This window comes from Mustela putorius, unplaced genomic scaffold (assembly GCF_011764305.1).
Source record: "Mustela putorius furo isolate JIRA1106 unplaced genomic scaffold, ASM1176430v1.1 tig00003869_pilon_pilon_pilon, whole genome shotgun sequence".
NCBI lineage: Eukaryota > Metazoa > Chordata > Mammalia > Carnivora > Mustelidae > Mustela > Mustela putorius.
The window spans coordinates 36,165,195-36,237,283 of record NW_025422021.1 but is presented as its reverse complement, the minus strand read 5'-3'; the positions used below and the strand labels follow the sequence as shown (position 1 = coordinate 36,237,283).

The 72,089-nt window shown below is 41.9% G+C and overlaps 1 long non-coding RNA gene and 2 other non-coding genes across 3 annotated transcripts; 1 reads left to right on the top strand and 2 right to left on the bottom strand.

The window, feature by feature from the left end:
• Positions 1-14,628: 14,628 nt before the first annotated feature.
• On the bottom strand, positions 14,629-66,325 carry LOC106004203. Its single transcript, XR_001177119.2, has 6 exons — positions 66,197-66,325; positions 46,978-47,079; positions 39,983-40,173; positions 38,605-38,656; positions 17,478-17,638; positions 14,629-17,320 (listed from the first exon to the last, which is right to left on the bottom strand). It is a non-coding gene; the product is annotated as an uncharacterized LOC106004203 (long non-coding RNA).
• On the top strand, positions 33,705-33,839 carry LOC123388045. The gene has a single exon (XR_006602578.1). It is a non-coding gene; the product is annotated as a U8 small nucleolar RNA (small nucleolar RNA).
• Positions 63,686-63,792, bottom strand: LOC123388033. The gene has a single exon (XR_006602567.1). It is a non-coding gene; the product is annotated as a U6 spliceosomal RNA (small nuclear RNA).
• Positions 66,326-72,089: the final 5,764 nt, after the last annotated feature.

Here is a 72,089-nt window from a genome sequence, read left to right as displayed (position 1 = left end):
CTACATCACCGAACGGGGGCTGTTCTAATTTCTCTTTGTAGTCAATAAATTGAAGCTTGGGAGGTTAAATAAATAGCCCAAAGTTATGTATATACTTCAAAAGTGGTGAACTGGAAATCGGACCTCAGGGTGGCCCGATCCCCATGTGAGGGCTTGGATTTCTTTGTTAGGACAGAGGCCGGTTAACCGAGTCTTATTTCTTATAAAATAGCCCATAAAGCTTGTAAAACTACACTGCCTGGCAAAGTTAAGACTATCAAACAACAAATCGCCAATGAGGGATATTTTTCCAAATATCAGTTTTTTTTGGTGTCCTGTTCTTTTCCATTGTATTTATGTTTTGTTTTATGAGAATAAGAAAGATAAGAAGACAGGAGTGTCCCGAGATGCCTGGGTGGCTCAGTTGGTTAAGTGTAGGGCTCGATTTTAGCTCAGGTCGTGTTTGCAGGGTCCTGAGATCGAGCCCCACATTGGGAACGGGGCGGTGGGGTGGTCCACTCTCAGCAAGGAGTCTGGTTGTGATTTTTTTCCCTCTGACCCTCCCCCTACTTGCCCTGCCTCAAATAAATAAATAAATCTTAAAAAAAAAAAAGAAAAGAAAAGAAAATAGGAGAGTCAGAAAACATTTATGCCATTTGATCCACTCAATCTAGTCTGATGAAACTCAAGTAAATCCATTTTGCAATAAAATATTTATGGTTGTGTTATGTATAACAAACAGCAAAACCTTCAGAAAAATACAAATGTTCAGGATAAGGTAAAGGGTTACAAATTATGATTATGATTAAAAGATTATTAAAAATATTTTAAAATGTGATTATAAAGCTATTTTATAAGCTTTTTAAAAGATAATATGTTAATCTAAAAATAAAGTACTACAAGGTACAAATCTTTTTGTGACTCTCCCTTTAAGTCATTTAACTGATTTTTATTGTGAATAATCTTTGCCTATTAGTCCCTTATCTGCCAGATAGGTTGCAAACATTTTATCCCTCTTTGCCATGTTTTTTTCATCTTTGTTCATGATTTCTTTTCACAAAGAAGCTAATGTTTCTATAGTCACATTTTATTCTTTATTGAAAGGATTTGGTCTTATGCTTCAAAAATGCTTTCCCATTTCAAAATGATATATATTCTCCGAAGCTGTACCCTAGTGTTTTTATGTTTTTGTATTTGAATGCTTAAAATTTATATAATCTGGAATTTATTTTGGAGAAAGAATTCAAATTCACTCAAGAATTGATTGACTCTTCTTTTTTTTTTCCAACCGGTTAATAAATTGTCCCAACTCGATTTAGTAAGCCGTTTCTCACATCACCATTGACTTAAAATTATGTAGTTTTTGTTGACAGAGAAACATACTCACCATGATCCCATATGAAAAGAGTTGAATGAAGCAAAATTGTAACAGATAGAATGAGCCCCCTTTCTCAGGCAAATGTATTTATCCAAAAAAAAAATTGGAAGGGATTATCTAACACCAGGTTTTGGAGAACATTTTTTACTTTAATACTTTTATGTATTTTCTCAAATCCCTACCATGCATTATGCCATTTTATAATCAGGAAAAACATACATCAATTTAAACTACCAAGCTCTTGCCTGAAGTGAGGCAAGGGGCCGATCAATTCAGCTTAGTTTCCTCATAGAATTATCTTCCTTGCTTTCACTGTATTGTTCAAAGTTCTCTGAATTCTGGCAACATAACTAGTTAATTTCCTGCTATATTGTGCTTCCATATCTCAAATTCATCACCCCATAAAGCTTCCACACAGTGGGGATAAATGTGAGTTTTCTCAAGTGAAGAATTACAGTGCATCTTCAGTGAAAAAGTAAAATCTTACGAGTGCAATGGAGTCGTGCACAGACACAGAGTGAAGATTTGCAGACAACTCACACTCCTGCTGTTTCATGGCTTTCTTCTTTCTTTTGCTTCTGGTTCTTCTTCCTTTTGTTTCTGGTTACAATAGATTATGGAAATGCTTAGGTCTTTTTTTTTTTTTTTTTTTTAGTGCTTTGAGAATTCAATGGCTCTCAAGGTAAATACCACTCTTCACAATTTACAATGAGATTCTGTACAGCAGTGAAATAAATTAACTAGATCTGCTGCTTATGGATATGTTCTATGAATATGTGCATATATGCTCACATATTTACAATAAGCTTCATAAATGTAACTTATGCAATATATAAAACAGAAATTTATGCAAAATAAGCCAATTACTGAATTTACCGTATTATCTTTATTATTTTATCATCTTAAAAAATATAAAAACCTTTATAAAGGTTAGAGGGATAGTGCAGAATGATAACTGTCCAATCGGGCCTGTGGTCAACTCTGCTGGGGAGTACAGGTGATACAGTGGGGAGACGCCCCCAGAGATAGAGGAATCAGGAGAACCTTGACTGCGCGAGACAGCTGAATCTGTGTGGAGATGAGGGAAGACTAGGGAGAGGCCAAGTGCTTCCAGATTGCCAGAGGATGGTTCTACCATCCCCAAGACCCAGGATGTCTCAGAAGGCTTGATTATCCTTTCTATTCTTTCCCCTTCATTCTGTGACCAGTGGGGCCAACCTCTAAGGACAGCCCAGGTGGGATCCCTCGCCCCGTGGCTTGTAGCTGGGCTTGGCCCTTAGGCAGCCCCAGCAGAGCCCAGAGCGTGGGAGGAGAGTGTGGTGAGGGCATTTACTTGCCTGCTCCCCACCCTGCCGGCCTACAGGCCCTTCCCTGCTGCTTTCTCTGGGGCCCCCTCTGGTCCTGCAGAATGATGGTTGTCCGATGGTGCCCATGCCGGGATGCATCACCTCCCCACCCCCTTATTTTTCTTCAACTGTGCTCACATCTAGAAATTGGCTACTTGATTAAACTGTCCTTAGTTACCCGCTTCGAATGAGTCATCTGTTACCTACAGATTTTCTGACTCATAGAAGGATGTGACAGATGCGTTAGTTCCCTGTGGCTGCTAAAACAAATGACCACAAATTGAGTGGATTAAAGAACTCATATTTATTCTCTTGCAGTTCTGAAGGTCAGAAGTCCAACATAGGAGGCTATGGCTGTAATTCCTTCTAGAGGCTCTAGAAGAGAATCCATTTCTTAACAGCTTCTAACCTCTAGGGGCTGCCACATTCCCCGGCATGTGACTCTGCCTCACTCTAGCCTCTGTGTCTGCTCTCACCTCTTGTCTGGCTTTAATTCTCCTACCCTGCTCTCATCAGGAACTTTGTGATTATGTCTAACCCACTCCAACAGTCCAGGACCATCTCTCCAACGCATGATCTTCAGTGAGTCACATCTGCAAAACTCCTGTTGCCATGGAGGGTAAAATTCACAGGTTCTAGGAGGATTAAGATGTGGGCATCTTTTGGAAACAATTTTTTGGCCTATGGTGTGATTTTAGGTATAAGATGTTGGTGGCAATTGGAGGGGACTGGAGGATACAGAGTGGGCTCTTGGGTATCTGGGTCTGGAGGTCAGTTTGGTTTTTAAGATCATAACCCATTCCTACATTGAAACCAATGTAAAGTCAAGCATAACTCATCCTCCCACATTTGGTTTTGCTAAGTTTTGTGAGGGAAGCAATCCATAGTCCAATACCACTTACTAAGATGGTCTTAAAGATAGCCCTGTTTCTCCTTGGGCCTGCCTTTTCTATCTGACTGATTTAAACCCTCTCCATTTTATAGTCTTGTCATTTCAGGCAATAGTCAAGCAAACCCAAAGTGAATTACAGCACAATTCAAATCCAATGACCTCATATGCAGGTGGTTGTTTTTAAGACTTGCACTTGCTGTATTGACTTCACTATGTTATTTGGGTCCATTGAGAGTAGAGATAGGCTGTTAAAAGCTCAGATATTAGCTGGATTTGGAAATCTAAGTGTTTTTAGATCATAGCAATAACTTTTATAGGCTTAGATTCTAAATTAGGTCACATATCTCTTCAACCTTTTATTATGTAGGTGTCCTTGAACTTATATTTTGTTTGCCTCATTTTTCCTTTTCATGACACAGTGATGGGGTCATTTACAGGCTGTTGTCAGATTAAAGATGGTAAAGATGGAGAAGACTGCTAACAGTCCTTGCACACAGAAAGCACATGAAAATGTTAGTTCCTTGGTTACTTTGCCACCCGACCCTCATGGATTGAAATAGTGTGCCAGTAGCAAAATACTCATTCGTGGTAAAATTCAAATCAGTGATTGCTTATTGAACCCAAACACTTAGTACCATTGGTCACTGAGGCAGATACAAGAATGAATGAAGTTTGCGGTCAAATGATAAAAGCAGGAGAGAACAGAAATAATCCTAATAGAGACATTAAGTCTAATAAATATGTCTTTACCCAGAGCAATGGTAACAGTTTTAGACCAATCTCTCCAGCTTTCCCATCTGATATTTATTGCTATACACAACTGGCATTCTGGCAATAGCTGGCTGGAAGCAGGGGTGCAGTTTTTGGCTATGGACTGAAGGATGAGTGATCATCCATGGTCATGCCCTTGTTAACACAGGGTTCTAACCTGCTGAACTCATCAGCCAGAGACCTACAGATTTTCTCTGGAAACTGGTATTAATTATAGCCCTGCAAAGAAAAGAATATTTATCAAAAGGAGAAAATCAATAATGATTAGTGGATTCCATAAAGGATTATTTCAAAATCCAATTCAATAAATAATATCATCTGTGTGCAGATACTGTGCTTGGGTCTGAGGGATATTGTGCAATGAATAAGTCAGGGAAGAAACAGTCTTACCCTCAAGAAACTGGCAGTTTAGGGAAGGAGAAAAAAACTTGAGGATAGCTAAAGAAGAAGATGACAAGAGCCTTGGGGAAAAGCTACACTTTGGGGTCCAGTGGGTTAAAAAACAAGTCAAGCAGATGGAGCCCTTGAAATAGGCTTTGAGGTATGACCCTGTGAATATGCTCCAAATATTCCATTTGCCTTATAATTTATTTTTTCAATTCTGCTTATATCTTTTCTTGTTGTTCTGAAATTATTTAGAAACCAACCCAGTGGTACATTGCTACATTATCAGAACATGCAAACATAGAGTCAAATGTGTCTTCTATGTCAACTCCTTTCTCCAGAGATTAGTATATGTATATTATTCCAGAACATTCTCTATGTGTTTGCATACATTTGTTTTTATGCAAATATTTGAAAAATTGACCTACACTGTGTATATCTCAAACATACCCAGTGTTACATATTATATCTTGATAAGCCTGAAAAAACACACAATGTGTAAGTGTTATGAGAGATCGAAAGAGTATACTTTATGATGTTGATTACTTCTAGTTGGCTAGATTCTTGTACTTTTCTCTATCTTCTACAATGAATGTATATTTAAAAAAATTAAAACGTTATTGAAAACAAACCAAAAGACAGTCAGGGGGAGAAAAAGGGTTCTCTTTCTCTTTCTTCAACCATGGAATACAAGTTGTGGCTTCCCTTTTAATGGACCAACTTGGGTCATTCATCTGCCCCAAAACTAATTAGCAACAGAGGAGTGTGTGTTGCTGGTTCCTGAACCATTCACTCTGGTACAGAGGATGGAGCCATAGTGGTTGTCTTCATATACTGAACGTGGAAATCCTACCACCCAAACCAGATGGTGTCTCCCCAGTGGTGGGATGGGTGTTTGGGAGACAACCATGGCTATTACTTCTCAAATCCTCCCTCAGTGTATTATGTCCTGGGTTTCATAGTGTCTGTCCTCCACCCCCAAATTCATGTCTGTCCAGAACCTGTGAAAGTGACCTTACTTGGAAATAGGTAGATATAACCAAGTTAAGATGAGGTTATACTGGATTAGGATGGACTCCATCCAATGAATGATGTCTTTATAAGAAGGAGGCTCGAAGACAGACTCACAAGGAGAATCCCATGTGACACCTAGAGGTAGAGATGGGCTCAAGAGGTCCAGAAGGCTTTCCAGAGGGGCTGGCCTACCTGTGCCATGCCAGTGAAGAGGAGATGAAAGCAGGTGGCAGAAGAGAGCACATGTCAGGAACACGGGCAGGCACTCCCAGGGTGCACTGGCAAGGGTGTAGTTATACCACTTCAGCCACACACACTAATGTCCTGGATAATAAGCTTCCCATGTGACTTTCCTAAAAACACTTCCTTGCCCTTTGTGTTCTCACTAATATTTCTAGTAGATTTCCAAAGTCTCCATGATTTTTCAGTAGCTCATCTAAATGTTCTTTTCTTATTTTAAGTAAGAAATTCTTCTACTGTGTAAAAAAAAACAAAAAACAAAAAACCAAAACATCAACAACAACAACAAAACGGTTTACTTCTCCTTTTACTATTTTTCTGGTAAAAGTAGTGATAGGTGTTATTGGTTCTTACATTGAACCTCTTGCCATCTTCTACCTCCAAGGCTGCCGTCCTAAGACAAACTGCCTTCCCTTCTCTCTCTCTTTCCATTATCTCACACTTTGTTCTATTTTTTAGCAGAACACTGATATTGACTTTTGTTTTCCTTTTTATTTATTTTTTTGTTTTTTAATGGTTCCTCTCTGCAGGACATAAGCTGTATGAAGGCAGGGACCTTGGCTATCTGGTCTACTGCTACATCCCAGGTTCAGAGAAGAGAAATTGGTCCATGACAGGTGCCAAAAGGTGTTTAGCACACGAATTGGTGAAAACATGTGAGAGATATAGTGAAGAAGAAAGAAATGACATTTTCTCTACCTAAGAAGTAATTTGTAAACATTTTACTGCATGAAGTCACTGGTTGAGGAAGTCAGCCTGCTCCACCCCTGGCACCCATCCCCATCTCTCTTTTCACCCCACACTCAGAAAACCACAGAACAGGAAGTGGGGTGGGGTCCTGGTGGAACATTGCACCTCAAGAGTTGTAGTTCATACATGTAGGACATAAGACTACTGGTCCTACACATGTGATTTGTTGTGTTCTGTTGTTTCAGGATCTGAAAAACAGTGATGTGCTTATAAATGATTAACACTCAGCTTTTTGGAGTGAGGGAATAATCCCTCATTTGTAACATTTGCCAGATTTTACTACCGCTACAGCCAATTTCAAGGTACCAACATGAATTGACTGAGTACAGAGTTGGGAAGATTTGTGCACAGTCTGGTCTCATAAACCTGCATGCCTCCTCCAGCACGTCAAAAGAACGGTACGGGCACTCCAGGGTCTCACAAAATTCCATCTGTCTTATATATTCATGGCGGTATGACTCTCCCTATAGACATGAATGTGTTTTATAATTTAACCCATTTCTGGCTGGACCTGCTTTCTCCCTGACCAGTGGAAGCACTTGGACAGAATCTTTGCTTTTCTGTTGTGGCACCTGCTAATAACAGCCAGGCTCTGTGTGGTTGTGAGGCAAGAATAGCTGTACTAAAAGGCTTTTTCTTCTCTCCCCACAAGCAGCAGAGATGCACAGAAGAACATAATGGCCATTTTCAGTGCCAAAAACTAGAGTGCAGGTTTTCTGCATCTTCCAAACTCATAATGATGGGCCTGAATCTTGGGAGATTTTTTAGAGGAGAATAGTCCATAAACCACCAAGAAGCTGCTTTTCTGTGATGAGTGTGTAATTTCCTTGTAAACAGGGGAAAATAAACTTGAATATCATTATGCCCAATTTTGAATGTACCACAGGGTCTTAAGAACTGTAAGATGATAAGCAAATAGAAAAAAAGACTTGAAGGAAATGCAGTCAACAATTAGCTGTTCTTGTCTTTGATAACGAAAATGTTTGCATTTTTTCTTTCTCTTACTTTTAGTTTCCAAACTCAAAAAAAAAAAAAAAACTTGAGTGTTACTTTGATAATAGGAAAAAGATATTTAACTGACAATAGCAGGAGAGCAAGCAAAGAAGTAAACTATGTTTCCACCACCAGCGATAAAAGCAGGAGGAGCATGGGGGGCTGCCCTGAATTCATGCTGGGGACTAAGACTAAGTCTCAGATTGGGGTTCAAAGTGGTCTGAGGCACAGCCAGAGAACAGGTTAGAGAATAGTGTCTTAGGTTCTGCCCTTACAGTTACCACCTGCCACTTCACTGCAGAAATTGACAGCTTCTGCCTTGACCATGGGTTCCAGTATATACCAGTGTTAAGGGGCCAGGGTGGGTGTCTTAGGGCTTTGGGGGCTGAGTTGGGAGAAAGACATGACCACAAGGTGGTGGTAGCACATGCAAGCCCTAGCCTGCCTTGTTTTGACAGGTTTGCAAAAGAGGAAAGTCCTTCAGGGGTGGCTTCTCAGAAGGGGAGAGGCCTCTAAGGAGGTGACCTTCCAGTGTCTAGGTCAGAGAACACTGTAAGATGGTCAGCGGGGGCTTAGAGCCTTTTAACTACAGGCTCTACCTGAATAGGTAACGCTATTGGGAGAGGTTTCATAAGATCTGCAAAGGACGCAGGTTCTGAACTTACTTCTTCAGGGTACTTTGTAAGTAACTGGGATGTAAATTTGAGTCTGGCAGTAGTGAGCTTTTGAGGTAAAGGGCTGATATCCAAAATCTATAAAGAACTCCTCAAAATCAACACACACAAAACAGATAATCATGTAAAAAAATGGACAGGAGACATGAACAGACAATTCTCCAAAGAAGACATACAAATGGCTAACAGACATATGAAAAAATGTTCATAAACCACCATAATCTACCAAGAAGCTGCTTTTCTGTGATGAGTGTGTAATTTCCTTGTAAACAGGGGAAAATAGACTTGAATATCATTATGCCCAGTTTTGAATGTACCATAGGGTCTTAAGAACTATAAGATGAAAAGCAAATAGAAAAAAAGACTTGAAGGAAATGCAGTTAACAATTACCTGTTCTTGTCTTTGATAATGAAAATGTTTGCATTTTTTCCCTTTCTCTTACTTTTAGTTTCCAAACTCATCATTAGCCATTGGGGCGATTCAAATCAAAACCACATTGAGATACCACCTTACACAAGTTAGAATGGCCAAAATTAACAAGACAGTAAACAACAAGTGCTGGAGAGGATGTGGAGAAAGGGGAACCCTCTTACACTGTTGGTGGGAATGCAAGTTTGTACAGCCACTTTGGAAAACAGTGTGGACATTCCTTAAGAAATTAAAAATAGAGCTACCCTATGACCCTGCAACTGCACTACTGGGTATTTACCCCAAAGATACTGATGTAGTGAAAAGAAGGGCCATCTCTACTCCAATGTTCATAGCAGCAATGGCCACAGCCACCAAACTGTGGAAAGAGCAAAGATGCCCTTCAATGGATGAATGGATAAAGAAGATGTGGTCCATATGTACAATGGAATATTATACCTCTGTCAGAAAGGACGAATACCCAACTTCTGTATCAACATGGATGGGACTGGAAGAGATTATGCTGAGTGAAACAAGTCAAGCAGACAGAGTCAACTATCATATGGTTTCGTTTACTTGTGGAGCATAAGGAATAACATGGAGGACATGGGGAGATGGAGAGGAGAAGTGAGTTGGGGGAAATTGGAGGGGGAGACGAACCATGAGAGACTGTGGACTCAAACAAACTGAGGGTTTTGGATGGGAGAGGGGTGGGGGGATGGGTAAACCCGGTGGTGGGTATTAAGGAGGGCATGTATTGCATGGAGCACTGGGTGGGGTGCATAAAAAACGAATTTTGGAACACTGAAAATAAAATTTTAAAAACCAAGAAATTTGAGACACATCTCAAGCAATATCTAAAGAGACAGTCATCACTCTAAATATAGTTTTCAAGAAACAAGCAAGTTAAAGGTAAGTGGAGTTTCCAACTCAAGAAGTTGAAAAGCAAAGCAAAACAACAATAACAGAGCAAACTAGAGGAGATATAACAGAAGGGAATAATACAGAACTGACAGAAATCAATCCAATGGAGCATAAAATGACAACAACAGTAGAACAACCGAGAAGGTCCACAGAATCAAAACTGGTTCTTTGACTCTTAATGTCACAAAACAAACTGAGGGTGGCTGGAGGGAGGGGTATAGGGAGAGGGTGGTGGGGTTATGGACATTGGGGAGGGTATGTGATATGGTGAGTGCTGTGAAGTGTGTAAACCTGACGATTCACAGACCAGTACCCCTGGGGCTAATAATGCATTATATGTTTATAAAAAAATTTAAAAACCTGGCTCTTTGTCTTCACCAAGACTGATCCAGGGGGGAAAATAATAGAGAAACAGAAGATGCAAATAATCAAAATAAAGAATACAAAACAGTTAACAGTTTTAAAAATAATAAAAAGCCTATTGTGAGCATATATGCATTAAAAATGTGGAAGCCTAGTAGATGTTTTCCCATACCAAAAAAAAGATATCAAATTGGGCCCAGAAGAAAGAGAACATGCATGCATCAGTAAGATTAAGGATGCTGAAATTGTCATTAAAGATCTTACCTCTCCCCCAAACTCAATTCCAAATAGTTTCACGGATGAGTTCTACCAATCTTTCAAGGAACAGTAACTCTGTATCACACAAGTTGTTCTAGAAAGCAGAAGGAATTGGGCTCTGCTTCCTTGGATGGTCCTCTGTAACCTTGATTTTAAAATTAGAGAAGGGGGGGGGTGACACCAGAAGGTGAACCCAGGGATCCATTGCACTTATGAAGATAAGAACAAAGCCTCAACTACAGTGTTTGCTATCCAAATCCAACAGTGCACTCAACACCAGTTCATTCTGATGAAGGAGGCTGGCTCTGGATGCAGGGATGTTTCGAATCAGACAAGGAATCAGGGTCATTCACCATATTCATAGGCACAAGGAGGAAAATCACACAATTATCTCCAAATGTGAGGAAAAAGCATTCACTAAGATAAGAGCCCTTGGAAACCTGCAAGAGAAAGGAATGCCCTGGAGAAAGTTTATGTACTTACAATCTATCATGGCAAACATGCTTCATGGCAAAGTGTGTGAAAAAGGATGTCTTTTATCAATGCGAATGTTCACCATAAACCTGGAAATTTGGGCCCAAACTGAAGAAAGAGGAATAAGAGACTAGGAGGTGAAACATAAAGCTATCATTCTTTGAGGACCAATGTCCTCTTCATCTATTTAGAAAAGGGAAACAAGAGATTCAAGTGATTAACTACTAGAATCAGAAAATCTCTGTAACTTACCAATATCAGCCCTAACCAACTGGAACGTAAAGTAAAAGTTAAGAAACCATTCACAAGAGCATAAAAACATTGATAAGTATTTCAGACTTAATGAAGAACACTATAGAAAATTTCTGAGGCTCAGACTTCAGTAAAAGGGGAAGCAGTCTAGACAAATGGAGAGGGACTCCACATTCTCACAGAGGATAACTCAGAGTTGCAGAGATGTCGTTTCTCTCTAAGTGAACCTGTCAATTCAAGGCATTGCCAACCCAAATTGTAGGTGGTTTTCCCAGCATATACACCTATACTGAAACATGTGCTTGAGTGATTAAAAGTACATGAATAGACATTGGGAGATGGAGAGGAGAAGTGAGTTGGGGGAAATTGGTGGGCAGGGGGAGACAAAGCATGAGAGACTGTAGACTCTGAGAAACAAACTGAGGGTTTTGGAGGGGGTTGTTGTGGGGGGAGAGGTGAGCCTGGTGGTGGGTATTAAGGAGGGCATGGATTGCATGGAGCACTGGGTGTGGTGCATAAACAATGAATCTTGGAACACTGAAAAAAAATTAAATTAAATTAAATTTTTTTAAAAAGTACATGAATAGCCAAGGCCACCAGCATTATCTGACTCAAACAGAAATCCCACAGGGCCATTTTCTTTCCTGGGAGCTTTCTGGCTCACTGTTGTCACTTTTAGAAATGGAATATAAAGGGTGGATCTTGCCCTATCACGTATTTATGTACATACAAAGTCAAAATAATCACTTTTAAAAGCCCAGTTTAGCATTTGTTTCTGAACAGATAAACATCCGCTGATAGATACCAGCAGAGAGCTGAGAGGTGGGCCAGACATTGGTCCTGGATGTTTCTTCATTGCTGAGGCTCCAGGAAGCCCACACTGCAGGCTCTAGGGGTCATCCCTACCCCTCCCCAGCCCTGCTCCCAACCTGCTTGCTGCCCTTCCCCCTCCTCCTCCCCTTTCTGAGCTGGGCTGGATTTAGAGCTAAAATGGCCCCGTAGATGACTTAGAATCTCAGGGCTGTTTAAAGGACCACCGTGTCTGAGCAATCAATCAAAGAGGAAAAGAAGAGAAGTGACTCTGGTCTTGGCCCCCAGTCTTTGCCATTGTGTTTATTTGTCACTTGTTCCAGCCCCGATGTGACAGCTTCTCTGTTAGGTGTGTTCTCAAGCACCACTGCTGCATTGAGGGCTTTTGTGGAAAGGAGGAAGGAGGCTAGAGTTAACATGGAACATTTCATGCAGATCCTTTGTTTTGTGAAGCCCCTTGCTCCCAGCATGAAGACTGAGAGCGGCTCACTGGTGTCCCATCACCTCCCTCCTCGCACGCATTGCTGGAACTCCGGCTAGTGTGGACAATCAGTTCCCCAGGGCTGCCAAAGAGAAGTACCACAAATGAGTGGCTCACACAATGGAAATTTTCTCTCTCCCAGGTCCAGAGACCAGAAGTCTGACATCAAGGTCAGAGCGGGCCAAACTCATCCTGAAACTTCGAGAGAGAAGCTGTGCCTGGCCTCTCTCTCAGCTACTGGCATTGCTGGCAATCCTTGGCCTCTCTTGGCTTATAGATGAACCTGTCCCACTCTGTCTCTCTTGTCACATTGCATTCTCCCTGCGTATCTGGGTTTCTTCTCCTCTTCTCATAAAGATCCCAGTCATCATGGACTAAGGACCATGGACTAAGGACATGGACCACCTTACTCTAGTATGACCTCTTCTTAACTGATTATATCTGCAACAAGCTTATTTCCAAACAAGCTCACCTTCTGAGATTTTGAGTAGATATGAATTTGGGGGGACACCGTTCAGCCCAGGTGTGCTTGGTTGGCTTAATTTTGTATTACACCGACTTTGGCATTTTTTTCCACTATTAGGAATGCACCTAATTCTAATGTCCCTCATTGCTTTCCCTATGAAACCATGGATAGTAAAATGAAGTTATCAGACATTTGTGCATGTTATCATTCTGCAACATGCCAGACATTGTGCTAATGAAGACATTGAGGGGTTCATACTCTGTGAGGGGAGCAAACGCATAAACAAACAAACAAACAAAATCACACAGTTGGTTGAAATAGATACCCAAATGAGGGGCAGAGAGAGGAGCACTTGACAAGACCAGAAAAAGCTGCCCTGAAGTGAACCTGGGTGAGAATGAGGTGGGGCTTGCAGTGAGGAAGGAGGGAAGGGAACTGGGGGGCAAGAGAACCAGCACAGGCAAAGGCACAGAGACCTAAAGAACAATCCTGTTGGAGGAGTTCCATGCATTTCAGGTTGACTGGGAGGGTCTGGTGTGTCTGGGTGCAGTAAGCAATGAGTCCGGAAGGACCATCCCGGACTAGAGAGCAGCTGGGAGTAGAACTTCAGCTTGTAGGTGGTGTGGAGGGCTTAAAGCAAGGGAATAAAACAAAAGCACATGGATTTTTAGGAATGAACCTGGGAGCAACATGGAGGATAGATTGAAGGGGAAGAGACAAAGTTGGGACCTCAACAGAACGATGCCTTATAATTCTCATGGTCTTAGAGGATGGATGCATCAAGAGTCAAGGGACAGCAGTAGTGGGGTTGTAGGGAGGTGAGGGAGAGAGAGGAGATTCAGTACAATTCTCAGTTTCCAGCGAATGCTAGACACGTAGGTGCCGTTGATCAGGGCAGGAAACAGTGGTTTTTGCAGAGAGTAGCTAGCATAAGCAGTGACTTTCAACTTGAAGTTGGACATGTATTGCTTGGTGTGGCAGGTGAACTGGGTTGCTTAGGCAGAGAGCCGGCTCCAGTAATTGGCATATAAAAGGAAATAAGAAGTTAAATATGCAGGTTTGGTGGCTATTGTGCCTTGGACATGGTCAGGAGTGTTCCCGGAGTGCACAGAATTAGGGCAGGATTGTCGTAGAACCTCAGAGAACTGAACACATGCAGGAGAAAGTGGTGAGAGGTTTGAACGAAATGCTCAAAACAGGGTAGAAGGACAGGAGACTGGGATGTGGTGGGAGGCGGTTCTCGATCCCAAAACTATGCACAGTGAAGTGTGCGGAACACTTTGGGCTCTGAGGCATGGACTGCACACACACAAATTATTTCTATCACAATGATTTCTAAAGAACTTGGCTTTCTAAATCTATAAGGTTAGTATTCTGATGCTGATTGTTAAATACATATATATAAAAATATATATGTATATATTATGTGTATATATATAAATATATATATTTAAATGCGAAGGACAGTTAAAGGCATTTCAGAAACACTTTGAAGGTAATTTTGCTGAAAGAAATTTACTGCAGCAACTGCATCCCATAGATAAAGACAAGAGGAAACTAACTCAGAGTTCTGTCGTAGCTCTCTAGATCAGCTCCACACTACTCTGCCACAAGGGTGCTTCTTAGGATGAATTTGATGGATGGTAGAATCCCAGTGATGCCATACTGACAATGATAGAATCACACTGACACACATGCATACACACACTTTTAAAATTAAAATCAGCTCATTATTAATTCATTCACTATCATTTCTTTTCCTTCCTTCCTCTCTCCTTCCCCGCCTCCCTCCCCTCCTCAGTTCTTTCCTTCTTCCTTTAGAAGGGAAAACTTAAGCAGCGCCTGGTTTTGCACAGCGGGGGTCGGGAAATGGTGACAAGAGCTAGGAAGTAGTTCCTCGCAATGCAGCTATTTACAGACAGCAATACCTAAGGATTAACAACAACAACAAGTCTAGATATCTTTATGAAGATAAGATTGTTTTAAGAATAATGGAATGTGTTGATGTGACAACCACCTAGAATTCCTGCGTGTGCAAGCCTGAGATGCATCAAGAACTGATGGCCTGAGCTTGGGTTCCGCAGCTCGACTGCGCTGAGAGTGTGGTGGTCGCGGGGCCAGCCCGGTTAAGAGCACAGTTGTGTTGACCTGCGTCCTCTCTTCTGGGCTCCAGAATCCTCTCCTGTGGGGTCCAGCCTGCTCTGGCTCACTCTGTCCTGCAAGGATGTCTGACTTCTGTTTGTTGAGATGTCTGACCTCTTTCTGCTAAGCTTTGGCTACTTCTTATGCACCTGTCTAAACCTCAAGCTTTGAGGTCCAAATCTTGATTTGTTGGCATAAATGAAAGACTTGCGAATTCCAGGCAGTCTTAGTGAACATAACTATAGATATATCACCTTTCTGCCTCTGACTGGAGACCGCTGATGGCAACCTCTCTCAGCTTTAGTTTCCCTGTGGAGAAGGAGGGTCTCTCTCTTGGAAAGGGTGCATCACCTCCAGCTAGGCTGCAGTGAAAACAATAGTAGCTATGACACTCCCTGCAAAACACCATTGCCCCCAAAGCCAACAGGCATTACTGCTTATTGATTGCTTGGTCAAGGCTGCACAGTTACCTCAGAAAACTCAGGTCTACTGGCCATGGCTTGAAGATGGCAGGTAGCTTCATCTTTAGGTAGTTTCTGAATTTATACTGATTTTATTCAATGGGTTTCCAAAGTCAGTTTTTATTATCTTACTCCTCTCATACACCTTTGCTACAGAGATCCATGTCCATGCTCACCATGGCTACCTTTTTCCTCCACCACAGTCTGGGTTCCCTTGTACTGATCCCTGTTGGAACACCTGGACCCAGCTTCCAGAAGCACACGGGTAATTTGTTGCTCTTTTAAGGGTGATGTTTCTTAGCGACAATGGATCGTTAGCCTTGTTTCCTGTCAGCTGAGTCTGTGCACGCTGCTCTCAGCTCAGTTTTTCCAAACTAATCATTGGGAAGAAATAGCACCAGTGAGCTGAAACTAGCATGCTCTTGCCGTCAAAATAAAGTAATCAGAAACAACTAACCAGAGTACCATGTTGTAGGACTATCCTAACTATACTTCTGATTCATACTATTCATCAGTGTTGCTAGACGTTTTCTATGAAGCTCCAAATGTGCTTTTTTGTTTCAGGGCCTAGAACAATTATAGCTGACAAAATTTGCATATATACATCTAAGTCCCCTATGTATACTTACATACATACATACATTCATTTACATACGTATGCATACACACTTAACTTTTCATTTCTTCCTTTTACATTTCGTTTTACTTTTTGCATTTCTCCAAGTGCTTATTGGCCGCTTGCATCTCTTGTTGAAGGATTTGGCTGGTTCAGGACAAGCGTGGCCTTCATCTGCAGAGACGTTATCTGAACTACTACTAACCAAAACTTGGACCAGAGAATCCTCAGGTCTTTGGAGGCTCTCAGTATTTATGGTTTCAGGACTTACTTCCGCTCACACTCAGAAAGAAGTGCCAAGAGCACCATGACAGAAGGAAATAGGAGGACCCCACTTATTTGGGGGGTGGGGTCTTGGAAGTCTCTGAGGAGAGATGTGAGCATAAGTAGAAACAGCAGAATTGAAGTGTGGACATACAGGGGAGAAAGGGGGATGATAAAGAATGAAATAGGTCCAGTGACACCTGTTACACATGGAAAGGCAGTCTCCATTCAGACTGCTATGATGAACACAGAGATGGTTGTGATGGGGTTTTGCAGTGAGAGAGAGATTTGGCTCATCTCCAAATACAGCATGGGTAAGTGAGGAGTTACAGCCAAGGAACAGGGTGAGGATTAGTGGATGGAAAATTACTAAGAGGAGACATCAGGAGTAACGGGGATTCTGGCTAAACACACCTACTGATTCTTGCTGAAGATGGGCCATAGTGACCAGATACCTATCACCTGGGGGCTGGTGGAGGATGAGGCTTCTGATCAGATATCCAGGTAGGTGGTTCTAGTCAACCTACCTAAGCAGTGTTCTTGTTAAAACTAGGTTTTACAAGGCAATGCGCAGATGGGTTCAGGAGCCTGACTGAAGTTTGATCAAGCAAAGAATCTTTGTTGAGGTGGCACGGACATTTGGGATTAAATGATTAAATTAATCAAATTGGCTTTAAATTAAATTAAGTGATTAAGTCTAGGGCTAGACTAGATTAAGTCTAGGACTAGACAGACATGAGAACATCTGAACCAGCCTCTGACAAAGGTAAGGATAAGCTGGGGTACCCTGTTATTTCTCGTATCCATTCTTTTTGCAAAGTAAGTTCTCAGTGTCCACCCACTGTGATCAGGGCCACTTCCCCATGCCTTCATGATGAGCCCAACCATGTGATTCGCTTTGGCCAATGGGATGTTAACAGACTGGATGCAGTAGGCATGGAGCACAGGTGATTTACTTGCATCTGTGTTTCTGCTGCTCCTGGAAGGAAGATGACAGACACATAGAACAGTGTTATCTCCAGCCACACCAAGTCTCGATTAGCTGACCTCCAGCCAACTCACAGGCTCGGGAGCTAAATAAACACCTGTCACCGCATGCTGTAATTGATAGTATTCAGAATTAAGGCTATAGTTACCTGATACATAGCAAACTTGGGCTTCAGCAGAGTTAATGTTGACCTCCAGGGCACGTCAAGCCATACTGCAGGAAGTATTGTATCTGTTTCCAGGGAATTCCAACACGGGGTAGAAGCCCAGGCACTGACTTGGGGGAAAGGCAAGGAAGTCCAGTGGGACCCTAGGAAGAAGGAACTGGTAAGGTATAGAAAGGCCGTCAAGATCCAGGCAAGGGGAACAGGAATCTGCAAAGCAACTTAACAAAGAAATAGGAGTAAATCCAGGAACCATGTGGGAAGTTTGCTATCAAGGAATAGAACAGAAGGCACTGAAGGAAGACCAGAAAGAACTTCATGGTCTATGTGTACCCTGGGGAAGAGCCTCACACCCTGGAGAGGATCTTGTTCACTGGATTCAAATCATCCTACTCTTTGGAGCTGGTGTAAAGGACCTTTGTGGGATCCAGCCTCCAAGTGAGAGCTTCAGGTCTTGAGAAGCGGCTAGGGACAGAGCAGATGGAATGATTGTATTTTACATGCATATGGCACGGTCACATATATTGTCTCCTTAATCTTCCCTGCTATCCTAGAAATAGGTACTAACATCCACATCTCATGGATCAGGACTTGAGGTTCATGTAAATCAAGTGATTTTACTTCCGGTCAGGTAAACAGGAAGAGGCAAAACCGAGGTCCAAAACCATCGCTTCTGAATTCTGCCCTCTTAAGGGGGAACTTGTGTCCATTATACATCTCCCTGTTCTCCTGGCTGTTACAATTTTTAAAAAAAATTTTAATCATTAAGAATATCCAGTGAGTTCCTTTTATTTTGGTTTCAAGCCCACAAAGTAACTTTCTTTTTACATTTTGCTTTCTCCTGTAGACTTGTTGGTAGGATAACCATAAATGTATCCAACTTCATGAAGTTTATTCTGTGTTCCTCCTTGTGAATTTATGGGTTGGTAATCTTGAGCATACTCTAGATTTTGCTGATGTTGGTTAGGATGAGGCTTTGTAGCTCTGGGTATACTGACCACTGAGATTCTGGACAAGGAGGGGACCTCACACTTGGGGACCCACCCACCCAGCTGCTCAGCTGGATTTGGGGTGACCTTCCTAGACAGCACTGCTCAGACTTCATATCTTTCTTTCAACTGTAGAACACAATGGCAAGACCAGGCTGATGGTCTTATTTGGGGAGGGAATGTTTTTAAACTCCACACTGTCTTCTTCTCAGGTCAATAGATCCATGCTTTTGTGACAAATTAATACTTTCTGCTGTCATTAGCTTCCCATGCAAAGGGAAAAAAAATCAAACTATAGGATGTTTATAGAGGTTTGTTTGTATTTTGTTTTGTTTTTGTTTTTAAGTAATCCATTGTATTATAATCACAAATCTTAAGGCTGAAATGTGGAGATTCCTGTGTGTAGTAGCCTGGTGCTGCCAGCACAGTTGTGACGGGCTTGGCATCCTTGTGGACATGCTCAGTGGTACCCTTGTTGGTGCAGCAGATGACACACTTGTTTTGTCTGGAACACACTCTGAAATATAAATTTTCTGCTCAAAAACATGTTTTAATAGGTTGTGTTTTATTTTGTTGGCTACTAATTCAAACACTTACTGCTTTAATAGTCAGTGACTAATTGCAGCTCCTATTCATGTGGGAATTTCTCAAGGCTCCTCTCAAAACTATGCTGCATTAATCAGTGTGACTCACCTTTTCTCAATTCCAGCGTTAATAACAGGGATTATTCAGGCGGTACTTCAGGAAATGAGAGAGAGTGAAGTAAGCTGGCAAGCTCCCTATCCTTCTCTTCTTTTGAGTTTGAAATGAAAGCTTCCTAAGAGTTTGTTTGGTTTGTTTTTTGGTTTTGTTTTTTTTTTTTGCAAAAGGAGACTATTATGTTTGCTTTTCTTTTGGGAAAAACTTTTTCATGTTTTATATACATTAAATATGTAAATAGATAGATAGAATATATAGATAGAATAATATATAGAAGAAAACATAAATAAATAAAAAGTGTATAGCCTGGTAGATTTTAGCAGCATAAACCCACTGGTGTTTCCACCCTTTCCAGGGGCTGCCTCTTTGTTTTGTTGACTGTTTCCTTTGCTGTGCAGAAGCTTTTTATCTTGATGAAGTCCCCAAAGTTCATATTTGCTTATGTTTCCTTTGCCTTTGGAGATGTGTCTTGAAAGAAGTTGCTGTGACCGACGTCGAAGAGATTACTGCCTATGTTCTCCTCTAGGATTTTGATGGATTCCTGTCTCACATTGAGGTCTTTCATCCATTTTGAGTTTATATTTGTGTACGGTGTAAGAGAATAGTCGAGTTTCATTCTTCTATACATAGCTGTCCAATTTCCCCAGCACTATTTATTGAAGAGACTGTCTTTTTTCCACTGGATATTTTTTCCTGTTTTAATGTCCAGACTATGGTAAGAGCCAAGATCCCCTTCAACAGATGAATGGTTAAAGAAGGTGTGGTCCATATATACAATGGACTATTACTCAGCCATCAGAAAGGATGAATACCTACCATTTGCATTGACATGGATGGAACTGGGGAGATTATGCTGTAATCAAGTCAAGTAAGTCAAGCAGAGAAAGTCAGTTATATGGTTTCACTTATTTGTATAACATAAGGAATAATACGGAAGACATTAGGAGAAGGAAAGGAAAAATGAATTGGGGTAAATTGGAGGAGAAGATGAACCATGAGAGACTTGGACCCTGAGAAACACTCAGGGTTTTAGAGGGAGGGGGGTAAGGGAATGGGTGAGCCTAGTGGTGGGTATTAAGGAGAGCACGTATTGCAAGGAGCACTGAGTGTGGTGCATAAACAATGAATTTTGGAACACTGAAAAAATAAAATTGAATTTTAAAAAGGTGTTTTTTAAAAATTCATTTGAGAGAGGAGCGCACGAGAGATCACAAGCAGAGGGAAGGGTAGAGGCAGAGGGAGAAGCAGACTTCCGGTGAAGAGGGAGTCTGGTGTGGGGCTCCAACCCAAGACCCTGAGATCATGACCTGAGCTGAAGGCAGATGTTTAACTGACTGAGCCATCCAGGCACCCCTATACCCAATTTCTCCACTATAAAGTTACCTTTTCCTCCTATGTAATTAATATGTATTCTCTGGAGAAATGATACATTGTTGATACCAGGTCCTGCAACAAACATTCACCCAAGTTCTTGTCTGAAATAATTACCTCTGTGGTAGTGGCAAGATAGAGATTTTCCAACTCTATGATGCCTTCTACACTTGTTAGTTGTCATAAAAAAAAAAAAAAGAGCCTTTCCTTCTTTCCTTTGCATTTCATTCATCTGTATTTATTAGCACACTGGGGACTCCTGTATTTGCTTTACATTCAATGTGTTATTCATTTTGTCATTATTCTTTTGGAGAATCAATTCATCCGAAATTTAACCAATGGGAAATCCTTCATGCCAGTTAGGGCATGCTATGCATGGGATCAGTCTTTGAACACTTCCTTGCTTTAAAGCACAAGATAGTCCAGGCTTATCACTAGAGTCATTTGATGAACACATTATCTTAATGAAGTCCTTTAGGGTCATCCCTTTCTGTATTCCAATTAGGAAATCATTGTTCAATACCATGAAATGTTTTTCCCATGATTTCTTCTATAGGCTTCAATATTTTACTTTTCATGCTTGAATTGAATAAGGAGAAAAAACAGACCTCGAGGATGAAATGCGGCACTATCAATTACATAGGGCCAGCAAGCATAAACCAGAACTGTCCTGGGGAAACTGGGCCCATGCCCAGCAGGACCCCTGAAGCCCACTGATGACATGCATTGTTTGCTGGCCACCTCCCAACCTCAGTGCCTACAGATGTCCTCATCATGCGAATATCCTTGCTCTTCCTCAGACCCGTCAAGTTCTCCCTCATCCTTAGCATATGTTGTCCCCTCCACCTGAGCTCAGCTCTCCCCAACATCCGTTTGTTCCCATCGACTCTTCATTGGAGTCTCTGCTCAAAGTCACCTCCTCAGAAACCCAATCCAGAAGAGTCAGTCACTCTCTACCCTCTTAACTTGCACCCTGTTCTTCATGGTCTTTACCAGTGCTGGATATAAGCTGACACTGACTCACAAGCTCCAGGAGAGCCGGGACAGATTCTCTTCCTTTACCCTGTCATGGTCATGACAGCATCAGCCACCCAACAAGGCGCAATCAACATCCCTCAAATTCATGAATGTGTGAGTGTTTGCTCCTACTGTGTCTTCACATTCAATGAACCTGCTCTTTCCCACCATGGTGGTTTTTTCTTGTTTGTTTTTCAATGCTTACTTGCTACTTTGTCTGCTTATTTTTCTGGAAAAAAAAATGTTAGAATCCCCATTCCCTATTCTAAAATAAATCAACAAAAACCACATCTCACCTCTCTTTGGGTTATTCTTTGAAATTGTCTACACTTAAAAATTAACTTGGAGGAAAATGCCATTTTTACCATAGTCTGCCTTAGCAGGGTACAGAATCCCCACTCTTCCTTCCCTTCTGCCAGTTTCTCTTATGGCTCTCAGTGTGGCTTTTGTTAGTCTTCAAGATGATTTCCAGTTATTTTGTGGGATATTTTGTGTTACTATTGTGAATGGGATCCTTCTGCTACCATGTCTTCTCCCTTGGAATTTTGGGTATACAAGAAAACTCTTTCAGGTGTTGATTTTGTCCACATGTTTGGGTGAATTCCCTGCTGACACATACTTCTTTGTCCTGCACTTGGGCATGGGAGAGATGCAGCTGATATAATTGTAACAGCACCATTCATGGCAACAACCATAGCCATGGCTGATATTTGTAACAGCAACATTCATAGAAACAATCATAATAATCACATGACCATGGGGAGCCTAAACTGTCTCCAACACCTACAACACCTGGAGCCTAGCACAGGCCTGCAATGAGTATTTGTTGGATAAGTGAATAAATTAGCAGCCATTGTCATAATCCCCATTCCTGCCCCCCTTCCCAGTTTCGTTGAGGACCCCAAGTGAATCACTGACTCCAATGATAACCATTTTTAGAATAACTATCCTTAATCCGTGAGGCAAGAATTCTTTCTGTTCTGGTTTCAAAGAGTTATATCTGAAAAAGGAACAGAACTGTATTAAAGCACTTGCAAAACCTTTGAGATGCTTATATATCTTTCTTTTAAAAAATATCAATATGATGTATTATTTAAATATTACAGCACCTTTCCATTCCAGGATATAAATTCTATATTTCTGTGTATGTGTATGTTCAGATTTAGTACAAAGAGGTATGGTAGGATTTTAATTAGGATCTCTACATTCTAGTTAAATATGAGACTGATTTACAAATTGCCATACCTGTTCTGTGTTAGTCACATGTAGAAATCAGGTATAGAAATTGCAAAAATGCATTTTCTATTACATTTTCAGTACAATTTGCTTAAAAAGATACCTGAAATCAGAGCTTTAAGGAGTAATTATTTGAAAACTTCTATAGTATTTTTTAGTTATTGGCACTCTTGTTTAAAAGCTTCTATTATTTAAAAATTTTGCACAAAATATTTCTTCTTATTAACATTTTCAATTTATTAGTACACAGTTTGATGAAGTAGACTTGTTTTGTGAGAAATGGTGTCGTATTTTTTCTTATAACAACTTACAAATTTCTAATTTTATTTCTTTACATTTTGGAACTTTAAAAATTAGATTTAACAAAAGTTTGGCTATCTTACTAATTAGGAAAGGAAGCAACTTTTAGCTGTATTTGTGGATTGCATTCTTTTTGCCGGTTAATTTCTGCCATATTTCTGTTATTCCTCTGCTCAGGTTTCTTTATGACTAATTTTATTTAAAAACAAAATTAAAAAGTGAAGCCTGAGGTGAATATTAGTACCTGTACTTTTTGTTATTCTTTTTTTTTTTTTTTAAGTGTACGTTTCTCTCTGATGACCTTACTGGTGGTGGCATATGTGTTTTGAAATACTGTGATCTCACTTCTAGTCTCATCTGAGTAACTGACCATTGGATATTTTCATTTACTTCTTAATCCTAACGGTTTTTAGACAATTTTCATTTTTAAGTTTCTGAGTGATTTTGATACTGTCTTTTGAACACATTTATTAATGTTCAAGTTCATTGTACTATGTTCAAAAATGTGTTTTGAGCAATTTCTAGTTTAAGAAATGTATGAGGTCTGTCAGAGCAAACATGGCAAATTTTCATGGACACAAAATAAGGAAGAACTCTTATTTATTTTAGGAAAAATTATAACATATCTATTCATTTCTCCTTATTAATTACATTGATCAAGTCTCCTATGCTCATATACATTTTGTGTGCATTTTCTCTCTCTTGGAATGACAATATTGCTTTAAAATCTTGCCAGTGCTTTTCTGTTAAATGTCTTTTGTGATTATAATAATTTTTGCCTTATCAGTTTTGAGTCAGTGTATATATAAATCTCTAACACCATTATCCTCTTACATTGGATTGGGTTTTATGTCCATTAAAAATGGCCCTATTTGCTCCCATTTAATAATGTTTGCTTGGAATTCAATTTCTCTGCAACCTTATTTCTTTTCCTTTATGTGCTAACATTCACTTGTTGTATATTTGCTCATGCTTTTATTTTTTATCTCCCTTTTTCCCCCCTTGGGGATATATTTTTATAAGTAGCATGCCAGGGAGAACCTTGGTATTTTAATAAGTGGATTAATCCATTTCTTGTCCTTCTATGCTTTTGTGTTTTGTGCTCTCAGCCTGAAAGCTTCCTGTCACTCCATTTCTCATCTGCCCTTTGCTATAGAGAAATGCATTTAGCTTGCCCTTATCTTCTGAAATGGTTTTGAACTTTGACATTCAAAATGTAATCTTATCAGAACACTGCTTTCCCCTGTGCTTGGCCCTGTGAGATGTTCTGTGGGAAAAAGATCTCTGGTCAAACCTCATGAGGAAAGAGGCATACTGTGTACCTCCTAAGATGGTCTTAAAACACGGCAGAGAAGAAAATGCTCTGATAAGTCCTGCAGTACATGTCTTTCCCTTTTTCCTGAGTTACCTTCTTAGGAGGGCTTATACCACTACTATAGCTTGAAGTCTTCAAGAGGTTATATCCTCCAAATGTTTGCCAAGTATGAATTTCTGAGCCTATCCTGGTATAATGGGGAAATTTTCAGTATTATGTTTCTCTCTGAGTCCTAAGACTCAGCCACGTGGTCTAAGGCCCCTAAGAAGAGGATGGTGAGCACGCTGGAGCAAAAAGGTTCACGGGATAGGAAAGGAGATGCATTTGACTTGGAGGAGGTCCCCATGGGGAATGAAGGGGTGAAGAACCTTCAAAATGGGAGGGGAAAGGAGGCAGAGGGGACGAGGGTAAAGAGGTCAAAGCCAGAATCCTGACTCCTCCAGGGTTGAGTGGTCTAGGGATAGTAAATTATAATAGCCCTAGAAAAACAAGAAGTAAAGAAGAAAGCAGGGTGTCTTTTGTCTCATTTCATGTTTGGAGCTCAAGGAGACCAGCCAGGGGCAGAAACTATGCACCAAAGGCATCTAGAAGAAGGAAGTTGGGGTTTCTGGAAGGTCCCATAGGCTTGGGGACTGCCCCTGTTGCAAGGCTGCTGGAGGTGCCTTATACCCTGAGGACCTGCAGCTCCAGTGAGAACCAATGTAGGACCAGAAGGTTCCTGGCTGTGCCTAGGGAGCCTCAGGCTTTCACAGCAGGGCCAGAAGTTCCCAAACAGGACCAGAGCATCACTCAGAGGTCTGAGAGGGATCCAAGCCTCCATAAGAATTCTTTCTGAAACAGGGTACACTTGAGTTAGGATATTTGATGTAGATCTGAAACTAATCATATACTATAAGTTGGCTAATTGAATTTAAATTTATTTTTTTTAAAGATTTTATTTATTTGTCAGAAAGAGTGAGCGAGAGCAAGCACAGGCAGACAGAGTGGAAGGCAGAGTCAGACGGAGAAGCAGGCTCCCTGCGGAGCAAGGAGCCCGATATGGGACTCGATCCCAGGACGCTGGGATCATGACCTGAGCCGAAGGCAGCTGCTTAACCAACTGAGCCACCCAGGCGTCCCGAATTTAAATTTAAAAAGGGGGTTATCTGATGTAGAGATAGAGGAGCAATCTCCAAAGTGTGTCTGAAGGCAGGGGACCACAGGTGACAGGGCAGAGCCCTGGGCAGGGAGAGGGAGAACTTCCCAAACCCAGAGACATGGGAGGGCTGCACAGAGGAAGCTGCCTTCCAGGAGATGAGACAGTTAGTCAAGGGACAAGGTAGTCCTCAGGGACTCCAAAGGGAAGGAACCAGGGGCATGCTCCTCCTTCTCTCTGCCTCTTGCTAACATACCCATTTGCTGAACCCAACTGGTCACCACAGGACATGGAAACCAATGGATGAGGTCCATGTGGTCCAGCTTTGCAGGGCCCAGAGCAGGGTGGAGAGGACACCTGTGCGCCTGGAGAACAACACCCAAGGACAGCACAGGGACCAACAGGGATTCAAGCCCTTCCCATTCCCATGCTGGGAGGCAAAGTCCACTCTCCTCTCTACACAGGTGAAATCTTGCTGGGGTGATGGGGGTGGGAACGGGGGAGAATTGCAGAAAAGGAGCCCGGCACCCCCTTCAACAGGAAACTGGCATGCTTGGTTCAGCCTCCTTGCCCTGCTATCTCTTGGGTCCCAGAGGAGGGTTTCACATCCATAGAAGACAGTGACGCAAATGAGCCCTAGGTATGTTTGCATACATGAGCGAAGTGTGTGACTATGAACCCTGATCCACAGGTACGTGAATATTTAGTATGAATCAGCTTTAAATATTTGTTTGTTTTGGTGGCAACAAGTTATTCGGATGAAAAACCTTTGTTTCAAGGTTAATGCCTCAAAATGATTCTCATTTTCCTTGCCCAATTCAGCATCTGTTATTTATAGCCCAGTTTGTCCAACAGTGATGTCTTTGCATTTACTTCCCTTAATTGAAGTCGTGTGTGATTAGGAAACATCCAGGAGCAGCCTCAAGAACCTGTTGACTGGAAGTCTGGGTAGACTTTCTGAGGAAGCTCTGCAGAGGTGGAAGGAATGGTCCGTGTCTCTCTTCCTGTGACATGTTAGCATCAGGAGTCAGGACGTGACTGGACTTGCTGCCACCTGGACTTGAATGAGTTGGAAAAATATCTGTGCTCCGAGTGACTTCTCCCTATCTTTGCTCCTGCTCTTGGTGTGTACTTCCATCCCCCAGGCTTGCAGGGGGTCCACAGGGTTGGAGGAATAAAGTCAGGACATCTGGCGAGGATGTCACTGGCCTGATCCATAGAAAGTTCAGAAGGTTGATCGTCCTGGTTGGATCATCTGTGGGTGGTAGGAAGAACCAATAACAGAACCCCCAGAGTCATTTCCAGGACCACCACCAGGTCCCTCTTTCCCCAGGTGCCCCACTCACTCTGAGGCACTGGGTCCCCACACCTGAGTCTTCCTCATAGGGTGGGCTTTAGCCTGAGCAGGGATTCTCAATTCTGACTGCACATCAGAATCCCCTGGGGGCTTTGAAAGTGCAGGTTACTTGTTTTTACCTCCATTCATGCAGCTGGTAGTGTGTTGGCATCTGTGTCTTTTAGGGAGACCAGGTGATTCTAATGTGCAAGTAGGCTCGGACTGAGAACCACTAACCCCTTCTTCCTCACCTGTCACTCACACATCTCCCTAGAAGGAAGAGGAGCAGTGGCTTCTGGGCGACTCCTGGGGAGTGATCTGGGCACTTCAGCCCAGCTTCTTCTCCTCACCCCACTTCTTGACCCTTTTTGATTGTCTGCAGAGAAGTGCTCTGGTCTGTAGATCTGCCCTGAAGTCAGGGCCATCCCCTAAAGGTGACATCCTGCGGGTGTCTAGCTCTGCTCATGGCCAGAAAGGTATCTACTAATTCAGTGGCAAAGTATTAGGAGCCCACCTGCCTGAGATCTCAAACCATATCTCCATTGAGCTTCGGTCATTGATAAGGCTAATATTCTCATCTCTTGCCTGGCATTTCTTTCTTCATCTCATTGGTTCAAAACACAGACTATGAAAGAAGGGGTGATATATATTAACAACCTCTCCCCTAGGTTCAGTCTGTCTGATTGGCATATGCTTCTCCAACTATAGGGGAATATGCATGGAATATTTTGAATATTTCAAGAATGCTTGTATTTGTAATGAATACTTATGGAAGCAAATCAAATTCATTCTCATTATAATAAACACTTGCTGTGTATTCCTTTGTTTTATTTTAGTTTCTAAATTAGCCCTCTGGAGATGACAAGTACATATGTGGTGTGGGGGGGGGGGCAAAGATGATAAATACAGAAAGGGAAATTAGAGTGGAGCCTGGGGTCTTAGATGTGATTATAAGTGGCTCAGCCTTAACATGGTCCATCAGGATTTGCTCAGAGAGTCTGGCCTGCCCATGCCTCCACGTAGACCTTGTTAGAAGGGCACCTGTATCATAGTGCTTGAGGCAGGTGTCCCCAAACCAGACCTCATCACGGACTCAGTATACAGCCTGGAATGCTGCCCTAACCCTAAACCAGAGCAAACACTACTGTGTCAGATGCCATATGCATTTTCTTTAGGATTCCAGATTCATAGAGAAGAAATGCCCTTTCAGGGGAAGTTGCAGTAAATTATTTTCCTTGCAGAAATAAATGAAAGTTCTCCAGTCATTGCTATAAAGGGATATGATTCTTTATTATTAAGAAAGATACTATTTTTCTTTATATCTTAGGAAAGATACTATCACATGGTTACTTTAATCTTTATTTTGTTGATTAATGCTAAGATTAAGCCTCTATGTTTTTCTTCTTTTTGAATTAAATGTCTCCTTTATCTTCCTCTTAGAGTATTTTTTTCTAATTGATTTTAAGAGCTCTTTATATAGTAGATTGAAAATATTGAAAATATTCCCCCTAGATTGTCATTTACCTTAGTTTTGCTCTTAGTGGTTTTCATGAAAACCTTATAGTTTCTATAATAACATATATCACTACCTTTTTCTCCATTTGATACTGAAAACAAAGCTCATCTCAACTTTCAGTATTAATAATAAACAACTACATTCTGAAAGAATGACCAACACAGAAAAGTCATCAGTGTACATGCAGAGATGCAGGAGGTCAAGAAAGGACAAATAATCTGAGAAAATAGAGAAGAGGTATCTCTCCCCATGAAATAGATGTATTGTAAGAAATCAAACACATAAGAATGTACTAAAAGGGGTGCCTGGGTGGCTCAGTGGGTTAAAGCCTCTGCCTTCAGCTCGGGTCGTGATCCCAGGGTCCTGGGATCGAGCCCCACATCGGGCTCTCTGCTCAGCAGGGAGCCTGCTTCCTCCTCTCTCTCTGCCTTCCTCTCTCCCTACTTGTGATCTCTGTCTGTCAAATAAATAAATAAAATCTTAAAAAAAAAAGAATGCATTAAAAAAAATCCCAAAGGACATTAAATTATTCAAAAGAAAACCTCCCCTAAGGTCAGAAGAGATGGATTTCAGGTGGAAAACAGGATTGCAATTAAGGGAGGTGGAGATCAGTGGTTTGGCCACTGCAGAAAAATGAGTTGGTGAAGTAGAAAAACAGTCCAAGAGCTAGAACCAAAGAACAGGGAGATGTGGGTCCAATCATTCATTCTATAAGCATTGGAGTACCTACCTCCCATGTGCCAGGCAATGTTTGGGACTGAGCCAAGGCAATGAACAAAACAAAGTCCAAGCTGTCTTGGAACTTGTGTTCTTCAGTGGGACATAGGAAAAGAAACGAAAATGCATGTGATCATGTATGCTCTGGAGAAAGATACAGCAGGGAAGACAGGGCTTGACTGGGGTGGGATGACTCCTTAAAATAAGTGGTCAGAGGAGTTTTCTCTAGTTCAGTAACATTTAAGAAGAGACTAGAATGAAAGTGGGGAGGGGCACTTAGGTGGCTCAGTTGGTTGAGCATGCCACTCCGGTCATGATCCCAGGGATACACGATCGAGCCCCAAAATGGGCTCCCTGACCTTCTTGAGATTCTCTCTCTCTCCCTCTGTGCCTCCCCACCCCCAGCACTCTCTCTCTCTCTTAAATAAATAAATGAATCTTTAAACAAACAAACAGAAAGTGGGGGAACAAAGGATAGCTGTAAGAAGAGCATTCAGACAAAAGGAATAGCAAGTGCTAAGGCCCTGGGGTGAGACTAGGCATGGCATTTCAAAGAACAATTGATTTATTTCATCCATTTGGAAGCATAAACAGATGTTTCTCTCTCTCTTTCTTTCTCTCTCATTTTTTGCAAGGAATTACGTAGTTCTCAACTGCCCTTAATATTAGGAAGTCTAGGGGTGCCTGGGTGGCTCAGTGGGTTAGGGCCTCTGCCTTCGGCTTAGGTCATGGTCCCGGAGTCCTGGGATCGAGCCCCGCATGGGGCTCTCTGCTCAGCAGGGAGCCTGCTTCCTCCTCTCTCTCTGCCTGCCTCTCTGCCTGCTTGTGATCTCTGTCTGTCAAATAAATAAAATAAAATCTTAAAAAAAAATACTAGGAAGTCTACTATCCCCATCCTAAAGCCCAGCCTATCTCCACACCCTGTCACAAAGCCCGAGAAGCCTGGGGATCTAGATGGGGATCTCGACTCCCCTGTCTCTCCTTGCTGGTTGGAGAGAAAGCTGAAGCATCTGAGCATACAATGACATCACTTCTCTTGGTGCCACAAGAGTCATGTTTGAAAATGTTTTGCACATTCCAGTGACATCTACCCAATGGGTGCTGTTGGAGCCTCCCACGTCCCAGCAGGGACTGTGGGGTGCCCTACCCTTGGGCTCCAGGCTCTCATTCCTGTGGCCATGGTTAGGCACTCCATCTCTCTCCCCAAGTAAAACCATTTTGGCAGGTTGACTGGGTCCAGACAAACTTTTAACTTTGGCCACATGTTCTGTTACATCCCGTATATTCATTGGGTGTAAACTGGTGTACCAATGAAATCTCCATGCAGAAATTTCAAGGTAGACTTAAAATCCCAGTTGTATAGCTTTTTAAGACCCTCACTCACATTGAGGTTGGGACATAGAGATTGAGAGAGAGGATTCTGGGGAGAGGCTATTGTGGCTATAAATACTCCTTCTCATCCCTCAGGCTGGTGTAAGGGTTTTCACCAGGCCCTCTTAGAGAGTCTGAGGCATGATCCCTGTAGTTTGTGGACACAGTGGGCTGACACTTGACTGCCCAGAGCAGGTACGAAGGGCAGGAGGAGATGGCCCACGGTGGATGGGTGAGTGGACAGACAGGAGAGCATGCAGGGATGGATGTGCGCACCCAGTTTGCGGGGGCAAAGCATTCAGGGGTGTTTCCTTATTTGGGTCCACACGTTTCAGCCCACAGTGCAAGATGTCGAATCCTGTGCTGAAGTGCGTCAGAGACAAGCCTGAGGTCCTGGAGAGTTCCCAGTGGGGAGCGAAAGGGGTAAGAGGCTGGCTGGGATTTATCCATATTATGGGAACAACAGGTAAGAAACATCCAAGGATCAGGGCAAGAATTCTCTAAAGAAGCTAGAAATTCCCCCCACAAGCAATCAGTCAGCATAAACATGTGCTACTGAACTCAGAACATCCTTGCTTTTCCCACAGCTCTGTAGCAGACTCTCCGCAGTGTGTGTGTGTGTGTGTGTGTGTGTGTGTGTGTAGAGGGGGTGTTTGGGTGGGGACACAGGATGAGGGGAAATAAAGAAGGAACAGCCTCAGCCCCAGGGTAGCCCACTGCCTGCAGGGCTGGGCTGGGCTGGGAAGGGGAAGCTGCTGTAACTGGATAAAGCATGTACTTGAACTCCTAAAGGGAATGGACATTCTAATGACCAGAGGGGACTGCATGTAGCCCAAGAATGTCTAGAAAACATGAGAGACTTCATGGTTTTCACTGGAGCAGAGAAAACCCAGTGCCACAGAATTTGTTTGAAGACAAGATTGCTTGGCCCCTCTATGCAATGTGTCCTCTGGTTTGATATACTGATTATGTCTAGAATTTCAGAAAAGAACACAGGGATAAGCTTATGTTGCCTTTATCACCTTTCAAGCTCTGCCCTTAAGGCTTCCACATGTATTAGCTCATTTCATTTCCACCATCTCCTGGGAGGAAAGGCTCTTATCTTACTTACAGGGACTCTGAGCTTCACAGAGATGAAGGAATTTGCCCAAGTTTAGCAGGTGACTAATGGGTTGCATCTGGGGTAAATTAAAATTCTTAACATAATCCAGTGGAAGAAGAGGGAGGCTGGAGGTATAAATGAACAAGATAAGCCTTGAGTTGGCAACTGTTGAAGGCTGGTGGTGGCAGATGGGGTTCACTGCAAGACTCTCTACTTTCCTGTGTTTGAAAATTTCCATAATAAAAGCTTAAAAGTGTATTGCATGTGCAGTTTGGTGAGGGCAGTGCAGGGATTGGTGAGAAAGTGCACACTGAAAATCACCTGAAGGCCCCCACCTGTGCATTCTGGTTGAGGACCAGCTCTTGGTGCAACGGCAACTCTAACCAAGCAGTCCACCTCTAGCTTGGGCCCCTGTCATCTACCCCGACTGCCTGCTTTGCTGAAACAGCCAGAGGAGAAGTGGATCTGGGCACCAGATCTTTTCTGGCCCCTTTGCCCATAACCTAACCTCTCTGGGATTCTCTTCTGTCTTCTGTGCAAAGTTAGTGAAGGCTTTCTTTCTATTTTGTGAGTTGTTATATGAAAATACCCTTAGGCTTTCCTGCTGCTTTGTGAGGGTCAGAAATGGCCATCGATGCATTTGAATGTAATCATGAACACATCTTATTGTATCACTTTCCACTTTTAAGAGGGAGCTGGATTCTCAGGAACAGTGAAGACATGAAATCTGAGAGCCAGGAGGAGACAGGTGGAACCAGGCCAACAGCAGGGACTGTCTAGGGTGAGGCCATCTGGCACATTGCCTCTCTGCGCAGACACCCCTTCAGTTAGCAACTTAAGAGCCTAATGTGGACAGGAAACTGTAGCACATAGAAGAGAGTTCCGGAATGTCTGATACTCTTATTCGGCTTTGTTAAGAATAAAGTTGATTCGCATTAATGCCTTTCCTGCATCTGTCTTAGAATTTACACTGGTCCATCGGGCTAGTCAATTGCAGGGGCTGGTGTGGGGACAAGATCGGGCAATGGCGGACAGTGGATTGAAGTCTCCTGAGGTTTTAAACTTTGAATCTGTAGATATGCATTTGTCATTCTCTTTTGAAGTTGAAGTGTTGTTAATAAAAAATGTCTGATTTTTGGATGAGAAAGTGTTTGCGTATATAAGTGAAGGCACATGCCCTAGAGTCAGCATTCATATTTTAATTATGTAAAGGATTAATTTATTTTAAATGTATTTTCTGCTCTTAATGTATGCTGGCTAAGCAGCAGCTAATTCCTTTAAGATGCCAGACTCTATTTCCCATGGGAGCAGCAGACCTGAATCCTCAAAGGTGTAAACTTCTAATTATAAAGAAAAAAAAAAAACCCACGTGCACACACATAGGCTGTTAGGATGCCAAATGTTATGATTTAGAATTTATCTAAGAGCATTTGTTTTTTGAATTTCAGGTTTAACTAAGGTAAGCACACAAAACCCCCTCCCCGCCACCATGCTTCTTTTTTCCCACTGATGGCCAAGGAGAGAAACTTCCTAAATATTCCTGAAAGAGAGAGAAAAGAGTGAAACTCTTTTCAAACTCTAAGAAAGAAAGGGACTTTGCTGTGTTTGGAGACCTAACAAGAGAGGAGACTGCCCATGAATGGAAGGTCTCAGGTGCCTCACGCTCTGCTAGCCCCAGCCTGGGGTGGGGGCTCTAGGAATGGAGGCATTATGCCTGCCCACACTCAGGCTGTTCTCACAGAACCACGAATGTCCTCCCCATCCTTTAATTCGCTATAGTTGAGTGTGACTTAAAGGGATCTCCTGGGTCAGCGCTTAAGACGGAGAGAAGTAAGGAGCAGGAGAGAGTGAGGGGAGGAAGGTGTTAAATGAAAACAAAGTGTCCCCCTGCCCATCACCAATAGAGGGGAGACCCCATGAGAACTGCATAACTACCCCCTGCTGGTCAAGGCATTATTCCAACCACCTGGTGAAGAATTATACTTGCTGCTACAAAGAATATACACATCTGAAATTCTATTAAATGTTGTTAGCTTGCAGAAAGTTTGAACCAATTAAAATCACACATCAAAACAGAATACTATCTAAAAAACAAAAAATCATTGGGATTTTCAGGTAGGATAATCTTTAACTGTTTCTGCTTTTAGAGGCAGATTGGAACGTGATAATTGAAGTTTGCATGATTTGTGATTAGCATCTCTACATAATCAGGACTTATGGCACACTGATTGCTCCTATTTGATACTTTCTGGAAAAAAAAAAAAAATCACCATTTCCTCTGACAGGTACTCTTCATGTTTGCTTGGTCTATTCAATTCTTTTTCCTAAGTGTCTATTTCTATCCTTTGCCCACCTTTCTCTTGTCTCTTAATTATTGATTTGTAACAGCTTTTTATATAAGAAGAATATTAACTTTTGCCAATTTTGTTATAAGTAACTTATCATAGGTCTTTCAACTATTTGGGTCATATAGAAATCATTTTTATTATTAGTTAGCTGTTTATGTTTTCATATACAACCACTATTTTCCTTTAAGGGTTTCTGGCTTGGGAGTTATAGTTAGAAATTCATGTTTATTTTAAAATTACAGAATTAGTCACAAAAATTTTCTCCCAGTAGGGGCACCTGACTGGCTCAGTCCATGGAGTGTGTGACTCTTACTCTCCAGGTCGAAGTTTGAGTGTCACATTGAGTGTAGAGATTACTTAAAAATAAAATCTTCAAAAATAGATAAGTAAAATAAAATTTTCTTCCAATTGTTTCATGGTTTCATTTTTTAAAATATGTATATTTAAATCATAAGATACAAGTTTAGGTTTTAACTTTTCATCCCCCCCTCAAATGATTTGTTAGTTTTCCTAACAACTTGTATTGGATTTCTTTCTCATTCTCTCATTGCTTTAAATTCATGTGGATGTTTGGACCTATTTGTGGACTTTCAGTCTGTCTGTTCTGGTGTCCATTATACTGTAGCTCTACAATTTTAGAGATTATTAGGGTATGTTCTAATCATTACTTTTCTGTTTTCAAAATTTTTTGACTATTCTATGTTTTCTTCCAACTGAATTTTATTTTTTTAAAAGCTATTATTTCTTTATTTGAGAGAGTGAGTGAGCAAGAGAACATGAGCAGGGAAAGGAGCAGAGGGAGAGGGACAAGCAGACTCCTGCTGAGCAGGGAGCCCAATGTGTGGCTCCATCCCAGGATCATGAGATCATGACCTGAGCTGAAGGCATACGCTTATCCGACTGAGCCACCTAGGCACCCCTAGACACAGAATTTTAGATGTATATGATCTTTACCTTTTTTCAAGAAGGGGTTTGTTTGGTACATGTGGTAGTCAGAATAATGCCTCTTACCCCCAGAAGATGTTCGTATCCTAATTCTCAGGACCTGTGAACAGATAAACTTACATGACAAAGGGACTTTGTTGATGTCATTAAATTAAGGATCTTGAGATGATTATGGGTCATTTGGGTTAGCCTAGTGTAATCCCAAGGGTCCTTTTAAATGGGAGAGAGAGGCAGAACAGGAGCATCAGAGGGACCTGGGTGGATGGGTGAATGGTCAGAGAAGCAACAATGCTGGCTTTGAAGACAGAAGAAGGAACCACAAGACCAAGAACATGGATGAGTTCTAGGGACTGAAAAAGGCAAAGGAAAGGAATCTCCCTTAGAACTTCTGGAAGAAATGTAGCCCTTGATTCTAGGATGTCTCACTGCTAGAATGGTAAGGGAATAAATCTGTGCTATGTAAGCCACAAAGTTTGTGGTGGTTTTTTTATGGCAACAGTAGGAAACTAAAACGGTATACTTTTTAAGTTCCTCTAGATATAGAGGAACTTAATCTCCCATGGAGATCTTCTTGAGAATCTGTATGTTACTCTTACACATAAATAATAGCTTTGTAAACTAAAGAATCGGGTTACAGTAATTTTCCCTCAGAATTGTAGAGATACTGATACGTTGATTTTTAGCACTTGGTCCTACAAAAGATAAGTTTGAAGACAATCTGACTGCATGTCTACCTTTAAAATGCTCACCCTAGGTGCTAAGAATAAGGTCCCCTTAGCCTTGAAACATATCTTCAAGGTCTATAAGTCTCCTTCTACTTATTTTTCTTGGTGTTGTTGAGCCTTTCAACTTGCAGGCTTGTATCTGTCTTCAGCTTAGAAAAAAATTTCAGGTATTACTTCTATGTGTTCTGTTTCTACTCCCTGTACAACATTTTCTGAGAATTCCCTTTATAGTTAGAGTCGGTTTCTTGTCTCTATTGTTAAAATATCATGATATTAGGTTTTTTTTTTTTTTTCAATCAACTGCCACAGTACAGTGTTTTACTATAGTTTGGTAATACATGTCTCCTTATACTTCTCAGGGCAAAATGGAGCAAGATACCACAGAAATAAACAGCACACTGAGATCACAACCCATGAGTTCATGGTGTACACACTCCAATCTAAGCGACTCCAGGCTGTTCTCTTTCACAGCATCCAAAATGCTTCATATTTGCTTCATTTTGTGCAAACGTATTTCTTGGATCCAACCAATAGGAATTCCATCATTTGCACATTAATGACTAAGTGAAAGCAAACCTCTATATTATAAAGCTGACTGAGCTCATTTCATGCTTCCTGCTCTGGGAACTTCCATCCAAAAGCATTTATAATGAGGCATGTGTTCAAACACACATTCAAATGAAGGGGAAAAATGGGAAGTGGAAACCAACAAGGCATCAGGATCTTTCTGGAAATGACTCAGAAAAGGCTTTTAAAGAGAGATTTTCGTCATGGCTTCATAAAGTGCAAGCTCACTGTGACTAAGCTCGTTCTAAACAAGACATAAACACTTCCATGATGCAAAGGTTCTGGGTAATGAGAAGTGGACTTACTCTATCCACAGGTTGGTCTCCCTAATAACTAGGCAAAAACATCATTATATGTAGATGATGGATAACTCCAAGAAAGAGCCACCCATGTTTCTTTAGAGTATACAAGAGTCATGATTTCAACAGTCCCAAGGAAGGTCTTGTTCTGGGGCAGGATTATTAGAGATTACATGATGAAATTCATTTTTTTACAGAAATCTAAACCAAATTAAGCAAGGCATTGGGGCAGGGGGCATAAACATGACACAAAACATTAGAGAAGCTTGTGTTGACTTTGAAAACTTAACACTTTTTTAAAAAAAAATCTCCCATGGAGACCTTCTAGAAACTTCTGAGCCAATGAGACACATAGGTTACCTCAGATTTTCAGGATGTGATGTAGACAGTAGAGGCTGGAGTGGGTGTTGGATGAAGACCAGGTGTAAAGAAGTTTTCCTCCAAGATTTCTGCTGAGTCATGATAGGAGTGTTGAAATGGTTAGGACCACAAGTCCTGGGTGTCTGAATGAACTCACCATTACTGCCATTATCTATCACAACAGACCCTCAATGATCAGTCTTCACTTTGCCCTCCCTCACTCTCATACCATTCTGTTATCACCATAATGAAAACCTTAGTTCAGGTCTTCATAACCTCTCACCTGGCTTACTGTGAGAGGCTATTATGTTAAAAAATGGGCCAGCGATTTGAACAGACACCACCAAGGAAGACAATGACCAATTAGCTCAGGAAAAGATGCTCAGTGTTACTGGTCTTCAAGAAAGTGAAAATTAAAACCACCAACAAGATGTCACTTCATACCCAAATTAAAATGAAAAATACCAAGAGCCCCAAAAGTTGGCTAGAATGTGGAGCAACTAAGACTCTGAGACACTACTGGTGAGAGCATAAGAATATACAACCGCTATCTAGAGCTCTGGATGGTTTCCTGTGAAGTTGAACACAAGCTCGCCCTGTCTCAGTGCATCCTCCCTTAGGTACTTACCCAAGGGAAGTGAGAACATATGTCTACAAGAAGCCTTGTATGAGAATGTTCAGAGCAACTTTATTATAGTCAAAAACCGGAAGCAATCCAAATGTTCATTAGCAAGAGAAAGGACAAACAGATTGTTGTTTATTCATACAATGGAGTATGTCTCAACAATAGAACGAAATAAACTACTGATGGACTGTAAAGACATATGGGGAGAAAAGAAGCCCGACAGTTGCACACCAAACAGTTCCATCTATATGAAGTTCAAGTATAGGCAACACTAATCTATAATGAGAGAAATCAGAATGGTGGTGCCTCTGGGAGTAAGAATGATTAAGGGACCATGAAGGCATTTACTAGGATTTGGGAATTATTTTCTATTCTATTTGTGTGTTGAAACTTCTAGAACCAAACACTTAGGATCTGTGCATTTTCTTGCTTTTCACTGAAGATAAAAATACACAGAACATATTGATTGCTCCTATTTTTTGGTAATTTTAGTCTACTGAATGAATTTTTTTCAAGGTGCAGAATTGAATTTTTCTTAAATAAAGGAATTTTTATTCTTTTATATATTATTCCTTTTTTCCATGGCTTCTGATCTCTTCCACAGAAATTCCAATTACCCTGATACCCTTCCCAGTCTCCAGTGCTCCACATTTTGTCCTTCTCATCTGCATTCTGAGAGAACTTCTCAGCTGCTTCTCCATATCACAGAGTGTGCTTTTTCTCTTTATGGCTTCCATGTGCTGATTTTAATTCTGAAATTTATCTAGCATCTAATACTATTCTCTCCATGCACACAGCTCCCTTCCTCTCTCTCCTGATGATATAGAAATGAAAACACAGGTTTTGGAATCAGATCTTGCTTGTCAATATAGGCCCCTGTCTATACGTATGTTTTGGGAAAATTAATTTAATTTAATAAGCTTCTTTTTCTAATCTGCAAAATGAGAATCAGAGTTGTAACAACTTCATAGTGTTATTGTAACAATTTTGTGAGCTAATGACTGTGCAGTACTTAGCCTGGCTCTGGGCATAAAGTACTGAGTAATATTAGCTTTCAACAGCAGCAAGGAGCATCTTCATCATTGCTATGCTTGCCTTCCGCCTGACAAACATTCAGTTTCAAGCTATTTACAACTCACCTTCTAGGTCTTTCATACACTGACTGACGGATGGCGGACCTCCAGCGAACATCTGTTGAAGAAACAGATAAATTTGTTCCTTTAGTTTTACTGTCTATTCTCATATAGCGTCATGTCACTATGTTTTTGTTGTTAATTAAACTCTATTATTAGTGAAAATCTATTCTTGGAGTAGGTTTTAAAACAATGAATCAATTCCTTTCCTCAGAAAAAATATTGTTACAATGTCACCTTGATGTCACTTGAACAATGAACCCATCAGGAACAGAAAACTGATTCCATGTTGAATTTTTATTCAGACAAACATTACAAGACTACATCAGAATTAGTTTTCCTGAAATAGAAATTTGGGGGGCACATCTTGTGGCAGTAGTTACTAAAATTTTGTTCTTTAAGATCTTTAAATATTTCTAATCTGTTTTATTTTTCTTTCAAGAAGTCTCAAAATAAATTATTAGAGAGATGATAAAGAAAGGTCTCTTTCTGCATGGCTAGCTTGATCGGTGGAACCTGTGACTCTTGTCTTGAACCCCATGTTAGGTGTAGAGATTACTTAAAAATAAAATCTTAAGAAAAAAAAGAAAAGAAAGAAAAAGAGAAAAGAAAGGAAAAGATATAGACATCTAGTTTCTTAATGTTTTAGTAATGCCCAATTTTAAAAGAATAGGTACGCCTTAGGTTTTAATTTTGAAATTCCAATCCACCTGTTCAAATGTGAACTTATCATCCTCTGTGGGAAGGAGAAATCAAGATCACTCACACCAGACTTTAGCCCATCCTGCTTAAAGCTCTAGGCATTGATGAGCCAACTCCTTTTGATGTGCTGCAAAATTCTTTGCACCACTGTTGCCAGCACTCCCAGGCAAAGCTTTGGTGGAGCCCATTGGAGTTGGTTCAGTTTCTTCATCACCACCATAGCCATAGTCACCAGCCAACCAAACTTAACACTGGTACTCAGGCTCCTCCACACCCTTATCACACTAGGGTTTGTCGCAGATAAGACAATCCGCATCAACACCTTTGCCAACACCGTCTCATGCCTGACACTTTGCCCACCCCACAACTATGTCCATATGGCCAGGATCCTGACCCTTTGATCTGGTTTTGGTAGAGAGCTGAGTTGCAGGACCATTCCTATATCTTATGAGCTTCCTTCTATCCTTACCTCCTTTCTAGTTAGTGAGCCTTTTAATTATAGGGAATTCCTTTTCCTGCCAGACCAATACGGCCCCAGGCATTTGAAGTAGATACCCATTACCTAAGATGGCTTTCCTATGCCCTCAACAGCTCTGATCACTGGGTATATTAGTTATCTACTGCTGCATAACAAATTACCCCAAACTTAGCCTGTTAAAACAATAAGCAGTTATGAACTCACAGTTTCTGAGGCTTGGTGGTTCTGGCTCAGGTTCTTTCACAAGATTTCAGTAATACTGTTGACACAGATTACAGTCTCTGAAGGTTGACTGGGACTGGAGGGCTCGCCTTCAATATCATTCATGTGGCTGTCACAGGAGGATTCTCTCTCTTCCCTGCAGACCTCTCCATGGACTGCTGGTACAGCTTCACCTAGAGTAAGAGTTGTAGGAGAGAGAGAGCCAGTGAACACACCCAAGAGAGGATAACAACTTCCATTTGTAACTTAATCTCAGAAGTGACATCCCTTGACTTCAGCCATATTCTATTCATTCATGAGTCACTAAGTTCAACCCACACTCATGGGAAAGAGAATTGTGCTCCATCTTTTGGATGGAGGACTATCAAGAATTTTTGGAAATTAATAAAATTAATTTAATAAATGAATAAATAAGTTAATAAAATTAATAAAAATAAAATATTTTATTTTATTTTAATATTTTATTTATTTATTCAACAGAGAGAGAGAGATCACAAGTAGGCAGAGAGGCAGGCACAGAGAGAGGGAGAACCAGGCTCTCTGCTGAGCAGAGAGCCCGATGTGAGGCTCAATCCTAGGACCCTGAGATCATGATCAGAGCTGAAAACAGAGGTTTAACCCACAGAGCCATCCAGGTTCCCCATTTGGACAACTTTTAAAAATTACTACCCTGAGTTAACACATATATATCTCCTCAGATGTACAAAAACACAGTTAAGTGAACTCAGGACGTGTGAGCTTATTTCTTACCCTGGAGTGTTTGGATTCCTGTAGAAAAAAACAAAACAAAACAAAACAAAACTAAAACACTGCTCAGAGCTGCCCTATCCCCAGAGGGGGTTCACTGCTTTTCTGTCCCTCCGATCCATCTGGTTGCTCATTAACACAGCCCCTGACAAAGCAGAACTAATGAATTCTCTCAATGCAAGAGGGAGGGTATGTGAGAAAGCCCCGGAAAGGGGCAGAAAGAGCTTAGTGCTGCAGGCAACATAATAGATTAACTCTTCAACCGCACAGTGATTCATCGTCCTGTCACAGACTCACTGAGCTGGAAAGAAAGTCAGGTCTCTTAACTGTCTAGAAAGTGGGGCTTTTGGATGAAGGTCAAACCCAAGAGAGTCATGGTTGTCCTGACAAGTTTGAGAAATAGTTTAAGGGATCGTACAGTGGGTCTCAGAGCTTTGACACAGATTTGAGTAGCGCGAGGGTCTTGAAAGATGAGAACACTTTTAAGACACAAATATCCCTCTCTGCGCATGGCTTCGTCTTGGAGAAGGGCTTCTGCTCTGTTCCTTGTAATGCACTGTCGAAGGTCTGGTGATGCTTCTCATCTGCAACTTGGGCGTGTGGTTTGATCAGACGAGGGATTCTGACATCAGATGTCATATCTGTCCATGTGGCTGTCCAAGCAAGTGAAATAGGGTTAATAGAAATAATATGGTTTATGTGAAGTTAACCTCAGGGGAACCTTGGAACAATGTTTCCCAAAGTGTGTTCCACAGAACCCTGGTCCCATGAGTCATTCCATGAGTAGAAAATTGTATGGTAAAATGAACATATGAAACATTGCACTAAATGCTGACGATGCATTAAATGCTAGATGATATGTTATTAGTAGATGAAGGCATATGAGAACTCCTGCAGCTGAAAAATTATTCTCCTTCTCCTCCTCCTCTCTGTTATAATTATGAAACTGGATTTCAGCCATTGTTTCCTAGATATCCTCATCTATGGAACACAGGGGGCTTTAAATTTTAGAGAAATGTGTATTTTAATTTCTAACTAATTTGCATTGCTGTCAAAGCACAAAATCTATAAGATGTGGTTTTTTAAAAATTTTTAAGTTCTGAAATTTTCTTTATGATCTATTGCATATTCAATTTTTATAGATAATCCATTTGTACATGAGAACGATGTGCATTTCCCCATTGTTGAATGCCAGGATATCTGGACATCTATTGAACAGAGTTTGTGAAGTGGTGTTGGACCAGTCTTGTATCTCTATACTAATGTTGTTGTCTATTTGACACATTAGTTACGAGAAAGGGAGGTCACAACCTTCCATTCTGGTGGAGAATATCTCAGGGTCTCTCTATAGTCTCTCAGTACTTGCCATATATATTTTGTAGTTATTTAGGATAACACAAACTCAGGATTGTCACAGAAATATAAAGTGAGCATTACTATCCCTAGTAATAATTTTTCTATTTTTATAACTGCTCCAGATTCCTTTAGTATTTGCCTTGTAGCCCTTACCTCTTTTAGCTTGCTGTATGCCCATGCTCTAGGAGAATTGTGTCTAAATAGGGCATCGTAGATTTTTTTTAATTATGCGAAACTGGAACTCTGTATTTTCAGTGGGAAGTTTAGGTCATTTTAATCTACTGCAGTTACTATATATGAAGCCTTATTTTTCATCTTTACCTTACTTTGTGCTTTCTATTTGCCCTGCTAATTCTTTGTGTTTTTTTTTCCTTCTGTTTGAATAAGTTTGTTGCTGTTGATTCCATTTCCCCCTCTTGCAACTTGAAAATGATACTCTCTCCCTTTCTCTCCTTCCCTCTCCCTCCCTCTTCCTATATACTTTGTATTTATTCACCTTTCTTTCACATTTTTTTTAAAGAATCTTTTTTTTTTTTAAATGACCATTGTTTTATTTATTTGACAGACAAAGATCACAAGTAGGCAGAGAGGCAGGCAGAGAGAGAGGAGGAAGCAGGCTCCCCACCGAGCAGAGAGCCCGATGCGGGGCTCGATTCCAGGACCCTGGGATCATGACCTGAGCTGAAGGCAGAGGCTTTAACCCACTGAGCCACCCAGGTGCCCCTCTTTCACATTTTTTATCTCATTTCTCCATGCTCAACATTGGCCAATTCCTTCTCTGCTTTGCGATTCTTTCTCCGGCTGTATTTAATCTACTCGTAACCCATCTATTGAGTTTCTTGTTTTATCAGTTATAACTTGTATAATTTGATTATTAAAAGATATTCCTAGAAATTTGTCTTGTCCCCTGTTTATGGTCATTCATAGTATTTCATTTCTTCAAATAAAAACAGTTACGTCATTGTCTGTATATGGTAATTACAATATTGAAGTACTCGAGGGAACTCACTCTGTTGTTATTTGCTGCTTTTCCTTGTCGTGACTTATTTCTTTGCATGTTTTAGAAGTAATTTTGAATTTATATTCACCAGGATGTTATCCAGGGCAATCCTGAGGATATACATCAATGCTGATTTTGTCTGTTGAGGGTTTGCTTCTGCATGGAGCCTGGGGTTCAGGGTCTTGTTCATCTCCCTCTGAGTTCCAGGCTTCCTGAAACTCTTCCTGGTCTGCCTCCCTCCTCTCATCTAGCACAGTGAGTCTCACTGACAAGAAGCTGAGAACATGGGGATAAAAGCCAATTGGTCTTTGAAAAACTTTGCCCCAGAGAGTTCAGTGGTTATCAGTGGCTTTCCCAAGACTCTGCTGGCATTGGTGCTCAGGTGACTTTGAGTCTTAGCTAAGACAGCATAGTGAGTGAACTGCTGTTTTCCTAAGAAAGCCGCATTCCCAGCATGAGACTGAGGGGAAGGAAGAACAAAAGAACAAAGCCACACATATGATGCAACAACACACGGGAACATTCTTTATCTCTGATGGCATATTAATGGCATGACTCACAAATGACTCTTTACAAGCAACTTTACTTAAAAAAACCAATATCCATTGGAGAGCCTCAGAAGTTTCAAGTGACGATTAAAAATTTAAAAAAAAAAAAAGCTGTTAAACCTAATGTTATCTAATCACTCAAGAAGATCTCAAAAATTTATTAGCAATCATTTCAATCCAGGAGACAATAGGATATGCAATTAATATTTAAATCTAATCGCGTTAGATCTAACAATACAATGAGAGATGTAATTTCTGTTTGTGCTGAGTGGCTTGAGAAAAAAGATGCTTTTTGTTTCTATTTGAGAAATGAACACAGTAGAGATGAGAAAATTTAATGACAACCTGAATTTTGTTGCTGTTAAAATCAAGTCCAATACATCATACTGGAAAATCAAATCCATGTTGGCTGATGGAAACCCATATTCTGATCTCAGCTCTGCCACAGGATTTCTATGTGACTCTGAAAAGTCACTTCTGCCTCCTGGATCTGGGTTTGCTCAAATATAAAGAGTTTCTCTCAAGGGTTTCTCCTGGCCCTGGAATTGCAAGATTTTTGTGATAAATATATATTGGTTTTTGCAGTATCAGGAGCACTGAAGATGGGCCCCAAACTAAAATTTTTATCTGACAAAATCCAGACTTTGAAAGATACCATGAATGCCTTGTTTAAAGTTATCAGCTAGTTGTTAACCAAGTCACAGAGGTTGAAGCTATTTTGTTAGTAAGAAAGAAGGAAAGTGCGGGGTGGGGGGGATGGGGAAGAAGTAGTGAAGGGAAGAACAAGGAGCAGCCTTATAAAGCTGATTTTCAGATGGCATAGTAAGAGGGGAAGGAACTCAGCTCTTTTTGGCAGGTGTTGATACACATCTTAAGTGTGCAGAAATCCCAGTATTTAGACAATAAGTTCCCTCTTGTGTTCAGTGATGTCTATAATGCACACTTCTTCAATTTCTATGAGAACACAGTTTTAAAAATCTCCATGAGGTTATATTTAAGGGCAAGATACACAGTGCTTTTCAGGTAGGTTATTTTAGACCACATTAGATGCAGTCTAAAATACTGTATGGGGATATAACATTTCAGAATTTTTTGAGGCACTTTGATCTATGGAAACGAGGGAAGAAAAAGAAGAAATGGTTGGGGAATTTTCTAAAATAAATTTTAGTTTCAAAAAAGATGTTTTTAGTTTCTTAGAAACTTCCTGTAGGAAGTATTCTTAAATTGTTCTGGATAAGAATTATGGAAGGGGTTTGCTTCCCTTCACTAAGACAACAGTCTTCTGAAAGTATCCTTCATCCAGAGGACAGAGAATGTAAGAGGCAAAGAAGACAGTGTTATAGGGGAATCCTACAAGGACATTTGTCCAGAGATGTACAGTTCTTTCCAGCTAGGTATTCACATCTCTATGTGCTATACTTCCCATCTTCCACTTTTCTTACAAGTTACCTTCGGCTTCCCCAAACTCTTAAGACAAGTTTTCCCCAGTATCCAAAAGTACAGTGTTTTATAAAAACTTCCATACGGTGAAAGAGAATACAGCAAAGAAGCAACTGGCATTAACTTACATGGGAAAAGTTTTGAGCATTCCAAGACCCCCCAAATCACCTCTTTTAGGCTGTTCTGATACCTTAGGGTATATCCTGTTAATGGATGCACAAAATAAATTGAGATAAAGCACAGATGCTCAGATACAGCTCAAGACTCTGGCAGCTGAAAGTGGTTTCCGGGGAAGGAGCTGGATGGCGCTCCTCTCACCAGTCAGGGTGCATGCTACCTTTATAACTGTTCGCTGCAAACCACTGCTGAATTCTTCATTATTGCTGATTTTCACCTTTTTTCATAAAATCAAAAATCCTCTTGAATTTCCTTCAGTTAATGAAAACAGGTACTAGCATTAGGTCTTTTGTAAAAATGAAGTGGTGTCACATGAACTTTCCAAAAGCTGGGATACCCATATTCATTTTACTCAAATCTCGGTCCTTCCTACCAATGACTGCTCCGTGAGAAGTCTGTATCCTGTCTCCTTCCACCTGTGACCATAGTCCTCCCTAAACTTCTGGTCTTTGGCAGAGCAGCTCTCCAGGACACAACACTCTGGCTCTCTTGGACATCTTGTTCTTTTCCATCCAGCTCTATCTCCTGACTGTGGAACCAATAAACTTCTCCTCTATGGTGCCAAGTTCTTGGTCCACTATTCCAAACAACTCCAGCCTCTCTGTTGCCTCTGAGGGATTTCTCCATTCCACCCTGGGGTGCTAGCTGTTCCATTTGTTTTCCACCAGGACGGAGGGCTTCTGGTGCTTGCTGTCCTTCCTGGGACCGTAGCAAGAAAGCACTTTTACAAGTGCAAACAACGACACACACTGGAGGGTCCGTGTGGTGGTGATGACTGGAGGGAATCGGTTTACTGCTGAGCAGATTCAACCTTCAAACATTTACACAGGCCCTTGCTTGACTTGGGAAGATGAGGTCCCACAGTCCTGCTGTCCAGTTTGCCCCTGGAAACTACCTTGCCTCTGTCGGCATGATTGGAAACAAGAGATGCTACCATAATGTAAAATGTAAAGACCGATAACAGCACTTCCATTCATTAAGCGTCCCCCTCCCTTTTTTTAAACTGATGAATCATCCATCAACTATTTAGAGGAGAGGACCCAGCCTTGGCAGGTAAAAGGCATTCAACAAGAAGACACATTTCTAAACGCCAGGAAGAGAGAGTGAATCACAGACTAGAGCCCTGAGTCTGGTCGGTCCTGGAAGCTTTACAAGCATGTTTTGATTTCCCAATTCACTTCAGACTGCTACTCTTAGTCCCTATTGGGCTAACCCAACTCTAAGTGCTCAGGTTGATTGTTCTGATGCAAAAGATGACCTGACTTCAGATCCACGAGCCCACCAAGCTTAACCCTGAACACCGTCCATTCTGAGGCTCATTCACAGTAAAATACACTTGAGATGGGAAAAAAATTTATGTAGAAACACATTACAGTATGGATTAGGATCACTGGCTACCTTTAATCAACTGGTTTCAGCATATGCCAAATCAATAGATTTCTAAATAGGTCACTTTCAAGACTTAAAAAAAACAAAAAGACGGAAAAGGCAAGCTTATTGGATTACTTCAGTATCTGCTTCTGGCCAGGCTTCCTTGTCCTGGAAATGCTGTAGTTGAGGAGGTTTCTAGAAGGGCATGCAGGTGGGGAATGTGAGGACTATGAGATCACAGGATCTCCAGAAACAGGCAATTCGTGCATACAAATAGCTCACCACAGTGTGGACAGCCTCTTATGGGCAGCTGTGCCCTTTCTGTTAACTCTCCTTACCTCTGCCACAACATCTTTCCTTCTGATAAGGGTTCTCATCAGAAGATGGGTTCTTGGAAACCTTATTCATGAGGGTTCTCATCAGATACGAGGGGTGAACACCTGTAATCACAGAACCAATGGCAGAATCAACTAAGCACAAGAAGAAGAATTTTTGTCACATATTTGTCCATAGTTAAAGAAAACACACAGGGTATGATCCATTTTTGTTTGGAAAATGTAGGTAGGTGGATGATAGAAAATGCTAAGCATCAAAGTCTTGCATAGTTAGCGCTTAGGTGGTGATTTATATATAATTTTTTTCAACTGATATGCATTTGCTAATATAGGTACAATGCAATCAAGACACAGTGTTCTCCTTCTCCTTCTTCTTTTTCTTAAGGAGAAAACTGCCAGAGAAGAGAATGACTCCTGGTCACCACTATTGGGTTTTGTGCCAAGGCACACTCAATTCCCAAACAACTGGCTGAACGTCTTGAACCCCTGCAGGTCCTTAAAGTTCCGGAATTGCAACACTGGCTCTTGGACAAATGTGACCTTAATTCCATCTGCAATAAGATCAGCCCTAGCCCCAGATCCGCCTCAAAACAGCAGAGGGGAAGCAGTAAGTGTCCAAGGGAATGGAGGAGGAAAGAGAGTGATACCAGAAGCCTTGGAAAAAGCAGAGAGGTGGGCTCCGTGTGAAAACTTTCCTTGGAATACTGTCCATATCACCAGCCAAGAATGAAGCTCTGAGTCGAGACTCATCCTGATCTGTTCCTCCCCTCCCCGTCTTCTTGGACCTGACCTTGGAACTCCCTCAGGACTTGAGCAGAATCTACAGTGATCTCTGGCAAGGTCCATCTGAACGCCCACCTGTCAATAGCTGATACTGGCCAAACACAGGACTTGCTCCAACAAGTTGACAGAAGAATCCTCAAGCCCATAGCAATTCAGCACTCTTCCAGAAGGAGAGATGGATAGGTTCTGGAAGACCCAGAGGGCCTGTCTTCCTTGGACATAACTTTTCTTCAGGAAGATGACAAAGAATAATCTTAGAGAAAATATCTGACTTATGTGCTCAAGATTCAAGTAACCATAACGCTTCATCAGTTGTAAGAAACCTCTTTTAAAAGTACTAACACACAAAACAGGGAATGATGGTGTGAAATGGGAAGCTGAAATGTGGAATGTGAAGCATGAGTGGTCACTGTGGAAAGTGAGTCTGGATGATATGTGACCTTGAAGTTGGTTTGATGAACTGCATGTGACAATTATAATCCTGTCACTTTACAGTAACGCATGGTACACAAATCCCTGCTTGCTTTTGAAAGGGAAGTATGTATGGAGGTCACTGCTGAGCAAGGTAACATCTCTTCAGTTTTTCTGAAATGGAGCCATCTCCTCCAAGCCCCCATCCCTGGATCAGTGGCTCTCCCAGGAAAGTGTAAAGTAGGACCTACCTGCTTGATCTAGAGGCTAGATCAAGAAACCATTTGGAATGAATGAAAGGAATATTGCTTTGTCACATTCCTTATTCATGAGCTTCACCCAGGTGAGATGCTAACTGCTTTCAACATCATTTTACCCTTGACTCTCATGTTACTGGTTTTTGAACACACATCCATGTTGGGGAAGGAGAGAAAAGGAAGAGGTGGCAGGACGTACAAACACATGTTGAGAGATTTGAAATGAACTTTTGACAAGATCTGTATTCTCAAGGAATGGCGGGGTCTGGGAAAGGAGACGTGTCTGGTCAATGCAGCTGGTAAAACAAGCCACAAGCACCTTTTCCCTCCCTTGGTTCTCTCTCAGCACTGGGTGACCAGGTCCTGCAGTGAAAAAAATCCCACTATTTTTTCTCATCTTATTCCTGGCAGACAAGCATGTGAAAATAGATGTGTCTCGGTCACATTCACGATTTCCAGGGTGGCTGCCAAGTAACCAGCAGGACCACATGTGGGAACTGACGTGGTAAGCGTGCACCTGCTATTTTCCCATTGACATTTTCCCATGTGGGAGCTACAATTCTGCCAGCGTGTTGGAAGATTTTATCTGTTTATATTTTAATGCATGAATTCCACTTTTTTGTTGTGGAAAAAAAAAACCCCACCATAGATAAGTCCTCTTGATATTGTCTTGGTATTCTCTTGAACATGCATCCACTTTAAGACTATACAATGGTCAACTCAGAAACTTGCTTTGGCCCTACAGTTCAAGTCTGTTCTGATCACTCTCCACCAGAATGAACACCAGCCTTGACCAACCCAATGATCATCCTCTCATCCAGCCATTGGTATTTGAATCAATAAAACCATGGAAGGGTGTGCTATTCATATCCCCATTTTACAGATGAGAAAACTGAAGTCCAGCAAGGTTAGGTGACTTGTCCAGGGTTTTGCAGCCCATAAGTGGTGTGGTCAGGGATAGAGCACAGGCAGTTTGTCCCAAGGTTCCCTCTGTTAACACTCTGCCTTGCTGAGATTGGAGCCTATATGCATAAGTCACTCAGGGGTAGAGTGTTTAACAAGAGCAAAGAAACAAACAGAACGGGATGCCCAGTTAAATTTGAATCTCACAGACAGCAAATGTTTTGCTATAAGCATGTCCTATGGAATATCTGAGACATGCTTTTACTTAAAAATTCTTGTTTTTATCTGAAATTCAAATTTAATTGGATGTCTTGTATTTTCTCTGGCTATCCTAGCCAAGAGAAACATTGGTCATGGATTGTGAGAGCCATCTTTGGAGAGCCAGAATCCTGGGGCTTAGGGCAACCTAGGGTGGAAGGTGGGCGTCAGCGAAGACAAACTGGTCAGTGGAGGTAGCCTGGAGCTTCACTTCATCCCTGCCCCAGGCTGACTCCCTAAAGAGATCTGCAGAGCTCCATGGAAAGTGTTCATGCCAATGACACACATGTGGGAGCATGCACACTCACACATGTATGACTAGCATGCTCACACACACATTCTTGCACACTCAAACACATGGCTGCACATGCACCTTCACAACACACACAGTCTCACATGCATACTCATGCCTGTGCACACATGTGTATACACACACACATACACCTGCCTGGGACACCAACCTATCAGGAGGGAGTCCATGCCAGTGGAGTTTCAGAGCTTCTGCTGGACAGATGGGAAGCAAAGTCAAGTCAGGGGGCTTCAGAGAACCCCAGCTAGAATCCATCTCCCAGGAGTCCATGGTTTTAAACTGAAGGGCTGGAAGGTATTATCAGAGCCCCCTATAGTACCTTAACAGGCGTGTGCATGTATCTCTGGCCAGGAAGCTTTTCTCAAACAGTGTGTTCTGTCTGGTCCTGTTCAACAACATGGTATTTTCAGAAACTCCTCCATGGATTCTGTGATGGGACTAATTTTTAATTTTATTTTGAAATGAAGATACATAGTGTTTCTATTTTATGATTTTAGAGGTGCATGTACGTGTGGACAGATAGAGAGATACGAAACATGCTTACTTCAAAAATGTTTCATGGGACTTCAGGTTATGGCTCTTTAAGGGAGAAGCAGGGTCTGCTGTCTTGCTCAGAAAACCAATAAGTGTATGACCCACTAGATTGTAAGCTCCTCAACGCAAGGACAGGATTCTGTCCTCTAATGCCCAATGCAGAGCCTTATATTTATTGTTCCATTAGTTCATTTGTAAAATCTGATTAAACAAATACTGTTTGGTCAAAATGATAAGCCCCGCAGCAGTCAACAGTACTCCTCAGCCCATGAACTAGATGAACAACTATAATACATAATTGAATTCAAAGTTGATTTTTGCCGTTTCCTAAACAGATGAGGTTTCATTGTTTATTGTTGTCAATGGAAATAATCGAGATACCCTGGCAAAACAAAAGAGGGCACAGATGGCATTGTCCTTTACCACGCAAGAGGAGCCTGTTGTACACGCTCACTGTATGCCAGTTGCACCTGTCTGGGATTTTGGTGGAGAAACAAGACATTTATTAAAACATTAAAATAAATATCAACAAAGAAATCATTTATCTTTACAGTAAAGATTTGTTTTAGAGCGCAATCAGGATTTTGAGTTTGTTCAGAGCTCAGTAGAAATATATTCGAGGCCAAAATATATCTTTCTGGAACCTTCAAGAATCTACAGAGTGAAAGAAAGATTAAGATACAAGTATCAGGCAGCTCCAAAATCAAAGTGATTTTGATATATTCAGAATTTCTAGAATCTGTACAAATAAAAAAATACATATGTATACAATGTATATAAACCAAGATAGTCTTCATTGCTAAATGTTAACACTTTTTGTAAGAAAGCATTGCATTTAATCAGCTCAGCAACTAATGATACTTCAATGCAAATTTGCTAGAAGAAAGAAGTCAGAGTCACTAATTCAAATTATAAGGAGAGATACAAATCATATTTGTGGTACTGAATGCTGCTAGAATAACCCAGCCCAGTTACCCCAGCATAGTCAAAGTGGAAACTGGGTAGCCAAGGTTCATTGCAGAATACAACCAGGGGTGGTCTTGACAGAACCAATCAGAAACACCTCTCTAAGCCATGCCATTTGGACAGACACCTGAGAAGCCTGTGAAGTTTCTTACTGAAGTGTGGAAATTCTAGAAGCAAAGCAAATGTCCCTATTATAAGTCCATCAACCACGAACCTGTTATTACTTCAACCAGGTCAGGTTGAAGAAGAGAAATGTTAGTCTAAGTGCTGACATTTATTCCTAACCTGGTCAAACTGTGGTTGGATGCTGCTGGGCTTTTGTTATGTTGGGCTAACGACTTCAGGTTAGGTACAGGTGTGTGTGTGTGTGTGTGTGTGTGTGTGTGTGTGGCATATGTGAGTATATAGGAGATATATATATATATATATACACACACATATATAATAACTATATAGAAAAAATATATGTATATGATATGCATATATATGTGTGTGTGTGTGTATATACATATATATGTATATATATACAATCTTTTTTAAAAATGCATCTTTAAAAATCATCCCTGTCTAAGTTGAACTAAGAAACACAGAGTGAGCATATAAGCTAATGGGGTTTAGAGAAATAAGGGCACTTGTCCAGGGCAGGGGTGCAGGGCACAGCTAGCCCCTGCTGGGTAAAAGCTGGGGACTGAGGAATCCTGTAGCTCATGGAGGTGGGAGGTGGCCAGGACAGTGAGGCATGGTTGGGCATGGCTTCCAGTTTGCATTCCTTCAAGAGGAGAGTGATCCACTCCCATGTGACTTGGTTTGCTGTTCCCTCCAGGTCAAAGTTTCCTGAATAAGTGTCACTCTGTTGAGTCCTGGTCATGCCCTGGCCTCTCAAGAGACTGTGGGTCTCTCCATGACATGGGGGTGAGGGTTTGCCTGCCTGTCTGGAGCTGGCCACCCTCATGGATTCCTTTGTGGAAGGAACTGTCAAATTTTGACTATCAAAATCATGGCGATCTTGCTGTGTCACCCTTGCATTTAATAGAAAGTCACTGAAAACTGCTGAAACATAAATGAGAAGTCACTTCTCTCAGGTCACCATGCAGGTGACTTAAAGCACCTGTTGACAGATACCTAGAGATGGATACAGACTCTGCACCCAGTGGGACCTGGGTTCAAATCTCTACTCCTCTGCTTATAGGTGGGAAAACCTGGAAATCCTGGTTCCATTGAAGGTAAAGATGCAAATGACAGCAAAACCAGCACTGGAGGGTTTGTGAGATTCAAATGACAGAACCCAGTGTAGAGTGTGTAACACTGGGTCTGACACGTGAAAAGCATCGCCATCATCATGGAGTGAGTATGTGGTGACTCAGAGTAGAAGAGGCCACAGAAAAGGATCCATTAACTTCCTGAGCTTAGGGCAATTCAGTATGAATTTTGAAACGTCAGACATCACAATGAATACCTACTGGGCTCCTACCACAGCCCAACAAGATTCAAGGGTTAGGGCAAGAGAGTTGGTGTCCTGCCTTTGGAAGCTTACATAATAATACAAGAAAGAAACAAAGGAAGGAAGGAAGGAAGGAAGGAAGGAAGGAAGGAAGGAAGGAAGGAAGGAAGGAAGGACACTTAATACAGGTGAAGGTTCAAAACCTCAGGCATTATGTCCGGAATGATTTTTGCAAATCTTCTCTAGTGACCACAGAACTTAGCTCTGGTCTTGTCAGAAACCACCAGCTTGTGTCCTTATACGGAATTCCTCACCGTCGGGGCTGGAGGTGTGGAGGCAGCACCCCTAGACCCTGCCCACAGAGATGGAAGGCCAGGAAGGATCCAGCCTGTGTTTGAGGAACAGTCTACCTCCAGCCAGAGCTGTCTCTCAGCAATCCCCACTGCCAGTGAAGAGGGTGGAGGTGAGGCTGCCTCCCCATGGGGAAGCGTGTCAGTTCTGAGCCAGCATTTCTGACATTTTTCAGGGCCTGCAAAGGCATACTACTCTCTCAAAGAGGAGGTATTAGAAAGGCAGTTTTCACCCTGGCTTGCTCTGGCACGTTTTAAGGAGCATGTGTGGGATCCGTCTCCTGACAAGGAGGTTGCTGGCACTGGCTGAGCACCATTAGTAAGGAAAGGTCTGGGAGTCACAGATAGGAAACCGAGGGGAGGCAGAGGGCAGGGGCTGGGGAAATACCGAGCATGGACAGCAAAAGGCAGAGGGTACACGTTCTTTCTTCAGGTGATTTTCCAACAACGTGGAACAAGTTACTGAGCTGCTTTCCCTAGAGCTCTGGAAGCCCTGGGTCCTTTGACTGGGAGAATCCAAATGTGGAGCTTCAAATGGCAACACACATTTCACCGTGTCATTTATAAATTGTCCCAGATAGCCTGGGTCTTTGAATCATGGCAAGAAGTGGTTACATGTTAGAAAAGCTGTAGTTCGGGCGCCTGGGTGGCTCAGTGGTTTAAAGCCTCTGCCTTCAGCTCAGGTCATGATCCCAGGATCCTGGGATCAAGTCCCACATCGGGCTCTCAGCTCAGCGGGGAGCCTGCTTCCTCCTCTCTCTCTGCCTGACTCTGCCTACTTGTGATCTCTGTCAAATAAATAAATAAAATCTTTAAAAAAAAAAAAAGAAAGAAAGAAAAGCTGTAGTTCGCAGCAAAAGGAAGAGAGATTTTTGGCCAAAACTTCAGTCATTTCAAAGAAGAGTCATTCATCCAGAATCGTCTTTACTAGCAGGGAGGGAAATGTGCCGAGGCAAGTCCCGGGCTGGAAACAGGAGCAAGCCGGCGTTGGACCTGTCCCATGCTTACCCGTCCGGGGAGCAAAGCACGTCCAGCCCCTCAGCCCACACCCTCCCTGCCTGGAAACACGCGGGGACCAGGTAGAAGAGGATCTCCGAAAGCCACAGTCACAACAGGAGGATGGAGTCCTCATTACACGTGAGTTTTTGGAGAGTCCACTGATGGCGGCACCATACAAAGAGGCCCGTGCTTCTCGGCTGTTTGGGGCTGACACGGTGGGGAGGCATAGAGATAGGTGGAAAATGAAAGGGATAAGAAGGTAAGTTGGGCCTCTTAATCAGAATAAATATGAATTTGTTTGATCATTATTTACATCTTCTGCACATACCTCCTTGGGCTCTGTGTTGTGTTCTCTGGGGTGACTACGGCTAGGGCAGATGCAGGTCAAGGAATTCATCACATGGTTAAGAATGCATCTGTCTGGAATGCAAGTACTGGGAGCAGGTTTACTCAGGCCACTGCCACCAGGGGTAAAGACTCTCCCAGGAGGGGTGCCGCTGCCCTGGGGACTCTCAGCAACTTTCTCCCAGGGACTCTGGGTCTTCTCAGGTTCTCCTTGGGTGTTCAGAAAACTTGGTCCCTGGTCTCCATCTTGAGGTCCACCACGAGCACGCTCCTGATGAGCTCTCTGGGATGTTCCTATGGTGGCTGTGCTCCCAATGCCCACAGAAGACATCTGCATAGAAGATGTCCATGACTTCCATCTGGGGCCTCTCCTACCTCCCCACCCCTTCTGGTAATTGGATCATTTTCTTTGGGAATCCGCTCCCTCCTCTATTGTAACCAGCTCATGGTAGTGGGACTGTCAATTTATATAGTCTTCATAACTCTGGCCACATTGATTACTCCGTGTGTGAGTGCAGGGGTCTTTGTCAAGCCAATCCTATCCCTACATGTACTGAAGTGTGCAGAAGGCAGTTCTCCTGGGGGTCACTGAGCTGGGATCTCCACTATGTCCATATTACCTGAAGTATAAAGGAAAACCCATTGCAGGTGACATGAATGAGCCCAACACAGAGAAGGAGGAGAAGGGAGACAAAGTCACACTGAGGATATCATTTGTATGCTGGGATTCAGCTTTCTCAGAGACCAGCCCCACCTCTGGCCTTCCCAGATGTGTGAGCCATTAAATCCTCCTCTTCAGCTTTAGCTGATTCAACTTCACTTTCTTGCATTTGCTAACGTGGTCCTTGCTGCCACCAGATGGCCTGGATGTCCTCCCTGGAGCTGCCTAGTCTGCATGCACCCTTCAGGGCTGGTCCTCACCCATAAAGTCAGCTGTGATGCAGCTGGAAATGTTTCCATGGATTCTGATGCCCAGATGCTTGGTGTCTTCAGACCCATTGTCATTGAACTTATGGTGGGCCCAGCTCTCTTCCGTGGAATGAATTCTTGCTAAGAGGCTCCATAGTCTCTCGGGCAGATAGATCCCTGGTAGCTTCTCCTCCTGTGCCCTGAAGACACACCCCGGCTTGCTGAAGGACAAGATGAGATGGATCAGGCTTAGGTTGGGAATCCTGGTGCAGAAGAAGCACTATGGCAGTCAGAGGAGGACAAGGAATGATTTCTGAGGGAGAGGAATGTGGTTGCCTCCTGCTTCATGGAGGACATGGGCTTTGCAATGAGTTTGAGGGAAAGATAGCATTCTCTCACTTAAGTCATGAGCAGAAGAAAGTGATGATATACTATAGCAACCTGGACAAGGAGCACTGTGAAAAATATGGAAGTGCCTGATTACTGCTATGATGTGAAAGGCCTAGCATGCCATTTGGACAGTTGGGGGGTCTTGTGTGGACAATGGGAGCCATCAAAGATTTTAGGGGAGGGTGAAATTACCAGAGGGAATAGGGGAGGGCGAAGTTATCAGAACTCTGTCTCAAGAAGGCTCACAGGCTTTGGCTACAACTTGACCTGGGTCAGCTTCTGGTCAGACCCTTTACCTCACCTTGCTGGATCATTCGTCCCAAGCAAGCCAGCTCAGTCCAAGCCCAAGTCCAAGGAGCAGCCCACTAAGAGGGAAGGCTTACACAACGGGACTCATTGTTGTCCAGTTTCTTCCTGTAAGGCCAGGTGGATCCAGGATATAGGGTCAGGTTTCACAGAGCAGTGAGGATGGGCTGAAGAGCTGGCATGTTTCTGGAGGCACCCAAAGCAACATGGCTACAGGGACTGCTGGCTTGAAAAGAGCCATCAGGCGGTGCTCAGTATTCCTTCTACCTGTTCTCCCTCAGGACCACACTTTATTGACATCTCATTCCACTTCTGTATCATTGATGTTCCCTCTACTGGCTCTTTCCAGTTAGAATTTGAATGTACTTAGTTCTCTCTACTCTCAAATAAATTCCTCTCCTGACTGCACACACCTCCCCATCTATTTCCTAGCACACTGTTTCCCTTGGCAGTCTTGAGAGGGCTGTCTACATCCTCTGTCTCCACTTCCTCACCACCCATTTGTTCCTCAGCTCTTACAAGGTAGCTTTCCATTACCGCTACCCCTTATATAACCAAAATGCCAGCTACATCCCTTCACAGATTTTTTACAACATTTTCATTGCATGCATTAGCTAGCCTATAAAATCAACAGCAAAAGCTTGCTTTAGGAGTTCAGGATACAGGACATCCTCATCAAGGATGCTGCTGACAAGCAAGAATACAACTGGCAGCTTACCTCCTAAGTCCTGGGGATAAATTATAAGTCATGGCCACCACTGTTCTCTTCAATTCCTACTTTTGCTTACTTATCAAGTGACATGTCTCTTGCTTTGGAATTAATCTTTTTGGCATGATGACTACCTCTTCATATTTCAGAAAGTTAACTTGGATCCTTATTGTAGGGCAAGCCTACATGTTCCCAGCATACAACACTATTCTTACCCATGGCTTCTTCATTGAAGCTCCAGTGGATAGTGGTGGAGGTTTGAGATGGGGTGAAGGAGACTTTTCCAGTTTGACACTCTGGAAGCTTCTGATATGTTTTGAAGAATGTTAGAGGTGGGGTTTGCCTCCACCTGTTCCTCTGCCACCACTTCAGGAACTAGGGCTGACTGTGGAATCTTGGACATCCTGCACCGAAGACTTAGCTCTGTCCTTTCTCTCTCCTCCTTCATGTCCCCCAAAATGAGATGGCCCTCTTTCTATTTAAGGCCATTGTCTCCACCTGTGTTTTGGACCACACTCTCTCTGGAAAGATGCTCCATAGGAGGGGTGATTGCACAATGTATTATCCAAATTGGGACACTTTGGGAAGTGAAATATGGTCTTTGGAAAAATCAATTGGATGCTGTGACAACGGGTGCATGTGAGGACTGTCCCAGGAAACTGGGATGTGGCCATCCTGCAAGAAGGGATCTCTTTCCTTTTTGGTGCCTACAGTCTGATTTCTGAATAGGCTCTTTTTCCTTCAATAGGTAAGTGTGGCCAGACTGCTCTCACCTTTGTGCCTCTGTTCTCTCTCCCAACTGTTTCTCTTCCTCTTCTCAACCAAACTTATTGACCCCCTTTCAATGTCTCATTTCTTCATCTACTATTCACTCTACAATCCAGTGCAACTTGTTTTCTGCTTCTACTGCTCCTTAAAACTGTATTTACTAAGATTACAAATCACATTCTAATTGCTGAATAAAGCAAAAAGTCTTTTTTAGATTTTATTTATTTATTTGACAGACAGAGATCACAAGTAGGCAGAGAGGCAGGCAGAGAGAGAGAGAGAAGCAGGCTTCCTGCTGAGCAGAGAGCCCAATGTGGGGCTCGATCCCAGGACCCTGGGATCATGACCTGAGCAGAAGGCAGAGGCTTTAACCCACTGAGCCACCCAGGTGCCCCAGCAAAACATTTTTATCATTTTCTTACTGAGCTTGAGACTACTGCTCATTTCTTTCTTCTGTCCAGACACTCTCTTATCCTTGGCTCCTCATTACATTAGCTGTCTCTGCATTCTCTGTGGCCCACAGTGACTGCTCTGTTAGGAAAGTAGGGATTTAGTTTTGCTTTCTCTTGCACAGAGAGTCACCTGTGTTAGCACTGTGTATTAAGCAATGAGTTTCTGACACACTTGTCATATATTTAGTTCTCAACTCTACTCGAATCCACAACAAAATTTGCTGTTTTCTATCACTGGTATTTTCATTCTTTTCTTAAATACGTTCTTATATTTGAAAAATCTCAGTACCTCCCCCCAAATACAAATGATCTACATTGTCTAACTACAATGCAAAAGAAAATCAAGAATTACCAAAAACTACCAACAATAAAAATACAAACAACTGGAGGGACCAAAAAAAAAAAAAAAAAACCCGTCTTGCATCAAAGAGAAATCACAATTTCAGTGCAAATATTTAGAAATCAGAATATTACATAGGAAAATAGATGTAATTCAGCCAAAGTTGTTCCTAGAGATAAATTCATAGCATTCAACATGTTCTTTAACTTTAAAATGCATTAAAAACTACATATTCAACTCAAGAAGTGGGAAAGCCATAAAAACCAAACAGAAGAATCAGTAAGAAAGCAGAAGAATTGGTGAATGAATCTATGTGGTGTTTCTTTGAAAAAATCAGTAAGATAGAAAAACCACTATTTAATATAACAAAGAATAAATGGAGGAGGAAGAGCTGGTGCTTGTTAAACTTTCTTGTCTTTCTTAAATTAACTATTATATAAAGTATTATCCAAGTCCTGCACAGTACTTCTTAATCAGGAGCACAACACTTATTTTAAAAAGATTGATTGATTCTTTTTTTTTTTTAAATTATATCCCAGTACTGAGAATGTGCCTTGTGCACACAGTTGGATCCCAAATAAGGCGATTTCAGATGAAAGAGTATCTTCAATTGCTTTGCAGAGTGATAAATCTTGGCCACCTGAGCAATCATTGTAGTTAAGACTATAGGCTAGCTCATGCACGGAATGACAATGTAAAAACCAGTGAGGGGAAAATCCTGGAAAAACACGTGCATATCTAAGAGAGAAGAATGAATAAATTACTCTAGAGTCAAATGGAAGAACACTACGAAACCATTAAAAATGAGGAAGATCGACATATACTGGTCTAGAAATATGTCCATGATGTTAAAAAAAGTAATTCTATTTGTACATATGCAAGCATCACACACACACACACACACATGCACACATACACATCACGATTCTGTTTTATATAAATATGTCTGCTTAAGAATATAAATAGATCTGAATGAATTTAGGACGATTTTGGGAAGGCTACCCACCACCTGTGAAGAGTAGCTACATGCTACACAACAGATTGGAAGGGTGAAGCATTTTCTTCTTTCCATTTCTTACTGTCTATGACTCAATTTGAAAACAAGAAGAGGTACGATGAGTGATCTTCAAAATAAAAAGAGCAGAACAGAACAGAACAAGATGGAGATAGGTCAGGCTCCAAAAGAGGAACAGCTGCTAAACCACACGACAGCCACGTGGGCCACCAGACACTGCCTGTCCCTCAGAGGCACCTCAGAGGGATGCTAACAATCCCCCCTCCCCAGACTCTCAGGAATAAGGTTTGGCAACTACTACCCCCCACCCCCAACCTGGCCAGAGTTTGACAGACGATAGACCTTCCATGACAGCCAGGTCCACAGGGGTCTCAGCTTGTCATCAGGAGAGTGGCAGAAACCACTCACATGGGCAGCAGCATGTGGGAAGAGCCTGCCAAAAGACAGGGCTGTCCCCTCCCTGAGCTGGCAGTCCCTGCCCTCCCAGATCTCAGAGGTTCTTCTTTCCAGTTAAGTGTCCGCAAGAATGCTGGACCGGCAGCAGAAGCAGCCTATTGATCCCCAGTGAACATTAGCAATTCTGTGCCCCAAACCACACGGGGACATGTCCTTTCCTTGGAGAAGTTCAGGAACCACGACAATTTAAAAAGAATCTTTTTTTCTCCTTTCCTTTCATGCCACGTCTTATCACATGAAAACCCTAGAGTTTTCAACACCAGAAGCTTCTTTCTTGGAATTATTTCTTCCCCTCAAATAATACCTTAAAATATCTCAGAGAAGCACAAAACAGAAAAATAAACCCACACACTCAGCAATTAAGCTTTTCCATCTCTTGTAGGAAACTGGAATAAAATGACATTTATAACGCCCCGTCTTCCCAAGCACAGCCCGCATGGGGGGTGGTGGAGGATGTTCATCACAGGGGTGAACACTTCGCTCCAGAAGGGATCAGACTTAAGGGCGGGCTTGTGAGCGGGGAACGTGGCAAGATGAGGGGTGGTGTCTGATCAGGTCGCCACTGCACCCCAGAGTTCTGGTGGACCTACCATGACAACACCCTCCCATTAGAAGAGTGTTACTGTGCACAGTGGACGAGCAAGCAGGCTCCCAGCCTTAGCAGATGGCACTCTGAGTTCTAGATGGCACTTCACCACTTTCAAAATACAAGGGTAGGGGGTGCCTGGCTGGCAGTCGGTAGAGCGTGCCACTCTTGGTCTCAGAGTTGAGAGTTTGAGCCTCATGTTGGATGTGAAGCGTACATAAAAAAATATGACAGCATGAGTTCTTTATTTCATTCCCAATACGAGGCTGTAACATGGGCCAGGAAGGTGTCCTTATCTCAGAAATCCTAGCTTGCTTCCAGTTGCAGATCTAGGGGATGTTTGATTAAGCTTTCTTGGTAAGACTTATTCGTGTCCAATTTGTCATATGTTTTGTTCGCTGTTTATCTCTCCCACCAGACGATGGAAGGCATCAGCAAGCACTTTATCTGCTTTGTCAAATGCCGTCTCCTCAGGGGTCCTCCAAATAGAACCTGGTATCTGGTAGCCAGTAATTAAAAATTGTAGCTACTTTTGTTGCCAGTCTCATTCGTTATCATCCTGGAGGAGGGCTTTCTGCAGAAAAGTCATGTGAGCAGAGATGGAAGACCAGGAGGAGGGAATAAGACCAAGGGGAACAGGTAGAGGCTTTTGGGCAGATAGACACACATGTGTAAAGGTCCTGGGGCAGGGAGGAACATGGAAGAGAAAGGGGCCAGGAAAGGCAGTGGAGCTGAGATGGGGAGCATGGGGTCTGGGGAGGGGTTGGTTGGCCCTAGGACTTCTCATCACATATTCTCCCCTCAGCTGCTCTCCCAACATGCACGGGCTGCTGCAAAAGCTGCCCACCTGTCCCGACCACACTTGGACTGTGACCAAAGCCAACTTTTAACAATTCAGACGTGTGCAAATCCCTTTCTTCCTTAACGTCCCCTAAGGCCTTTGTGACACACTGCCTAAGGCCCTGTCAGGAGTGCCCTTCACCGAGAACAGCCACGGCAATCCTGAGGGAAAGAATTGGGTGCCTGGTCACCAGCTCTCCTCACCTACAGAGCCATAAACAGAAGGATGGCATATTGACAAGAGAGAGGATGGACAGACAGGCGATGGAGTGGAATGAAATACAGAAACAGACCACATATGCACAATCATTTAATTTATGATAAAGGTGACATGACAGGCAAGGGAGTTGGGAGATTAATAAAATTTTCAGTAAATTTTGATAGAAAAAATTAATCCTGATGCTTCTCTTAGAGCATCCCTAAAAAATCACTTCCAGATGCTTCGCTGTTCCGTATGTGAAAGATAATGTCCAGGTGCCTGGGTGGCTCAGTCTGTCCAGCGTCTGCCTTCTGCTCAGGTCATGATCCCAGAGTCCTGGGATCAATTCCTGTGGCGTGCTCCCTGCTCAGTGGGGAATCTGCTTCTCCCTCCCGATTGTGCACTCTCACTCGCTCTCTCCATGTCAGATAAATACGTAGAATCTTTTAAAAAAAAAAAATAAAGATAATGTCGGAACACTTTGAGATGAAAATGAGAGCGCATCTTCATGGCTCTGGAGTCATGACGGGTTTGTTAAATAAGATGGATAGAGCATGTTTTCAGCCCAGGGTCAAACACCCCGTAGCTTTAATAAAGGCTGACTAATCACATAAAGAGTTAAAGAGACAGTAATTACACCAGCAGAAGGGATTTTTTGCATGCCTCTGGAGCTGTTACCAAAACAGATACAGGGGACCCCGATTGTGTCCCAGGGTAGTGGGCCATCCATGGGTTCTGCATGTAAACCTCGGAGAAGGGCCACCACCAAAGAAATTTTGTGGTTAATCAGCCCAAAGAGAAGGAGGATGTCCATGGCCCTTTGCCTGAGCCTCCTCTGGAAAAGCTTCGTGCTTATAAAACTATTATTTACTTTTTTGAAACTGTTTAGAGCACCACGTGTGGTATCTATCATTTCCCTTCAGTCTTTTCATGGTTCAGATATGCTCTTTGTTTTCCAGAACATGCTGACAGCTTTTTAGAGCCATGCAAAGTCTTCTACACAATTGTGACTTTTAGAAAAAAATCGGTTTATTTTGCTGAATTTCCGCACAAGGCATTCAGGGCGTACATACCTAGTTTGTGATGTAGCTGAACCAAGAATGGCTCTTCACTCTACACATAAAATGACCTCAGGTCCTGCCTAAAACTCTTTGTCTGATATTAATGTCGTCATACCTACCTTTTAAAAATTATATTATTCTGTTATTACCAGTTCGGTTCTAGAGTTTATTTTATGTTTAACCTTCTGTTTCTCTTAAGTGGATTTTTTTTAATAGAAAGCTAGTTAATGAAGTTTTAATGATCTAATAAAAAATCATGCTATTCAATAAGAGAACAAAAGCCCTTTTACTACCATAATATTTTTGCTGGGTCTTCTCTAAGCTTGGGTATATGTTCTTGCTCTTCCTTCTCAATTTTTCTCCATCTTTTGTTACACTGTTCTGTCTGCTTTCACTTCTTCAGCAAGCTAGAAGTTTAAAATCTGATTTTAGTTTCACGAGCCCTTACTTTATAGCTTTGCAAAAAGGTCTTGAACCTAAGTTTAGGTATTTTCATGCTGAAAAAGAAACCAAGCACATTTTCCTTTCTTTCACAGGAGATGAAGATCCTTAAGCATTGACTTACTACTCCAATACTACCCAGTCTCCTGTGATTTTATCTGAGATCATAAACCACATCACATCATTATTTACATTTTTATGATTAGTTTTTTATTATTATTTGTATTTACTATTTGTTATGATTTCAAATTCACATGCAAATTTAAAAGAATTACTGTGACTTATCTATACAGATTTTAATTAATTAATTAATTAAATTGATTAATTAATTAAATTGAACAAATTTTAATTCTTATCACCTACCCAATTACTTTCAACAAAACTTCACCATACTTAAATATGATTCTGTGTCTGGGATCTTAAGAACATTTACAAGTTATTATTTATTAGGAAAAGCATTATGTTGCTGCATCACAGGAAAGGATATGCATGAAGAATGTTTTTTAGTTTCCTGCTTGCAAATGTCAATCACAAATTCTCCAGACAAAAAATGATTAAGGGTCACATCTTACTGTTGTTGTTATTTTTGTTTTTCCAAACCAAATTAATTTTCTTAGCTTGAACTGGCACAGAAGTCTATAGTTCATCTGATTTTTATTTTTTTTTTAATTTATTTTTTTTTTTAAATATGGAACGCTTCACGAATTTGCGTGTCATCCTTGCGCAGGGGCCATGCTAATCTTCTCTGTATCATTCCAATTTTAGTATATGTGCTGCCGAAGCGAGCACTGATTTTTATTTTTTGAAGGCAACACATTACCCATTTGGTTTTTTTATTTCTCCTCCCTGAATACTTATAAAATTCTTTTATGACCTTTGACTTTTAAAAATGTAGTTCAGATAAGTCTGGGTGTTACCAGCTTGTAATTAAATTTGTTAAGTTCGTGTGGCCAACTCGCTCTTCATATTTGAGTCTTATTAGGTCTGAAATGTTGGTTTAAAATTATTCTTCCTATATTCAAATACCGCTTTTGCTCCATTTATTCTTTTTTTCCTTTGTGGGAATATTATTAGATTGGTTTTCAGTTAAAATTCTTCCATGTCTGTTACCTTGTCTATCATCTTCTCACTTCTTTACTTCGTATTCTGTGTTCTGATTTTTCAAAATTTTCTTCCACATAAATGGATGTGATTTTCTGTTGGAAATGAATCTCTGTTGATTGCCTTTGATGTAAGTTTTTATTTAGCTTTTGATTTGCATGCTGGTCCTATACTTGTCTTTTTGTAATCCTCAGTCTGCGTAATTAATAGAAAATAAAATTTTCCTGAAGTTTCTTTTGCTTTTCAATAAATAAAATAAATGTATATGCAGAGGGTGCCCCCTTCTTGGAGAGCTGTATGGTGCTACATAGTCGCTGTGACCCAGTGTCTAGAGAGACCCCTGATTTCCATCACTACCTTTGTTAATGCCTGGAGGGTTCTTCCCAGCAGGGGGGCTGGACATCAACCCACAGTCTCCTTTCAGGCTCCCTAACACAGTGAGGTAGTGTCCCCAGGGCTCTCAGTTTGGGATTTTAAAATTAATCTTTAAAGTAGGGTTTTCACAGATTGTATTTCCACTTCTCCAGCATTTTTATGCTCTTTGCATCTGCACCGATGAGGTGACCACTAACGTGCAGACTGTGGAATACAAACCAACTCAACAATTTGCATCTTTGTGCACCTGCTACAACATGAAGAAGGAAGCTGGCACATTGCTCAGTTCTTCCTGCTCTTGCCTTCTTTTTCTCAGAAGCCATTTCTCCCAGTTTTCAGGCACTATGAAACAATTCTCTCCCCACCAGCTTTTTTGAGGGTTAAAAACCCTTTGCCAATGGGCATTCATTTCAAAGAAATGAAAGTGTATATTCATGCACAAACCTGTACACAAACATTCCTAACAGCTTTACTCATAATAGCGAAAGACTGGGAGCAGCCCAGATATCCTGCAACGGGTGGATTGTTGCACAAGTGCAATGCAACTATACCCAGGAGCGAGGTGCACCCATACCCTGGAGGGAGGACCACCCATACCTTGGAGGTAGTTGCACCCATACCCTGGAGGGAGATGCATTTATACCATGCAGGGAGATGTGCCCATACCCTGGAGGTACTCCCATACCTTGGAGTTACACTCCACCATGGAACACTACCAGTGATGAAAAGGGATGAGTTATTGAGAATCAAATAACCTGGAAGAAACTCCAGAAAATTCTGAGTGAAAAAATGTTATATACTGGATTCCATTTATATAACATTCTTAAGATGACAAAATCACAGAAATGGAAAACAGATGAGAAGTTAGGAGTTGGAAAGAAGCAGGTGTGGCTATAGAAAAGCAACATGACAGGCTCCTTATAGGGATGAAACGTCCTATATCTTGACCACATCAATGCCAATATCCTAACTGCAATAGCGGACTACAGTTTTGAAAGATGCCATCATGGGAAGGCATTTTTTTCAACTGCCTCTGAACATATAACCATCTCAAGATACTCTTTGCCTAAAGTCTTTCAGAGACTCTACCTTCTGGCATTTTTATCCCCATTGTCATGGCCATTATCCTAAACGTGTGTGATGAGTCCTAATCAACATGAATATAATCTGATTGAGTGAGTCTGATTCATTAAGATCCATGCCAAACACTCACTCTACCTGAGCACGTCATTACACATTTTTTCACGCAAGATGGCATTTCAGGAGATGTGTGCCAGGCAATGTGCATGAAGTCTTCTCTGTCAGGGAGCCAACGTTATCAATAGACCACAGAGTAATTACCTGAACCATTAGGGTGTAAGCATCACAGAGAAGGGGGACATGTGTCTTGTTCCAGGTATAGGCACCACAAAGCTGAAAGCAAGAGTTCCATCTCTCTCAGTCCTTTGATTTTCTGATGCAACAAAAGAGTCGCCATGCTAAAGGGGAGCTCTACAAAAATAAGGGAAAGTAGAACACTGTACTGAAGCTGTGCTGAAGCCAGCAGCAGTGCCATTTCCCTGTGCCAGGATCTGCAAGAACCCAGCCTCTGCTCTGCCTCAAGGAGAACCTGATTCCCCTCCCACTGTAGTCTGGGTCCCATGTGGTTTGCTTGCAGTATGCAGTCAAAGCCATGCTGACTTGGAGGTCAATTCCAAAAAGATGGTGCAGTCCCTACCTTGCTTGTTGGAAGGCTCGCCATGGCCCAGGTGGCTGAGGAGCTGATGCTGGCTCTTCTGTGTTCTGCAGCTGCCTCTTCGTGGGGAGCCAGCACCTTCTGGGTCACTATACGGGAAGCTGAGCACTGGAGAAGCTCTCACAATGCTTCCTGCTTCTGCCCAGAGCTTACCCACATCTTCAGTTGCATCTTGCTCAGAGAAGGCACTCAATATATTTTGTAGAAGGAATGAATTTTAGCTTCATAATTCATGTTATAATTCATCTGATAAAGAAATATATTCCTTTTATAATTTTTCTTTTCCAGCAATGTCCTGGCTATTCCATATTTCTTTTTCCCTACCAATAAAACCTAAAATTATTTGGCCAAGTTTCAAAAATTCTCTTGGGCTATAAGTTGGGTCCTATCTAACGTAGGTGAGAATAAATAACATTTTAAAATAATGTTGGGTTTCTGCTCTGTGTCAATTATATTATATTATATATATATTTTTTATTTTATTTTATTTCTTAGTGATCTCTACTCCCAACATGGCATTCGAACCCATAGCCCCAAAATCAAGAGTCACGCGTTCCACCCACTGAGCCAACCAGTCTCTCTCTCTCTCTTTTTGTAAAAAAGATTTTATTTATTTATTTGACACAGAGAGAGAGAGAGAGAGAGAGATCACAAATAGGCAGAGAGGCAGGCAGAGAGAGGGGAAGGGAAGCAGGCTCCCCGCTGAGCAGAGAGCCTCATATGGGGCTTGATCCCAGGACCCTGATATCATGACCTGAGCAGAAGGCAGAGGCCTAATCCACTGAGCCACCCAGGTGCCCCATCTCTCTCTCTTTTTAACATGTTTTTGTCTGAATATGCATCAGCAGAGATTATATATCATTTTCTTCATATAAATCTTGTACCTTTTTATTTATCTTATTCCTAATTATTCTGCTTCTATTGCTACTGTAAATAGAAGCTGTCTGCTTAATATTTTCTGCCTGGGTTTTGAGTTCAGTAATGAGCTATTGACTTTTGTGCCCATAACTGTTATTTTAAATAACCAATCGTGGAGGCTGTGATCACAATGCATATTTATTCTTGTCTCCCTATCCTTTAAGATCCACTTAGTGCAAGAGCTTTTCCTTTGCCTGTGAGACCCCCCCTACATGTTACATGCTTACTCTCCCATGAAGGTAGCCCCAGGGCCACTTTTAGTGAGAAGGCAAGACATGATTCAGAATTTAGGGTACCCTGTCACCTGGGATGGCCAAAACACTGACCTTGATGTAGAGACCATCTGCTCCCCTTGACTAACAGTGTTAACAAAAGCAGTGGTAGGGTGTTCCACACTCATTTTTTCCATTTAAAAGGAAGGCTTTTGACATTTCCCTATCTAGGAAGACATTTGTTCTGTATTTTTCATGGATACACTTTAGCACACAAAAGAAATCTCTATTCTAAAATTTAGACTTTTAAAATAAAATCATGGTTGGGTGTTTTCGTATATCGTGATATTCTGAATTTACTGAGATTACCAGATTGTTTCTCTTTTGATGGATGGGCATATTCAATTCTATACACGCCTTTTCGGATATCAAGTCATTTTTGCATAACTGGTATAAAATACAAATGTATTGTTCTGGATCATCTTTATATATTTTGTTGGGTTCCATTCTCCAATATTTTATGTCTATAGGCATGAATTACATAGACCCAAATACCCCCTTTCTGTGATGTCATTGAGTTCTATTAGCATGCAGTTTTGATGACTTTATGAAATGACTTTGGAAGTAATCTCTCTTTCTTTTTTTTTTTATTGTTTGTCAGAATTCGTATGAAATTCATTCCTTAAAGTTTTGGTAGAATTAGCCTATGACCACATGGGACTGGTGTGTTCGAATTTTAAATATGTAAGCCTTTTGATGCAGCAATCCCAATTTTAGCAATATATTCTGTTGATATTAAAAAAAAACATGCTGTATAAAGGTTTGTGCATAAAAATACTTATTTCTAGAGAAAACAACTGGAAATGATCTAAGTGCCCATAAGTAGTGAAATGGTTCCATAGAGTATAGTCAGCCACAGTTTGTGGTTGACTGTACTATAAAACATTGTCAAACATCTCTTAACTCTCTATGTTACATCTGCAAAGATGTCCAAATATATTGTCAGGTGAAACAAGTAATGTTGCTATAAAGAAAGGGAAAAGAAAGAAAAGGTGGTCGCTTGATGTGCATAAGTTCTTCGGCATCTACCAGTGTTTATTTAAAACAATGCTCTTAAACAAAGAGCATTAACATCTCCAGAAAGTCTGCCCAGAAGGATTAGCAGAGGAGAGTAGCTGTGATCAGAGGCTTTGGATGGAGTAGCTGTGACCAGGGGCTCAGGAGCCCGAGATTGCTGTTGAGATCCCAGCTCTGACACGTACGGACTGTGGGACCTGGGGCTTCCTACTAATGTCTCTGTGTCTCTGTTCCCATTCCTGGGAAACAGGGGTAGGAAGAATGCCAGACTTTGCCACTTCATGGATTACATGAACACACCTGGGTTCCTGGCACAGAATAGGAACTTCATGAATGGTGGCACTTATTATTATTGAAGTGTTAATTAATATTATTCCATTCTTTATTATTTAAGTGCTTATAATTATTTAAGTATTATCTAAAAAGTTGATGGGAGGAGGGAATATCTGGTTGTGAACCATCTTTTAAATCCATTACTGTGGTTTTTCCAAAACTTTCAATGATTTACTTCTGTCATTGAGAAAAATAAATCAAATGGAAAGAAAAGAGCCCACCAAGTGTATCAAGGGTGAGAGTGGTTTCTGGGAACAGCTGAATCCCTGGGCAGACAGATAAATCTGTGGAAGCTTTGATGTTTCTCAAAACAGAGCATTAAGCTGAGTCACAGCCTCTCCCATAGCTTTGTATATCATTCTTAAGTTGGAATCTGTATCATTCCTACCCCAAATCATCAGCAGTGACAAGCTTGCTTCCTGGCAGAGTAATTAGGAGCCCACATAAATAAGCATTTTTATTTCCCAAATGCTTGGCTCTGGGATGGGAGCCCATTCCTGACTCTGGGGTGACATGGCCATGGGGCACAGCAACTGGAATCAGACCACACTTGCCCTGCCCCATCTGAGCTCCTGGCATCTCACTGCCCCTCACAAACTGTGGTTTGGGGAGCCATTTCTTCCTGATTGAGACTGCTGTGAAGATTTCATGAGCTAACCTACACACAGGTCTTATAGAACGTCCGGCACAGGAGACTCACTCAACTCTGATGAAGATGGTAACAGTGGCTAATTTCCAGGATTGGAACAGTATGCCAAAAAATATCTATCTATCTATCTATCTATCTATCTATCTATCTGGCTAAATAATAATTGAACAACATGCATAATTCAAAGACATTTTAAATCAGAAGAAAAGACAAAAATTTAAGAATGACTCGACAAAGCACTTGTGCATTTCAAGCTCAACAGAAAATGAGCAGAATATGCACAAATAGGAGGAGACACATTAGGCTGATGAAAACAGTGAGAAGTGTGACCTCTCTTCACTCTCCAAACACCCTAACAGGGTGAACTCTCCCCAGATGAACCCATGTCTCTACTGCCCCTTCCTAATGCTCCCCGTAGAGAAAAGGACCAATCTGAAAAGTAAAAGGAGGTGCTTACTCAGATGCTCCCTTCTTTTTGGGAGCCAGATGCCTGCGGGGAGAGGGAATCCTCTTCTGTTCTCTTCTCCCCCATGCTGAGACTCACTGGACAGTGCCCACACCAGGGAAGGTCTGCAGCAGACTCTCCATCCATCTGTCCAGCTGGTACTAACCAGGATGCAGAGAAGTGGGGCTGTTGAATTCATAACACAGTTCATAGCCGTTGCGCCCTCACACGAAGCTGCCTCCTCCCCCTTCACCTTCATTAGGATTAGAAGTAATATTTTAGTCCCCCTGTCCCGTTTAGGTCTTCCTGCAATTGTCAGACTGCAGGCAGGGGAAAGAGCTGCCATTTTGTGGGCTCCTTCAGAGACTTCAGCCATACATGCCAAAAATGTCCAGCCTGACTGATAACCAAAAAAAAAAAAAAAAAATGCACCCTGAAACAAAAGCAAAAGTTGTGGGCCCCTGGCCACCTGTCTGGGAACAGCGGGACAGCTGTGCGGGCTCCCACCTGCCTGGTAAGGTCAGGCCATGACTGCCAGGAGTTTTACAAGCTGGGAATCCGCTCACTGGTGATTGCACTTTCAGGACTCCATCCCAAGGACAAAGATTCATCTCCAAGCTTTTCCATATAGCACTGTTCAAAAGAATAAACTTGGGAACACCAGCAATGTCCAGTAAGGGAGAATGGCTATGTGATATGCACCATCTATGGGATGCTCTGTGATAAGACCATTGAAGGGTGTTTGGAAAAATCTTCGTAGCATGCTTGTGAAGGAATGTTAATTAACAGAATAGAAGATGATAGTATCACTAAAGTATAAACTCTGTCGTGTACTTAAATTTGGAAGGAGATGATACAAATTATAACGAGATTTCTATCTCAGGGGTTGGACCACCGGTGATTTTTACTTTCACTTCTCTATTTTTCTACATTCTCCACCTTATCTGCAAGGTGAACCTACTCTTTTAATAAAAAGAAAAATCATTTTACAAAGTCTCAAATTAATCTTGTGTGAAATGTGGGGTGATAAAAGCCATGAATGGAACACAGAAGACAGAGCAAATGGCCTGGGTGGGTTGCTGGGTGCTGCCAGGAGGAAGGACCTCTGAACACACACACACACACACACACACACACACACACACACACACACAGATTCACCTGTCCAAAGAAGGGAGAAGGTTTCCCAGATAGAGTCGGGCTGTGGAAAACACACGCTGGTGTGCACCGACCAGCTGTATGGGAGGGGTCGACTTGAGGCCGAAGTGTTCCCAGAGATTCAGACTCACAGAGCTCTGTCTCCATGGCCAGAATCCACCTGCTGTAAGGTCTTGTTTCGCCCTTGCCACACTTGGGACCCCTTCGCCCACGTCACATCCACCTGCCCTCTCCAGCCCGCTCCAGCTCGGTGCCCTCGAGCCGCTAAAGGAACGCTTCCTCTCTGGCCAGAAGGGAGCGCTGTGGAGCAGGACGCTCACCCAAGACCAAGAGACCGGTTCAAGTTTTTTGCTCTTTCCTGTAACCTGCAAAAGCCGCACGGGGACGTGAGATGATAATAAGGCCTTTATCCCGGGCTTCCTCTGAGATTAAATAAAGCAATTGTACGCAAATATTTATAAAGCCGTGATACACAAAAGAATAAAAGGTCTGCAGTAGGCGGGGTTATTCATTCTTCAGTGTTTGCTTTGTGAGGATTAGACTCTCTGTTGATATGCCGCCCATGCTCACCAGCCTTTCACGTCCTACATTCGTGTTGGCCGAGGTCCTGCTTCTGCCCTTTGGACTTTGGGGTCTGTGTATGGCAAAGGTCTGATGAACTCCGCTACTGATTCAGTCTGACCACCATGCCAGGTTCTGGGGCCACTCACCACCAAGGAGGGGTGACCATGGATGCCTGGCCCAGGTGTTCATGGGTTTATTGATCAGTATCTCCAACCATGGTCTCCCTCAGAGCCAAACGCCAGAAGAACCCTCCTCTCCTCTGTGGGGAAAGGCCTTGCCAGCTGCTGTCTGGGTTCCAGATCAGCCTCCTGCTTTTGTTTCCACCATGGACCTAGCCCACGCAATGTGACCTCCTTGTCACTATCAGTCTTTGCCCTGACTCTGGCTCAGAATCTCTCTGTACAGCTGTGCAGTCTGTGCACTGCACACCCCTAGGTGAAGCTGCTTACATTGAGGTATGCAAAGAACAAAGCAAGGCCTGGACAGCTACAGACAGCAGCATTGCTCTGTGGCAGTGAT